Source organism: Urocitellus parryii, chromosome 3, assembly GCF_045843805.1.
Source record: "Urocitellus parryii isolate mUroPar1 chromosome 3, mUroPar1.hap1, whole genome shotgun sequence".
NCBI classification, from domain to species: domain Eukaryota; kingdom Metazoa; phylum Chordata; class Mammalia; order Rodentia; family Sciuridae; genus Urocitellus; species Urocitellus parryii.
This window is the reverse complement of record NC_135533.1, coordinates 48276210-48348298: the sequence shown is the minus strand read 5'-3', so window position 1 is coordinate 48348298 and position 72089 is coordinate 48276210. Positions and strand designations below refer to the sequence as shown.

Sequence of the window (72089 nt, the reverse complement as noted above, 5' to 3'; positions counted from 1 at the left end):
TTGCCCCCACCCTCTTCTATATGTAAAGTAGTACCATACTTGCAAAAATTACACAAAGCCCAAGACGACTTAATGATTCATAGACCTCATAGCATAAAGACTTCTCTAGGAATTTTTTTTAAAAAATGTTAATCTCAATATGTGAGCCATTAAGGAATTGCTCTGGTAGAAATGAAATACTCAGCAAATTCATTCTGCTGTGGAGCCACATCTGACCATGGCTCTGTGTGAGCTTTAGCACACAGTGTGTTCCTGAGAGGCAACCTGCAGGAGGAGGTCTTCAAGGATCATGAATCTATCAGCAGATAGACTGACTTGCGCCTCTATCAGAGACCAGCTCCAACAGGAGGTCTCAGGAGACGAACAGATGGTGAGGAGTCGGCGAAAAAGGGGTGGAGAAACAACACAGACACCAAAGTGAAGGTGTTGATCCCAATCTTTACTTGTGAAGTTGGTCATATATACTTTTCATTTTGGCAGGCTCACAGTACTTTGTGGTTACAAAACAGGAATCATTATTCAAAGAAACAAAATATTACGTAGCTGCAATTAGAATAGAAGAATGTACCTTGGCTTATGCATAAGCAAGCATTTGTACTTTCAGTTGAGTTTTGCTTTGAGCTGTTTCTGCTTAGTTAACTTTTAATAATAGTTACAAATGTTCCAAACTATTGGCCTATACCTTGACTATTCTTTCTTGACTTACTGACTGGAACCGGTGCCATGGTTACGGCAAGTGGTTGACTTGTTATTAATTTTAATCAAACAAGAGTAAGAGCACAAACCATTGTGCACAGGAACAAGAACAAGTTGCCCAGTACTAAGCACTAATCTGTCTTCTTAACATTAATTTTTCTTCTCTAGATTTTAATTTAATTTCTCAAAAACTTTCTTGACAGGAATACAGGGAGTTTTTCATTAGACATTAACAATTCACACTCCACAGCTGAATCATTGCATTTAGAGCAAACAGATCTTCTATTCTTTAGAAGTAGTTGCATTAATTGGGAAAGTCATGTTTTTTCCTTCATACTTACTGGTCATATGAGAAGTCGCAACTATACTTATTAAAGGAATACAAAAACAAACCAGCCCATTCCCAGAAACATGCTGCGCTCCTCCAGAGGATGGACGCCTTGCGCCATCCACCTCAGTAGGGCCTTGTCATTGCCTGAGTCAGGGGAGGGGTGCAGCACGCCTCTGTGTGAATTGCATTAATTTGACTGTCTCTTTGCATCTTTGAGAGGAGTCTACTAAGAAAACACCCTCTTTAAGCTCAAACTTCAAACTGCCTTTCCTCAGCCCAATTCAATTATTTTTCTGACATATAAACTGCAACTTACCTGGAAAGTTTTTAGTCTTTTAAATTGTTTTTGTGGAATAAACGACATTGAAGTAAGGTGTCACTTAAAGCAAATAGCGGCAAAACATATTATCGATATAGAATTCAGATATTTTTACAGTGTTTGGTGGTTGTATAATATAGTATCACCAACCAGGCCATTTGTGCTTCTATTTCACAAGAGGAGGCAGAGCAGCTATCAAAAAATCAAAGAAGCAAAAGTTAGTATTATTTTTCAATATTAAACTCAAGCCAACTTAACTTTGGCTATTGGCATGTTTTTTACATCTATGAGTAATCATTAATAATCATTTTTGTTTTCATTTATTAAAATAATCAATACATTTAGCATATAGCATTCAGGAGAAATGTATGACAAAAAATTATCTGCAACTCAATGTTTTAGGCCATTCTAGAGATGCATTAATATTCATAGTTCTCTCTGCCCCTTTGCACTACTCCATAAATAAGTGCGGACATTTACCCATAGGAATGAGAAGAGCAGACAGTTGTGTTTGTCTCCTCCCCAAGAACAGAGGATGACAGGAGTTCCCTATGATTCTCACCTGAAACAAGAGAAACAGGATCTCATGCTAGAGCAACAGGCAGCCAAGAATCTGCCTAGTTAATGACAGGATGGGAGTGTCCCTGAGACTCACCAATTGGGAGAAGGCACAGAAAAGGAAGGAACTCTGAGAGGATCTGAGAAATCAGCCGTGAAAATATGCAGGAGAATATTATTAGGTTTGGGAACTCTTCTGCTTTGGAATTTTTGAAGAGTTTGGACCAAGTATGAGGCTGGAAAATGGAGACAAGATCTTTAGAAAACCTACTCCTTTGTTTAAAAACAAAAATAGAAATAAAAGCCCCAGAATGGATAGCTAGCAAGATAACTTCAAAGGTTAAGAAGAAACTTCAAAAGGCACATGCTCAATTGTAAATATAATTACAGGGCAGTGATTATCCTGTAGTTGCATCTAATTAGTACTTTAGCTACTTAATAGATGTTTATGGTTGACAAAAAATATATATTCTTGTAATTCAGTAGTGTGTGGCTTGTTTTTTTTGCTTTTAATTCTAAACATGAAATAGCTATAGTTTTAAAAATGTAATCTATATGTAACATTAACCAATGCTCTAAACTATTTTAATCGTGTGTTATCTGATATAATTTTGGATGTTAAAATAAATACAGCAATTCTTTCATTGAATTTCCATTGAGACATTGTTAACTACAAAGCAATTTCTACCAAATCTTTAAAATCTGACAGTCCACATTTGATTATGAAACCATCTAAGTTCTAGTACAGTAAACATTTAATTGTTACATTTAAATATTGCACTAAAACTCTGGGATAAAAAATTATCTTCATTTTCCAAATGAGGAAATAAACATTAGAAAAAATTCAGTAATCTTCCCCCAATTCATAGCTAGAAAACCCAATTCTAGCTACTCCTAGTAACTGAGTCACTGTCATTATTACAGAGATAAAAATATGAGCAAACAGAATATTATCAAGAGAAGAAAGACTGAATATTCTAACTGTCCCATACAATATGTGATAGAAATCTTTCTGCTGCACATTTAACCATTACACTTAGCTATTAGAATCAACATCACTTGAAAAACAAAAAGGAATTAAAGTTCAGTCTAAATATCTTCAAAGGTATACATTAATTAGAACTCAGTACAGAGCACTTTTCTTTAAAACATTTGCCTGTTTTCAATTTAGATAACTACTTTAAAAAGTAACTGCCTCATCTTTTAATTTTTACCCAGCAATTTTTGTTGTTCATTTAGCCCCAAGTGATTAGAAATTTTAGCATAGCAATGATGTTATATTTTATGCTTTGACTTGGTTTGCTCAGTTTTGATCAAGAAAATGAAAGTTCTGGGATCATATTCACTAGCTTTTGACATCATGAGATCTAAAGGTAGCCTGCCAATCACTTTTGGGTTCTTGCTTTTTCTAAATTGAAGCTTATATATGTTCATGTGGTTTTTAGCAATCTTCCTTTTGGAGAAGGTTTCAGAAACGACTTAGTAAATGACAAGGATGTTTTCTCAGATAGTACAGTCATATTGAAATGGTGATCCCCTAAGATTGGAGACCAGTGTTTACCCTCCTTGCCCCCTTTCCTTGAATAGTTTACTGTCACAAGCCATCCATTGGCTGTGTGTGAGCTTTTTTTTTTTTTTTTTTTTAGAAGAGAGAGAGAGAGAGAATTTTTAATATTAATTTTTTAGTTTTCGGCGGACACAACATCTTTGTTGGTATGTGGTGCTGAGGATCGAACCCGGGCTGCACGCATGCCAGGCGAGCGCGCTACCGCTTGAGCCATATCCCCAGCCCCGAGCTATCACTTTTGAGTACATGAGGGAACTGGTCTGGCTCTGGATGCTAATTGGGCTGTGCCATGCAAGTGTGCCTTTCCTCTCATTCTGCCTGTGATCCCACACAGCACCTGAGATGGTGTGATTGCCAAGATGTCAATCAATCTACTAACCACAAGACATCACCAAGCAAGACTCCACCTTTCTAAACCTTGTCCCTTGCCTTATTTGGGTGGAATATTCTATTGAATGTCTTCTCCCCAATAAATACGGGGGTTCTGGATATGCTCTCTCTTTTGCTCTTTCCAGCTCTGTCCAGCACGGAGCTGACCCTTGGGGTCAAAGAGCAGTCCTATCCTTGAAACTCATGACCATGTGTTCCGTGGTTTCTTTGCCATTTTCTTAGTTTGTTGTTGCAGCCAGCAACTTTGAACCCAGCTCATCTCCTCAGCCCCGCCGGCTGGCGGGAGTTTACTCTGGTAGTTACTATTTCAACCATTTAAAGGGTTTTTTCTTTTAGAAGTTAAAATGTTGGGGAAAGAAAAAAACAACAATTAATTTTATGAAGGACAACTTGGAAAAGTAAGCTAATTTAAAATAGGTTGCATAAAACAAAATTATGATTGCTGTTACATTTTTTTTAGTTATGCATGACAGTAGAATATATTTTGGCAAAATATGCCTATATAAAGCATAACGTATTCTATTAGGTTCCCACTCTTGTGGTCATATATAGGAATACAAGGCTAGGAGAGTAACAACCAATTAATTCTGCTGTGTTTCCTATTCCCCACCTGCATCCTTTTCCTTCCTTATCCTGTGTCTGTTTCTATTATTCCTCCCAACCTCCCTTGTTTTTTGTTAGCATCCACAAATCAGAGAGAACATTCAGCCTTTGTTTTTGGGGGGAGTTAGGCTTATTTCATTTAGCATGATTTTCTCCAGTTACATCCATTGATGGGCAAATGCCATAATTTCATTCTTCTTTATGGTTGAATAATATTCTAATTGTGTATATATAGAACATTCTCTTTATCCATTCATTCATTGAAGGACACCTAGGTTGTTTCCATAGCTTGGCTACTGTGAGTTGAGCTGCTATAAACATGGCTGCATCACTCTAGTATGTTTAAGTCTTTTGGGTATAGACTGAGGAATGGGATAATTGGGTCATATGGTAGTTCCATTCCAAATTTTCTAAGGACTCTCCATACTGCTTTCCATAGTAGTTGTACCAATTTACAGTCCCACCAGCAATGTATGAGAATACCTTTCTCCCCATATCCTGGCCAACATTTATTGTTACTTGCATCCTTTATAACTGCCATTCTAACAGGAGTGGATAAAATCTCAGTGTAGTTTTGAATTGCATTTCTCTAATTGCTGGAGATGTTGAATGAACATTTTTTTCAATATATTTTTGAACATTCATATTTCTTTTTCTGTGAAGTATTTGTTAAGTTCCTTTGCACATTTAGTGATTGGGCTGTTTATTTTTTTGGTGTTAAGTTTTTTTGAGTTCTTTGTATATCTTGGAAATTAAAGCCTTATTTGAGGGACGGGTGGCAAAGATTTTCTCCCAATCTATAGGCTCTCTGTTCACATTCTTGATTGTTTCCTTTGCTGTAAAAAAGTTTTTCAGTTTGATACTGTCCCATTAATTGATTCTTGATTTTGCTTCTTATGCTTTAGGTTTCTTGTTGAGGAATTCGGTTCCCAAGCTGACATGCTTGAGAGTTGGGCCTACTTTTTCTTTTAGTAAGTGCAGGGTCTCTGGTCTAATGCCTAGGTCTTTGATCTACTTTGAGTTGAGTTTTGTGCAGGGTAAGATATAGGGGTTCAATTTCATCTTATTACCTATAGATTTCCAGTTTTCCCAGCACCATTTGTTGAAGAGGTTATCTTTTCCCCAATGTATGTTTATGATGCCTTTGTCTAGGCTAAGATAACTGTATTTATGTAGGTGTGTATCTTCTATTCTGTTCCATTCAGGTCTATTTTGGTGCTAATGTCATGCTGTTGTTTTTTGGGAGGTCTGGTATTGTGATGCCTCTTTTACCAATTTTCAAGCTAAGAATTGCTTTAGCTATTCTGGGCCTCTTGTTTTTGCTGTTACATGTTGTTTCACATAATGGTCCAACATTTCTCTGAGGCTCTTTAATTTTCCATCATTCTTTTTTTCTTTGTTATCCTAGTATTGCTTAAACTCTGTTGATTATTAATTATTAAATTTGCTTATATTTCTCCTGCTGTGTTCCCTGTACTATTGAATCTTTCTAATTATTTTTATTTCAGTTATTACATTTTCAACTCTAGAATCTCCATTTATTTCTTTTTAAAGTAATTTCTATGTCTACCAATATTTTCTATTTATTGAGACATAAAGTCACCATACCTTCCTTTACTTCTTTAAGCATGACTTTAGTTCATTGAATATTTGTAATGGCTATTTTGAATTATGACAATTGATCACTTATAGGACCAGATATCACAGAAAGACTTTTTGCTTGTTTGTTCCTTCTTTTTTCCCCCAAGGTACATACAGGTCTTTTTCTATTGCTTTACACATCTCAAAAATTTTTGTTGGGATATTTTAGATAATACATTGTAGCAACTTTGGGTCCTTATCCCATATAACTACCCCAGGGCTTGCTGTTATTTGTTAGTTTACTAGTTTAACAACTGGCTGGATTATTCTAGTAGTGATATTTATCTCTCTAGCAGTGTAAAGTCCCTTATGCTATTCCTTAGAATGGTAGCCTTTTATATGCCTTAGTCACTCTAGTATACCATGGTGCTATCGGGGCTTTCTTTGCTTCTTTCCCTGCTACACCCAGTTGTTTAGCTCTATCAGTAGAGTACTGATTGCTCTATTGTTTTCAACAACAGAGTAATTCCTTGAGGAATATATTTCTCCATAGATTTATGCAAACAAATTCCATCTCCTTTGAAGAAGCAGTTCCTAATGCTAGTGTCTTAATTTTTTTTCCTTAGGCCTTCAAATTCTGTATGTCTCAGATTCTCTCCAGAAAACTTGCCAATTTATAATTAAATCCATATCTCTAATCAATTAATCAACCTTCTCCCAAGTGACTTTCATCATAATCTCTACTGTGTTTAGAGCATCCTTGGGCTTGGACCTCTCCATTCTCCATTACAAATTAAGTCAGTTTCTTTGGGAAAGCATTTGGAGCTGACTTTTCTGTAGCCCACTTTTTGCCTGCAGATCCTCCCTGGGCCTAAACTCTGGAATTTAAGAGGGGAAAATGGTTTCTTATTCCTGAATGACAGACAGCTCCTGCTTTAGGACCTGAGCACTCAGTGGAGATGAGAGTAGCCTCAGCTTTTCAGGGATTATCTCTTTCAGGTCCACCTGATGAGCCAGGGCAAGAGCGATGGGGCCCCAGGAGTTTCACTGGTGCTGCTCCCAAGATTGCATTTTCAAGTCAAGAGTGAGGGCTGGGAAGAAGATGGTATTCCCCATTTATTGAATATTATTGCTTAGAACTTAGCTTCAGCAACAGCTGGGATTAGGATGATAAATACTGGCATTGTGTTCCTCCTAAGAATAAATCCCTCCAAATGCAAGCTGCAAGAAGAGGGGTCCTGTGTTATCCCAATCAGGAATGGAGTTTCTGTCTTACTGAATGACACTTCCTAAGCTCTAACCAACTGTTAGCAGATTTTCTTACTGTGTCTTGGTAGATTTTCTTGAATAAATGGTTCTTCTTGTGCTGTATACTTTTAGTGCCATTACCAGGGAGTTAAAATTTATTTTTTTTCTTTGTAATATTCATGGGAATAGCCTATGGAGCTCCTTACACTGTCATGCCAATATGCATCCAAAGTAAAGGACCATTACTATTGAGAAAGCATTCACAAAACAGGTTACTGAGAACCAGGGACCTAACCTGTAGTAGCTCCTCAAAATCATCTCTTTAACACACAGGTACATGTTGTTAACACTGTAAAAATGTTTAAAAATTCAAAGTGTTCTCAGTGACCTCTATCTTGTTCTAAATGTGTCATTTGCCAATTTTTCTTACTTAATGTAGAGGCAGTAAAATCTTATTTTCACTCAAACATGCAACATTCTTTGAAACTGAAGCCATTATAAAAGATGAATAATCCTTTCGACACCACAAAGAAAACCCCAAAATAAACTAACACTTTGATCTTGAATATGAAAAGCAATAAAGTCAGATCTTTTGGACCACATATTTCAATATTTTTAATAATATATGAGTCTGGTTTTTCTGTTTGTATCAGTGATACATTAATATCTTATTAGATGGGAGTGCAGGTTAGCATATATAAATTTATTTAGGAAAAAAATAGGCCTCTGGTGATGTTATGCCATTAGATAAAGTTTTGTACTTTTTTAAAAAAAACTGACATATCACGAGGACCAGAACTGTCTGTTACAAAAATAGACAAAGTAAATGCGTGATCATGTACCCGACTCAATTATCCAGTTTTTCTAAACTTTAAGCATAATTCAGTAATGAATGTTGGATTTACAAATCATTCTATAAAATACATATTCTGAGTCAGATGAAGTTTTTAATTCATCCAACTGTTTGTTTACATTTTCTTGGACCTCACTGAGCTTTTCAACAATCATTCTTTTGAATTTTGTGGCTAGCATTTCATCTACTTTTATATCTTTGGAAACTGCAGTCACAAAGTTATGAACTGTAGGAGGTCACATATTAAGATTTTTTCATATTTCTTGAGATTCTATATTAAGGTTTATACATTTAATGGGGTGCATATCTCTTATACTTTTATGTGATGGCCTTCTCAGTACGCAGCTTTCTTCTGCTTGGGTATCAATTTGTTGTGTAATGTTGAGTTCATTCCAACTGGACTCCAAAGTACCTCCTTGTAACTTCCCTGGTTGTGATTCATGGTTTGGGGCACAGAGTGCATTGTAACAGAATTGGAGATACCTAATATTTTTGCAAGTCTTGTAAGAGTGGGCACACCCGTACTTCATATAGACGTGACCTAGGCATCCGAGTATGTGGAATGTGCTCTCTGTGGTTACTCCTACTGTAAGTGTGGTAGCCAAGAGGTGGGGCTTTCCCCAGGCACTTAATAGTAGCCCTGATATTTAAAAGTGATTGTCATGCTGGTTGCCTGAGTTGTGTGAAGCTCTTGTCCTTTGGAAACTGAAGATTTAGGTGGTATGTGGGGAGGAGTGGAGCTTGAATTCCAGTTTTCTCTCTGTGACACTCACCTTCATTCTTACCAGCCCTACACAATCTTTTCAAGGATAGCTGTGATCACTGTAGAGGACCCAAGTTGTTCGATCAGCGACCTTTGTGTTATTTACTTTCTGCAGTTACTGTGGGGTATCTGCACAAGAGAAGAACCTCAACCTCCTGCTAGTTGTGCACTCCTAGTAATAGGTTGACATTTGGGAGCTTATGTCTCCACTTTTATTCAAGTAGAAGTGTTCATCAGCATCTGAGAAAGACGGAGGTGTGTCCAGAGCTGGTCTGAATTCCTCTCAGCTGAATTGGGGCTGTAGCTCAGAGACAAAGCATCTTCCCAATGTATCCAAGGCCCTAGGCTCAACTCCAACACTGGGAAAAAGGGAAGGAGAGAAGGAGAGAGGGAGGGAGGAAGAGAAAAGAGGGATGAAAACAGTAAAACTAGAAATAGAAAAAATAAGAGGAAATTTTTGAATTAAAAAAATTAAAAAGCAGAAGGCAGGTAGAATAGATGGAGGGGAAAAAAGAGTCAAATATCCATCCAAGCCAAGAAATATAAGCAGGGGTGGATGATAGCAGGCTATGCCAACCTAATCTTCTCTCCAGATATTCTAAGGTTAAAATCTTCCAGATATGGTAGGGAAGGGAGGCAATAGTCCAGGTGCTGCTTGTTGAAATTCCCTTCAGGTTCTGCCAAATGAGTTGGGAGCGAATGCATATACTGTGTCAGGCATTTCTGACTGATTGAGTTAAGGTAGAAAGGTGGCCATGCCATGTGTATATTCTTTCCAGAGGTTTTTAGTTCTGCAGTTCAGTTTAGTTCATTCACCTTGGGGATAGGGGTGGCAAATGTCAAAGCCCAGCAAGAATTTTCCCTGACCAAATTTGTATAGAATGCAAGCTGCCACATATGTATATTTGTTCTTGAGATTTTTAGTCTGTGTACCTCAGGGCCAGACGCCTTGGAGGGCTAAGGTAGCAAGTGAACCACCAAGTTCTGTGCTAAAAGTGGGGTTGCAGAATCCAAATGATCTCCTATCCTGGATCACAGCACCTTCACCCCTGACCCTACAGCAAACCTAATGAGATAGGTGACACTTTAAGTCATTGAAGTCAGCTTCACTGAACTATTAATTCTACAGTATATTTTCCTCCATTTCCTTCTCTGACACAGCCCATGCTCCCCATAACATGAAACTGTGGATTTGTGTCTGAGACACTCCCCCAAGCCAAACCTGTCTCATGTGGTGGCAGCCTGCCCAGACAATTCAGTGTGGTATCCACAGGAATACTGAACTATTATGCTGGGTTCTTATCTCCCTGTGTAGGGTAGACTCAGAAAATAGGACCCATCTCAAGCTGGCTCTTGGCTTTAACACTCAAAGTTTGCTGAGAGATGCAGTGATTATTTTCTCTAAAGTTAACTTGTGACTTATTCACCTATTACTTATACTTAAAAAGCAGGAGGCAGGTAGAATAGATGGAGGAATGCACCTACAGGGTGCAGTATTCCATAACATACTGTGACTGTCTTTCACTTTTACCCTCTCTGAAGGTGGAATTCTCTTCCCATGCATCATGTAGCAGATACAAAGTTCTAGGGTATTCCACTTGCTTTGTTACTCTGCTGAATCGCTAGATTTCACTGGGTGTTACTTTCTCTGCTGTCAAGTTCTCACCCACACCTCTTCACCTCTAGTTGCTATAACCTTTGTGAAGCCAAGCTCTTTTCCTGGAGTGGTAGCCTAGGCAGGCTGAAGCATGGGCAGTGAGCACAGGCCCCAGCATTGTGGGCTGCTACTACACCAGTGTGGGCCTCAGGCAGAGCAAGCCAGGTCTGAGGGAAGGCAGGGCATGCCAACCTGTCACACCGTGGCATCCTAGCTTGGGCCCAGTGAGAAAGCCTGCTGCACACAGCACCAGAGCCAGAACACTGGAGCACTCATGAGTAGAAGACTTCAACCTCCCACTTCCCAATCAATTGCAAGAAAATGGAAACAGGGCAGACCTGAATGAAGTTCAGACTCCAGCAATTTATACCCAATAACATACTTTTCCAAGCCCTGATTAGCATATATTTAGACCAATAGCATTGACTCAAATGCTATATAAACCCCTAGATTAGCACACTCAGGCAGCAACCCCTATTGGATCCCCTCTTGCCTTAAAAGAGTTCCGTTTCTATTCTTCAGACTTGAATAAATCATACTCCTTTCATCCTTGCTTCCATTGTCCAGTGAATTTCAGTCTTCAGATTCTTGAGACAAGAACCTGGAAAAAGTTGGCAGTGAACTGATGGGGATCTATTGCAACACTGAAGGGCATAGTCCACCATTTAGAGCTGGAACCTGACAGTTGCAACACACTACTCAATGGTAGTGGAGAAGAATCAGGCTTTGCCAACTCTGACCCTCAGAAGTGACTCAGGTGGGCATGTCCTAAAACAGACTTTCTTTGCTGCAGAGGCCTGCAGTTTACAGTCTCCACCTACCAACAGAAGTGAAGAATCTAGTTTCATCTCAAACTCTGTTTTTATTTTCATGTTTCTTGTGTTTCTATGTTGATACATCCATGTATATAGTACAACAGTTACTTTTTCCAGTTTTATGGAGGTTCCCCCCCCCATAGGAAGTGGTTTTCTTCCTGCAAATGAGTGTGAAGGAGTCAGTTGGGTTTCATGTGCTAGTTTTGATTATAGGTAGACTCAGTTTCTTCGGCTGTTATCCTGAAATTCCACTGGGGGCCTAGGTTGCTGGCACCACCCTCTCATGGACTATCAGGCTGAACACAGGTACCTAGTTGCATGATGGGTCAGTCAACTGTGTGGTGGACTCATTGGGGGTTGAGGCCCCTACCTGAAGGCCTTACAAGTTAGATTCACACATACACAAGTATTATGGGTCATCCAACCTTCTCATAGATTCACTGTGGGCTGCTTTCTGGCTGGATATCAGGCCACAGTCAAGTGTGCATGGACATTGATGATTGGCCAGCTGTGTGGTAGACTCTCTGGGGCAACAGAGTCAATACTTGTCTGGCTCTAGGGTCAAGCCCTGGCAAGTGCAGGCAGTTACCTATGTGTCAAATCCCCTCTTTGTGGGTCAAGCTCTTCCGTGGAGCTGTGTAGGTTTTGGAAGCAGGAGACTCAGCTTTTATCTCATGTCTATGTTCTGAGCAGCCAGGGCTATGGTGTTATAGTCACCCATGTGAGTATGGTGAAATGAAGACAGAATAGAGATATGTAGTGACTGCTACCTCCAGGTTGGGACCTACTTTACCAGTGGGTCTGGTTTCAAGATTTTGCTGACCTGAAGCATCTTAGGACAACACAAGTCAATAGGGCAGGGAGCAGGTACAGATAATACCAATTTGAGCTCCTACTCTGTGGTAATGACCTTTAGGCAACTCTTCAAATTTCGTAAGGTTTCTGGGAGATCTATAGGAGTCTCCTGTACAGTCATCTACAGCAGCAGCAGCAGGAACTATTTTATCTTAAAAAGGGTTCTATTTTATGAGACTATATTGCACTTCTTCAGTCATTCTAGTTGGAACTAACAAGTTGGATAACCTAGGAGAAATAGGAAACTTCTCAGACATGCAACCTACCAAGACTGAGTTATGAAAAAAATAGAAAATCCGAAGAGACTAATGCATAAGGACGTTGGATAAATAGTAAAAAGTGCCCCATCAAAGAAATCCTTCAGAACCTAATAGCTATACCGACAACTTCTAGCAAACATTTAATGAATAATTAACATCAATCTTTCCAAAACTCTTCCAAAAAAAAAAATCAAAGAAGGAGGAATACTTCCAAATTCATTCTAGGATGCCAGAATTATCATGACACCCAAACCAGACAAATACTTTATATAAAAAAGAAATTACAGGCCAATATTCTTGATAAACATGTATGCAAAAATTCCTAAGAAAATACTAGCAAACTGAATTCTACAATACATTAAAAATATAATTCATCATAATTAATTGGGATTCACCCTGGGTATGCAAGTATGTTTTAATATGTCCAAGTCCAGTTATGTGATGTTTGATGTAAACACAATAGATTGTCTCATTCAGATACAAAAAAAAAAAGCATTTGACCAAATTCAGCATCCTTTCATGATAAAAATTGTCACCAAATTAGGAATAGTAGAAATGTATGCCACCATAGTATAGGTCATATGATAAGCCCTCAACTAACATTATATTTAATGGGGAAAGTGGAAAGACTTTCCTAAGATCTGGAATAAGACAAGGACTACTGTAATCATTTCTATTCAATAAATATTAGAAGTCTTTGCCAAAGCAATTAGACAAAGAAATAAAAGGCATCCATATAGGAAAATATTAAGTATATTGTTAATATAACCTTATGTATAGAGCACTCTCAAGACTCCATTGAAGAGCTGTAAGAATAAATAAAATATTAAGTATATTGTTAATATAACCTTATGTATAGAGCACTCTCAAGACTCCATTGAAGAGCTGTAAGAATAAATAAATAATGCAAATTTGTAGAATATGAAATTAACATGCAATCAATAGAGTTTCTAAACATTAATAATGAAATAACTGAAAAAGAAATCACATCAACAATCCCATTTATAATAACTACAAAAAATACTTAGGAATAAATATAGCCAAGGAAGTGAAAGAACTGTACATTAAAAAAAATTAAAATTCTGATGAAATAAACTGAGAAAGACACAAATAGGTGGAACGACATTCCACGTTTGTAGGAGAATTAATATTGTTAAATATTCCATACTACCCAAAGTTTTCTACCTATTTAATACAATCTCTATCAAAATTGCAATATTGTCTTTTATAGAAATAGTTAATTCATAGGGGAACACAAAGCATCCCAAACACCCAAGACGATGGTGAGCAAAAGGAACAAAACTGGAGGCATCATACAGATTTCAAAGTATCCTACATGGCTATAGTTATTAAAAAAGCCACTGGCATGAAAAATGAACATATTAACTAATGGATTAATTAGTTTAAAAACAGTCTAGAAATGAGCCCACTCATGTGTGGTCAGTTGAGCTTTGGCAAAAGTGTAAAGAATACACAATGGGAAAAAAATTTTTCAATAAATGGTGTTGGGAAAACAGGATAACCACATACAGAAGAGTGAAATTATACCCTGATCTCATACAATGTACACCATTCAACTCAAAGTGGATTAAAGACTTAAACTTAAGACGTGAAACTGTAAAACTGGTAGGAGAAAAGAGGAAAGCTATACAATATAATTCTGGGCAATGACTGTTTTAATATGACTCCCAAAGCACAGGCAACAAAAAGAAAATAGAAAAATGCTATAAAACCAAATTTAAAAGCTTCTGTGCTACAGAGGAAACAATTAAGACTTTAAAGAGACAAATTGAAGACTGGAAGAAAATATTTACAAGTTACACATTTAAAAAAGGTTAATACCAAAATACATAAGGAAAAATCAAACAGCATGATAGCAAGAAAACAACCCACTAACAAATTTACAGGGAACCTCTATAGACATTTCTATCTATCTTTATTTTTTTCCCCTTTCTTTCTTGGTATGGGGAATTGAACCCAAGGGCACTCACTCTGCCAGTAAGTTACACCCTAAACTCTTTTTTTTTTTTTTTTAATTTCAAGACAGACTCTTGCTAAGTTACCCAGGCTGCCTCAAACTTGTGATTCTACTGCCTCAGACTCCCAAATCCCTGTGATTACAAGTGTGCAACACTGTACCCAGACATATCTGAAAAAAGACAAAAAATTTGCCAACAAATACATAAAAATTGCTCAATGAAGTTAATTCTTAAGAACATTCAAATTAAAACCAAAATGAAATATCACCTCTCACTTATCAGAATGGGTATTATTAAAGACAAAAGACAACAAGTGTTGACAAAGATGTGGAGGAAAAGAAAAGTTTATACACTGTTGGTAAGAGTGTAAGTGAGTACATTCATTATGGAAAACTGTATGGCATGGCGATTCCTTAAAAAAATTCAAAATACAATTACCGTATGATCCATTATTCCCATTTCTGGTTACTTGTCCAAATGATTTGAAATGATTTTGTTGGACAGATGTCTGCACTCTCATGTTCATTGAAGGACTGTAAATAATAATCAGATCATGGAACTAACCTAATGTCCACCAACTGGTAAGTGGATAAAGAAAATGTGATCTATTTACCTAATGGCAAACTATTCAGCCTTAAAAAAGAATAGAATGCTATCATTTGTGATACCATGGGTAGAATCGGAGAACATTATGCCAAGTGAAATAAGCCAGGAATAGAAAGACTAATAACTCATGTTCTCATTTATACTGGGAATCTAAGAAACTCATAGAAGCAGAGAGTAGAGGGGTGGTTACAGAGACCAAAGGGGGTGAGGAATATGGGGAACTGGTGATCAAAGGACATAAAGTCTCATTCAGGAGTAATAAGCTTTTCTTATTCTATTGAACAGCTAATAAATAAAGTGAATAATAGTTTATTTTAAATTTCAAAATCATTGAATGTAAATTTCAAATGATTTCACCACGAAAAGTATGGCTATGTTAATTAGTTTGACTTCATTGTATTTGTAAGTTGTAACATCACTTTGTACACCATAAATATACATAATTATACATTTTCAATTTACACTAATTTTTAAATGTCATAATGAGTCTTTTCCACATTTTGGAATGTTATTATTTCACCCCAATTTTACTAGCTTAAATTCATTTTAGTTAATTTCATTTAGTATTTTTTGCATTTGTACACCACCTGCTTTCTTTGCAGACTTAGATACATTCTGGAAAACACTGGACTAGTAATCAAGAGACCAGAACTAGCATCTTAGTTCCAATAATAACTGTATTTGTAAACTTGAGAAATCCCTTAATCTTTTTGGTTTCATTCTTTTAAAAGAATATTTCTAAGGAAGTTCTTGACTTTAGATTTTTTAGTATTTTGTTTATGCATGATCATTCTTCATAGATGACAAGAGTTAACTCATTGTTAAGAGTAAAATATACCCAAAATGAAATAGAGAAATATACATTGAAATATTTATATATACACTAACATTCAACCAGAACTATTTTGTGAAATTCTGGGCCTAAAGAAAAGTTTCAGAACCATCCTTTTCTTGTTCATATTCTTTTTAGTTGGAAAAAAATTAAAAAACAGAAACAAAAAAGCTTGCGCGCTTGACCTACCACAGTAACTTGATTGAGGGATAAGTTGTCTTATACAACTTAAGAAATCCTTTTTATCTTGGTAAACATACAAAAAATTATTGATACCACCTTTGATTAGAGTTAAAAACTTGAAATCATAGACATATTAACAAGAATGCTAACATTTAAAATTTGAGTATTTCCATAGTCGACTTGTAGTTTTGCAAGACTCTGTGGTGCTTCACAGAATACTATGTGTAGTATTGTACAGAACGAGCACAATATTTAGCATTCAGAAAACACTGGCTCAGGATAACTATGTAGGGTAATATGATGATAACTAGATATTCTCAAAGACCCTTGTGCTACAAAGCTATTAGATTTTAGATAAAACATGCTTTAATGCAATGCTGGTTTTACAGGAAAGATGGGGAAATCTACAATCCTTTGCCCCAGAAGACTGACTCAGACTGAACTAGGAAGTGTGAGTTCAAAAAGCAAAAAAATACTCTTGACAGGATTTTTTGAGGGCACATATTAATATCACTGCTGACTTCAAAAGATAAACCTTAGCCTATCTAGATGCTGTTACAGTGGAACTGAGACCTTTAGCAATCTCTCATCCAATCCTCATAATTCTCACAAACCTTGGGGCTCTCAAAGGAAACCAAAGTGGCTCTCCAAGCAGCATCTATATCTCACAGATGGCACGAATGCAGATGCTCTCTAGAGGACATCAGTAAAAGCACAAGGAAAAAAAAAGCAAAAGGAAAGAAAAAATGCTGAATTAAATTAAAGGATTAGGTAAGTTGAAAGTTGATAATTTAAAACTTTTGTGCTCCAAAGCATATCATAAAGAAAGCAAAAAGAAAGCCCAGAGAATGGGGGAAAAATTTTGCAAATCATATATTTGATAAGGGACTTTTATTTAGAATACATAAATAATGCTTGCAACACAAAAGTTTTAAAAGAAACTTAAAATAAGCAAAGAATATAAATAGACAGGTTTTTTTTTTAAAAAAAAAAAAAAAAGATATACACAAATGGTAAAGAAAACCTCACTGTATTAGTTTTCTAGGGCTACCATAACAAACTATTACATATTAAGTGAATCAAACAACAAAGTTTGTTTCCTCACCATTGTGGGGGCTAGAAGTCCAAGATGATGACAGCATTGGTTTCTCCTGAGTGACTCTGTCCTTATCTTATAGATGCCCATCTTCTCCTTCTATATTCACATGGCCTTCCCACTGAGAATGTCTGTGTCTTAATCTCCACTGCTTATATGGACACTGGTCATATTGAATTAGGGCCAAGTTGATGACATCATTTAACTATAACTACCTTTTTAGAGAACTCATCTCCAGAAACAGCTGCATTTTGAGGTACTGAGGGTTAGGACATAATACATGAATGAAGGTGGGCAATTCTACCCATAACACACTTGAAAAGATGCTCAACATTAATAGTGATTAAGGAAATGCAAATAAAAACCAAATTAAGTGCCATTTCGTACCCACTAGGATATCTATAATGAAATAACTAGTAATATAATAACTGCTGTTGGTGAGAATGAGGAGAAATCCAAACTTTCATACATAGAGGAATGCAATATGGTGAAACTACTCTGAAAAACAGTTAAACATAAAATTATGTATGACCTAGCAATTCTATTTCTAGGTATGTAATATAACACACATTCAGACACAAATATACACACATACACACACACGCACACACGCACACACAAATGCTTGTAGCATTATTAATAAAAGATAAGCCAGGTACATTAGTATATCTGTCTACCTGTAGTCTCAGTTACTACAAAGGCTGAGCCAGAAGAATCATTTGAATCTAGGTGGTTGAGAACAGCCTAAGAAACATACTGAGATCCCATCTCAAAAAGAAAACAAAATCGTGGCCAAAAAATAAAAATAACCCAATAAAAAGAAATTAAGTATAAATATATGGTACAAAAATGAGTGAAATCCGAAGACATTATGCTAAGTGAAAGAAGCAAGTTAAAGAAAGTCACATATTTTCTGACTTTATTTGTATGAAATATCAAGAATAGGCAAATCTGCAGAGACACAGTAGCTTAGTATTTCTATAAAATTTTTGAGGGATATGAGAAAATGCATACTAACCACTAATGGGCCCAAGGGTTTTTAGGGGTTGATGAAAATGCTCTAAAAATGTATTGTTGTAATGGAACTCTAAAAGATGACCTTCCGTAAGAAGGAAAGTGTCAAGTGTAATGGTGCATGCCTGTAATCCCAGCAACCCAGCAGGCTGAAGCTGGGTTTCACAAGTTTCAGGCCAGCCTCAGCAATTTAGCAAGACCCTACTTCAAAATAAAAAATGAAAAGAAATGGAGGTGTAGTTTAGTGGTAAAGGGACTGTGGGTTCAATCCTCAGTAACAAAAACAAAAACAAATAAAAGGGGGGTGGGCTGGGGTTGTGGCTCAGTGGTAAAGTGCTTGCCTAGCATGCATGAGGTACTGGGTTCGATTCTCAGCACCACATACAAATAAATAAAATAAAGGTCCATTAACAACTAAAAATATTTTTTAAAAAAAGGAAAAATAAGCTAGAAAGACATTTTGATATATAAAAGGAAAAAGGTAGAATGAGAAAATAAAAAGCAAAAGATTTATGCTTGTAAATCTAAATAAATTTCATACAATAAAAACAGTCATCATGTTTAATTTGGGAGGCCAAAATATGGAACAGAAATGCAATTTAACTGGAAGGAGTGGAGAAATAATGAAGGTAGGGTGGATAGAGGAGGGAAAAGAGGAAAGAAAGAAAGATTAACATCTTGTTATGATTCTCATGACTCCTGAGGACAATCTAGTCGTTTCTACTGCTACTATTCAAGATATGGACCAGAACTCCAATTACTGCTCTTCCCAGTACTTCTTCTTTTCTTATTATTTATTTTAATGTGCATGTTTTTGTATAAATTCATAATATAGTGAATTAGAGATCTTTATGAATGTAGGTCGTGTCGTAGGCCCAGGAGTGTTGTGTCAACATTGTGACAACTCTCCAAGTGTTTTTTTTTTTTTTTTGCATCATGGATAATAATAATAATAACTGAATCATTATGTTCTGTTTTATCCAACAAACATTTTTAAAACAACTTCTGTGCACCTAATCTGAGCTTGGCCTTGGAGGATAGGAGTGAACAAGACAGTCGCCACCCTTGAGGAAGTTTCAGTGACTGGGATAATACAGATATGAGAACGTGCCCTTTGTGCAGGATACAGTGGTGGCAAAAAAAAAGATAATTTTTTCCTATCTTGTTCCCTTCTTAAGTAGAAAAGGAAGTAAAGATAAATTTCTTAACTGTATAAATGGCAAGAATACACACAAATTAAAATTAGAAAATTTTTGGTTCTTTAGTGGAGGGACCTAGCACCCTGTTGTTCTTAGGTGCAATGTAACAAGTAATACATTAGAAATACAACATTCACTATATACTTTATCCATTTGTCTGTTGATAAATCTTTCTGGCATTTCAACATATTGTCTGTTATAAATAGTGCTTCACTAAACATGGGAGGGCTAGTATCTCTTTAAGATTTTTATTTCAATTGTGTGTGTGTGTGTGTGTGTGTGCGTGTGTGTGTGTGTGTGTGTTGCTACAGACCAAATCCAGGGCCTTGAGCATGCTGAGCAATTGTTGTACTACTGAGCTATGCCCCAGCCCTCTGATTTCGACTATTTTGAATGAATATCCCAAAGTAATACTGCTGGGTAGTAAGATAATCCTTTTTTAATATTTAAGAAACTTCCATGCTGTTTTCTATAGTAGCTACACCATTTCTTATTTCCATCAACAGTGAGTAAGGGTTCCAGTTTCTCTGCATCCTTGCTAATGCTTGTCTTTTGGAAGTAACAATATATTTGAGAGCTTTTCTCAATATATTAGTTTCCATTCTATAGAAAAATGGAACCAATAGGGGACACATTTGTAAGATAGACTGAGATTGACATACTATAATTAAGTGTTCACAATTATTGAGACAGAGAAGCCCTAAGAGCTGCAGGCAACAAGGTAGAGACCCAAGAGAGCTGATGGTAATCATCCCATTCTGCGTCTAAAGGTCTGAGAACCAGGAGATTTATTGATATAGTTCTAGTCTGAGTCCAAATCTGAAGGCAGGAGAAAATCAATGTCCCAGGACAAAGACAGTTGAATTCTCCCTTACTCTGCCCTTTTTTTTATACTCAGGCCTTTAACAGATTGGATGAGGCCTATCCATATTAGGAAGGACATTCAAATGTCAATCCTACCATTCAAATGTCAATCTCATCCAGAAACACCCCTGCAGATGCATCCAGAATAATGTTTAACCAAATTATATGCATCCCGTGACTCAGTCAAGCTGATTCATCAAAGGAATCACGATACTAGGTATTTTAGTGGGGGCAGAAGGCAATAAGTAGTCCCAATGATAACCAAAGAGCTTTTACTTTCCAGTCACAGAGGTCAAACCCCCATTTTAAGTTTGCAGAAAGTGATACTAGAAGAAAATAAATGATGGCACCTGGGCCCTCAGAAGGGAACAGTGTGTCCAGTTCACATACAAAATTTCTATAACTTTTAATTTTTTCAAGTTTTTTTAAAATAATATAATCTTAAATATACCTGATATATTTCAACTCTGTAGATATTTCTTTCTTTCTTTCTTCCCATTTTTGTTGGTGCACTATGATTATACATAATGGTGGGATTCATTGTGACATATTGTTACATACATGTAACATAATTTTATCAATATCATCCCCAGTACCTCTTTTTTTTTTCTCTCTCCTCCTACCTCACCTAGATCCTGTTCCTCTACTCTTCTGGCCTCCCTTCTATTTTTATGAGGTCCCTATTTTTCCTTTTTCCTTTTTAGTCTTCACATGTGAGGGAAAATATACAACCCTTGACCTTCTAAGTCTGGCTCATTTCAATTAACATGGTGCTTCCTCGTCCCATATGTTTTCCTGCAAATCGCATAATTTTGTTCTAATTCAAGAACAAATAAAACTCTGTTGTGTATGCTATGGTTTGGATTTGAGGTAACCATAAAAAAACTCATGTGTGGGAGACAATGCAAGAATGTTCAGAGGCAAAATGATTGGATTAAGAGATGTTATGACATTATCAGTGGATTAATCCACTGATATACATTAACTGGATGGTAACTATAGGGAGGTGAGATGTGGCTTGAGGAGGTAGGTTTATTAGGGATATAACTTTGAGGTTTATATTTTGTCCCTGGTTAGCTGATCTCTCTCTCTCTCTCTCTCTCTCTCTCTCTCTCTCTCTCTCTCTCTCTCTCTCTCTCCCACCCACCTCTGCCTGTCACATCCTGAGCTGCTTTCCTTAGTCATGCCTTTCCACTATGTTGTTCTGCCTCATCTTGGGCCCAGAGCCATTGAGTCAGTGGCCCCATGGTCACTGACCAAACCACTGAAATCATGAACCAAAATAAACTTTTCCTCCTTTAAATTCTTCTTGTTAGGTCTTTTGGTCCAGTGATGCAAAGCTGACTAAAATGATGTCTATGTACCACATTTTCTTTATCTACTCATCTGTTGGTGGACACCTAAACTGGTTCCATAATTTGGCTATCATGAATTGCACTGCCATAAAGAAGAATGTATATACAGCTGTAGTATGCTGACTTTAATTCTTTTGTATAAAGTCTGAGGAGTGGTATAGCTGGGTCATATGGTGATTCCATTCCTAGTCTTTTGAGGAATCACTATACTGATTTTCATAGTGGTTGAACTAATTTGCAATTCCACCAACAATGTATAAGTGTTCCTTTTTCTCCACACCCATGCCAGCATTTATTATTATTTGTGTTATTGATGATTGTCCTCCTAACTGGAGTGAGAATACATCTCAGTCTAGGTTTGATTTTCATTTCCCTGATTGCTAAAGATGTTGGCCATTTGAAATTCTTCCTTCCTTCTCAAATGTCTATTTAGTTCTTTGGTCAATTTACTGATTTGATTTTTTGTTTTTTGGTGTTAAGGGTTTTGTTTTGTTTTGCTTTTAGTTCTTCATATATTCCAGATATTAATCCTCTGTTAGAAGAGTAGCTGGCAAATTTTCTCTCTGTCTGCAGGCTCTCTTCTTGTTATTAATTATGTCCTTTCCTATAAAGAAGGGTTAACATTGATATCATCTAATTTATTAATTATTGGTATTATTTCTTAAGCCATAAGAGTCTTGTTGAGATTTTTGTGTTGGATCTATGTGCCTGCATCTATGTGTTGGAGTGCTATCCCTAGGTAACAATTATAAAGTTTCTGATTTGATTTCTAGGTCTGTGATCTATTTTGACTTGACTTTCATGGGGTAAGAGATAGGGATCTACTTTTATTTTCTACATAAAAATATCCAGTTTTCCCAGCAGCATTTGTTAAGAGGGCTATCTTTTCTTCAACATGTGTTTTTGGTGCCTTTGTCAGGTATCAGAAAACTGTATCTATGTGGGTTTGTCTCTGTGTTTTCTAATCTGGTTCTTTGGTCTGTGTCTATTATGCCAGTGCCATGCAGTTTTTGTTACTAGAGCTCTGTAGCATACATTGAAATGGGTACTCTGATAAACCCAGTATTATTACTTTTTTGTTTATGATTGCTTTGGATATTCTGAGTCTTTTTATTTTTCTGTATGAATTTTAGGACTGTTTTTTCCTAGCTCTATTAAAAAATGCCATTGGTATTTTGGTTGAGATCACCAAAATACCAATAGAGTTTTCACTTTGGATAATATTGTCATTTTAATGATATTAATTCTGACTATTCATGAACATGGATAGTCTTTCCATCTTCTAGGGTCTTTTTTTAATTTCTGTTTTCATTATTCTGTAATTTTTGTTTTAGAGGTCTTTCACTTCTTTTGTTAGATTTATTCCTAGGTTGTTATATTTTTCATTTTTTAAAGGTTATTGTAAACAGAATTGTTCTCCTGATTTCTTTTTTATTAGATTTGTTTTGAGTATAGAAAAGCTATTGATTTTTTTTTTAATGTCGATTTCATTCCCTTACACTTCACTGAATTTGTTATCATCTCTAGAAGTCTTCTGGTGGAGCATTTTGGATCTTCTAAGAATAGGACTATATCGTCCCATTGCAATTATTTCTTTAGGTGTCTTCAAATTTCTTTACCTTTGGCAGTGGGAGACTCTTTAAGTTGATTCCTGAGTACTTTTCATATAATCCTTATGATCACTGGTTGTGATCTTACCTTATATTATAATGATATTTCAATTCATCATATACATTTAAAGTCCTAGGACTGGAACTGGTCATCTTTCTAAGATACCTGCTTTACATTATCAGTAAATTATATTTAGAGTATATCAAATGGATATACATTGCCAGTAGATTGGTTAATTTAAGAATTTTTCTTCCAAAGGAAAAAAAAATCCTGAATACCTGATAATACAGTGTATTTGTGGTTCATATTTCTTTGTAATTTGGTTAAAGGATTGAATGAGTACAAATACATCCTTTACATTTTATGCTGAGATATGATAGAAAGATAACTAGTTTAAGTTTCAAAAGAAAAGATTCAAGAACTGGGTACTCCTGTATGATATTATGTAGGTGATTCCACTCATCTTGAGTCATATGTAATTTTTTATATTTCCAAATAAAGATAATATCACAGCTTTGATGAGGACCAATATTCAAAGCACTTGATAATACCTAACATTTGAAATAGGGTTTTTTATGTGTTGATTTTTATACTGTTTCCTAGTTTATGTCATTAAACATGCATAAAAAGACAAAAGATATCTATCTATATATATATATATATATCTATATATATATATATACATATATATATATATGTATATATATATATATATAGATATATATATATTTTAAAAAAACAAAAGGAGTGGAGAGACTGAGTGAATACCTTGTTGTTTCCATAAAGGGAAGTTAGAATGCTCTTAAGAAGCTAAGGTCATGAAGCAGCCTTAAAGGTGGGTTTCCTATCCAGAAGCAGTGAACCACATTAAATCCACAGAGAACCTACAGCTGAAAGATCCAGAAATGGATTGAACATAACCAGTAGGAGTGGCCTAAATTAAGAAAAATTAAAATGCATTAAATTCATAGTTGAAACCAAACAAATGTTTTGGATTTAATTACATGACAAGGAATACAAAGTTATAATGGAAGGAAAACTTAGCAACTGGGATTCCAGATTGGGCTCTGTACTAGTTGCCTGAGTTTGCCATGTGACTTATTCTCTCCAAGTCTGAACTTTTCACAGGCTTGTTAGACTGATTTTGTAGTTTATGTGCTAGAATAGGAGTAAAACAGTAATGCTTAAGAATGACAATAACTCACTATTGATGTGCAGTACAGGGAATTCTTTTAAAATCATTGTACATTTATAGATTCCACTGATTCAGGTTTCTGCATTGATTGCTCCACTTATCAATGCTTCCTAAACACTGAATATGTGCCAGGCAGCCAAGCAATAGCAAATAGTGTTCTAGCAGTGGACACAATGAAGCTCACTTTCCTAGTTTACATTCTAGTGAGCAAAAACAGAAAATATTTCATAAGTTTGTTTTGTTTTGTCTTGTTTTGCTACCAGAGATTAAACCCAGGGTGCTCAACCACTAGGCCACATTTTTAAATTTTATTTTGAGATAGAGTCTTGCTGAGGTGCTTAGGGCCTCACTAAGATGCTGAGGCTGGCTTTGAACTGGCAATCCTCCTGCCTCTGCCTCCCCAGCCACTGGGATTACAGGCATGCACCACCACGCCAGGCCTAGCAAAAACAGAAAATAAACACATATGTAATATATTCTGTGTCAGATGGCAATAGTGCAATGGACCAAAAAACAAGCAAAGGGAAATTGATGGTGAAGGGAAATACTCCAGTCCTGGTGGCCTCAGTGGTCTTTCTTGAATACACCAGGCCCATACCAAATTTGCACAGGCTGTCTCATCTCCCAGAAACATCCTTCCCCCAAGTATCCTCTGGGCTAACTTTCTCCTTGATGAGGACCAACACGTGGGAATTCCACCCACTGCCACTTTGCTCTCTGCTGTATTTTCTTTCTCATAGATCGCACCCCCTTCTAACATAGGATATAAATCACTTACCTGTGTAATTAATGTCAGTCTGACTCAGCTAGAATGTAAGTTAAAAGCAGGCAAGGACCCTTGTCTGTTTTATCCAAGGATGTATGCCAAAGCCTAGAAAATGGCTATGCTCAATAAATTGATTAGTGAAGAAATTGGTGAATTAATGAATAAGTGATGTAGGAGTGACCTGGAAAGTCTTTTCTCATGAGGTGACTAGTGAAATCTCAAAAAGTTTATCTTCCCATTAGATTCTCTTCAGGAAAGGAAATCCTGAAGACATTGAGGGTGTCTCCCACAAGCACAACACAAATCACAAGTGATTATAAACAGAACACAGAATCAGAAACAGGAAATTGTTCAAGACTCTGTTTTATTCTGAGCTTTTCCATTACTTTGTCAATCAAGAGATCCTTGTGAATCAGCAACATGTACTAACAGCTAAAAGTCCAAGCATGCAAGGGATGTATTATTGCATTCACTCTTCAGAAAAACTTACCAAGGTAGGAATTATATTTCCAAATTTCAGATAAAAAAAATGGGAACATAAATAACTTTCCCGAAATCATATAACCAGATAGGTAGTGAAGCCATGATTCCAATTAGATTCAAAAAGACTCTAAATCCCCTACTCCGAACTCATATATATTGGGAGATGAAAGCATGCCAAGAAAAAGTATTTTAATATTTTCACATACCTTCATTTCAACAGCACTTCTGGGTCCCTTAAATGTCATTTATTAAATCTCTTTTTAATAATGATTTTTGCTTGAAAAAGTTACCAAATGCATTTTTATTCACACAGCTTCGACTTTTGAATCTATAGCATCACCAGTCTAGGCAAGCAAGAATATTTTTCCAAAGTCTTTCACAGTATTCTGACTGTCAGGATCTGTGAGAGAAGGACTCCCATGAGGGAGAGAGGCACCAGATTGAATAGATAACCTTTGCAATGAGCTGAGGGCAACTCCCCTTGCCTCAGTTCCCACCTTCCCAGGAGAATCCATCTCAAGAGTGATTCTGTAACTCCATAAGTCTAGGTGGGAAGCAGAAGCCTAGGGTGGACTGGAGGCTGGAATGGAAATTCTGCATTTGATCTTCTTTGATGGATCAGTTGACTAGGTCATGCCTTGAGGTGGTGACCCCTGAGTTGAATCAGATGATTACTTAGTGATCTATCCTTAAATAAATTGCTAGCTAGAAAAACAGTCTTTGAAATCAATAATTTAATATTTATATGCATGCTTTCATGTACATACATTCATGAAAAGTCTAGAATATATTAGCTTTAATTTAAATACGATTTAAGTATTAAGGAGAGGAGGGCACCGATTTGTACTCTTGGATCTGGTTTCCAACTAAATCAGGCACAAATAAAATAATATGTTTCTATTTTTCTTAAGGGACATACATAATGTCTGCTTAAAATAGCTCTTAAAGGAAATTATGAAAGAAAAAAATTGTCATCGGTTTCATTTCTTCCCTAAGGGTTTACTCTAGAGGCCACACAATTCCCCTTAAGCTCAATTACTTCACAGCTGAATGCTTTGATAACCTGCTAAAAGGAGTAAACATAGTGTTATTAGCCAGCCAGGAAAAGGGGAAACCCCAGAGCAGCCATCAGCCTCCTTCATTTCTCTGCAATCAGCCCCTTGGTATCCCTGATAACAATGACAGGAAAATTTCTCTGCCAGCACTGTCAGGTCCGTATCAGATGCTTTTCCCTTCACAGTAAATTCCCCATCCTCAGAGGCCTCTATGTGGTAACTTGCAGGGTTCAAGTGGAGGTAATCCGGAGCTTTCCATGTCTTCCTTATACACCTCCCGTTACTCCTGCAGAGGTGAAGGCTGCACACTTCGGCCGCTCTGGTCACGTTGACTATGTAGCTCCCTAAATCAGAACTCACAAACTGCTTCACCTTTGTACAGTTGCCCTGGGAATGTAGAAACAAATGGATTTTAGTGTGTCTCCCAGTACTGATAGGATTAGAGCTTCGAGACCCATAAGGCACCTCTGTGGACTTGACCTGGTGGCATGGTTCCAACTGGTGGACTCCTAGGCTCCTGGCCACTGGGGGCTCGGATCAGAAAGGGGATAGGTCTAAGGGACAGAAGATGAAGAATATGCTCTAGTTGAGCAAAGCAACTGAACTTGAAAATGGACCCCAGAGTACAAGGGGATCTTGCCTTCCTCCAATTAACACCCTTTTTCTCTCCTTCTAGCTCCCAAGTTAATGGCTGCCAAAAGAAAAGGAACAAACCCAAATTAGAAATCATACCCAGCTGCTGTCTTCAGGTATGTGGTTCCTTTCTATGTGATTGAGATTCTAAACTCCATCACTAGAGCTCCGCTGAATTATTGTAGAACATTCTGGATTTTCCTGTTAATTAAGCTTTGGCATTGATTGTTCTGGGTTCTATGCTTCTATGCACAACTCAAACACAGGAGTGCCTGTGAGACTGCCTAGGTAATTCGTGTGCCTGTGGTTCCTATTATGTGTTCTAAACAGAGGCCACCTGAGTGGTGCACACAATTTCCTGATGAAGCCCTTCTCAGGAGCCACATGGGGGCTAGAGTGGAAGTATCAAGCCAGAAAAGTCAGGAATTGAGCATTCAGTTTGTATCTAATTCTCATGGAGGGACACAGTTATAAACAGTTTCATCTACCATGTCTCACTAGCAACAAATTTAGCCAGTAAAATTCTAAGAATAATATCAGATCATCATGAAATTGCAAAAAAAAAATCAATTAGTATTATAATTCTAGGCAACATGTATTATTCTATAGAGATATAAACAAACAACATCTGGAAATACAGAAGAGATTGCAATTAATGGGGATTAGGGAAACCTAGAAAGATTTCTTGGAGTAAATAGTATCTCACCTGGGAGAAATTTGAGAAGACATTTATATCTTATTTTAAGTACTATTAATTTTCAGCTGATTTCACTATAGAGAAAAAATAACTTCAATGTGGAGATTTAAAAGTTACCATCTGTTTCAACATCCCAAAATAGGATAGTGTTTCATGTGGCTAAAAGCAAGGCCTCCAGCATCAAACTAACTGCAATTAATGTCAGCCCCACCACTAATTAGTCTAACTAGCTGTTAACTAGTTCAGTTTTCTCTCACCTTCTCATCTATAAAGGAAGATGATATGCAGTGCCTCAGGTGACCAGTAAGTGGGCAAACCCCAAACCAATCAAAACACAAATCCCTTAGTTATACCCTTAGAATATAGCAAATATTCAACAAATGTCAGTGTCATGATTACTATCTTTACAAAAGCTAATAATATTTACTGAGCCCTAATTATGTACCAGATACTAATTTGGACTTTTATTCTAAAACAGGTTTATCCTGGGGATCATAAGAGCTTTGGTCAGAACAAGCTCTATAGGAAAACAGAACAAATTCTTAATATATACCCTCAAGGTACTTACTTACCTCAGATGAGGTTAAATTCATGTCTCCCCAAATCACAATGCCTGCAGCTCCCAAGGCAGCACTTTCTCCTATGGTACTAATTAGATCTTGCTAGATTGAAGAGAGTAGAGTTCATTATTAATTTGAATGTAAAGCAACCCATCAGGGATGAGGATTAGAAGCTGTGATCAATATAACAGAGCTGGGACTGAACCCATAAACTCTGTAGAAAGTATTCTTCACAAATTTGAGTAACACAAATGTGGAATGAACCACATTCAAAATCACTAAAAGGAATAAACATAGTGTTATTAGCTATAATCACACATGCTCAAAATCATACTCTATAATCATATGAAATAGCATATAAACATTTTTTAAAACATTTTTGTAGCAGGATATTATTTTGTGGATATTTAGACTGTAAATAGTCATCAAGAGTTGTTTATTTGAAGTTGATTAGGGACATATACCCACAAACTAGCTATATGTATATGATACAGAGTCCAAAGTTTTCCTTCTTTGAATATAATTCTCTTAGCAAGTTCTGTTCTCCATTTTGCCCCTGTGGAAATTTACCTCCATAGTGACTCAGATGGATTTAAATCTCAATTCTAAAAACAGAGAAAGGAACAGTGTTAAGGATCCTGGATTTTGATTTTGTCCATCCTTTGCATCTGGGCCCTGAAATTATCTATGTTTAATTTCAAAGTATTTGACTTATTGGGCTTGATTTATGACTCATGTAGCAATGGCAGTCACCAGGATTTTTCCAAGTATATTTAAGAGAGATAAAAACAAAATTTTAGCAAGAGAAATGTTGATTTTTGTCATCTTGAAAGATTATTGTTTAAGTGGATCTAGAGTATTTGAGGAGGTGGGATAAAAGAATTGAATATATGTAGTAGTTTTCTTACTTTATTAAATTATAATACATTCTCCTATTCTTTAGAATACCAAACATTGATCTTTTACTCCAAAGATGAATTTCCACTGATTAAATGATAGAAAATGGTCATTTGGTGGAAAACAAAAACAAAACCTTTAAATTTTATTTTGCTTTGACCAGTCTATTATGATACCAATACTTGAGAGATGATTCTCCCTGACATTTCACAGCCTACCCATCAGCAAGGATTTTGAAAACTGTCAGTGATCCGGTGAAGAGGAGCAGAGGGAAGCCAGCCATGCAGCACCCAGACCACAGACTTTGCAGGGCCCGTGTCATCTGCTTGGTTCTAGCAGACACAAGTTAGCAGAACTTCTTACTCTACTCACACAGAAACATCCCTGAGCATGCAGGGTGATAATCACATGGTGTGATCAGAGGGGCAGATGTTTCCACAGCCTTCCTTCACGTAAAAGCACTGTCGTCAAACATTTTGTATTTATAGGTTATTGATCCATATGGAAATGATGGCTGTGTGTGATGACAGCCATGCCATCTGAGTTGATGTTGGTTTCTTCTCAATGTGTCCTTCGGGAGGGTCATTATCAGAAACAGTTTATTGAGACTGATTACAAATAGCAACGTGTTCAAGCACACATTGACCAAGATAAGCAGAAGACAGCAGATATTACTGAGAATTTCTTACCAAATTATTGCACTGTCACTGGCAGAGAGCAGGATGCTAAATAAATCACAGAGCAGCTGTGCTCTGAAGTCAGTAAAGCAAGAGCACTACCCTGCTAGGAAAGTCACAGAAAAAAAAAATGCCTTTGGAGGGACCACCTAAGTGCATGAGCTATACTATGTTGTCACATGAAAGGAGAAGTAAAAGAACAAAACCCAGGTAGTCAAAATGAACCTCCTGGGTCCCAGTGTGGCACAGGGCTGCCTTGCCCCTCCCCTTGATTCTTGGGCTCAAATCAAAGCTTCAGAAATGTAAGGTAGGGACACCCAGAGGACTCCAGAGGGTTTCAGTCTCTGAAGCTTACCAGAATGCATGTAAGTAAGTGCCCACTGTGGGGAGCTGGAGCCTTACTAATGAGTTCCCATTAACAAAGAAACACTAATTAATTTCAGGGATAATCATCTTTAAACCTATAGCCAAAGAAATTCCTGTCACTATTTTTGTAAACTGCACCATCAGTTAATATAAAGGTTGCATTTATTTTTAGGTAGAGCAGGTAAACTTCTGCGGGAAACAAGGTGATACTGTTATTCCCTCAAGCTGTTCCCTCAGATATCCCATGGTTAAGTTTAAGGCTTTGATGCCTGTTAAAAAATGATATGTATTTCTGTAGTGCTTCAATTTTCCATATACTCTTTTGCATTTGATTTCCATTGCACTTATGCTAGGCAAATAGGGTAGGAGATACTGTCCTGTTTTTGACATTAAGACACTGAGGCACTGAGGTTCAGAAAGATGAAGAGATTTGCTACTTACTGGTAAATCCTGTTTCTAACCTTACCTGTATGTGTGTGTGTGAGTGTGTGTGTGTGTGTGTGTGTGTGTGTGTGTGTGTGTGTGTGTGTTCTAAAAAGCCCACATCTATAGGAAAGTCAGAAATGGGAGCACTTAATGGTCATTTGGGGTTTGATACAAATGAATTTCAGATTTTTAAAATTTTGTGGGCAGATTTTTATGGTGGCTAGAGTACAAAGGTGGGTATGCTTATGGTTTAAAATACTTGGAAAATAGCCTGCCTTTCAGAACAGAAGAGAGTGCAGAATGAGATGAGACCCAAACTGCTATTTCTTCTTTCCTGTGAAAGAAAGCAGCAGCATTTCTGAAGTTATTGCTACTAAAGAAAGAAGTTTACCTAAGGCTGGCAGAATGTGCAGAATGTACAAGTAGTCTAAACTATGTTTTTGAAAGGAACACTTTGTACTTTAATGTTTATTGTTTCTTCCAAAAGTAAATTTATTATCACTAAAGAAAGGAACTTGCTGGAACTAAACATTGAAAAGCTTCACAGAAGATTCTATTGAGCTTTCAATGCTAGAGTCAAGATTACTTTCTAAAAATTGAGATAACTTTTTTAAACCTTTCAAACAGGACTAAACTCTTATCATTCTTTTTATTTTTTTTTAATTTTTTTGATACCAGGGATTGAACCCAGGGGTGATTTACAGCTTTACCACTGAGCCACATCCCTAGCCCTTTTTTATATTTTATTTAAAGACAGGGTCTCACTGAGTTGCTTAGGCCCTCAATAAGTTACTGAGGCTGGCTTTGAACTCTCAATCCTCCTGCCTCAGCTTCCTGAGCTTCTGGGTAGCATGAATATTAGTTCACAATGGAAACATTTTCTTTCCTCATTTCATGAGTAGTGCCAGAGGCATAGCATTTTTTTTCATATTTCACACCTATGCACCATTTCTCCTTCTGATGAATATAGTTTACTGATATATACTCCACAGATAACCACAGGTCAGGGTCAAGCCCACACAGGGTGTTTCCTGAGCCTCCTCCTTAGGATGCCTAACACCGAGGAGATGTTTATATTTTAACACAGGCCAGTAAGCTGGAATTTTTAATACTGGAGAAAAAAAGAAGTGCCTCTGGTAAGATATATCAAAACATCACTGCATCACAAATTGGCAGTCCTGAACAAGTCCCAAGTTTTTTCAATGTGGAATGTTTGCACATAATTATTCAAATCCAAAGATAAGAAATTTCACTACTTTTCCTAGATGTTTCTGTTTAAATAACTGGAGTTGTAAGGGGATAGAAAGTCTGGGCAAAAGTCTACCTGTTTTAAACATTACCCCCATGGTATGTATGGGAAACAGAATAAAACTTCTGTTAAGTTTTAACTGAGGTTTCTAAATTCAATATTTAAATCTACTAGTGATTTAAATATTGAATTTAGAAACCCACGCACTCTACCAACTTTCTATTAGTTGTGGTTTTAAAGGCAACAGTAACCCAGATGGCTAAATCTGTAGACTCCCCTACATTTAGCAGATCTGCAATTCCTTCATACCTTTTTAAAATTAAAGAAGCAATTAAATTGTGATAGAAATTCATAACCTGACATTTACTATTAGTCACTTAAAATGTACAGTTTAGAAGCATTAAATACATTGACGTTGTTGTCCCTCCCTTATACCTTTTATTAAAGCTGGTATTATGCCTTTAAAAGAAAATGCTTTTTTCTTCTCTTGATATTTGCAATGATGAGGACAGAAGCAGGAATGTCTTTCATTCCACTTGTACGTGCATGAGCAAACTCCTCCACTTTAAAACACCCTCTCCAATTTTCAGAACTATTCTCCACCAACCATCTCAGTAATTTTTGGAGTACAATCAAAGCCAGCTCTCAGGAAGCATAGCAGCTTCCTGCCATACTAAATACACTAAAAGAATAATAATAGATAAGATCATCAAAATTCAGCTTGCATAAATGAAAAGTCCAAGTGAGTCAATAGACCAGGAAGAATGATGCTCTTACAGCCCATTAGTGAGGTGTTCTCATAATTATTAAAGAAATGTTTCTTTTAAAGATGAGGAGAAAATTCCCTACCTTCGGGCAAGGAATTTCTTACCTTAGAAAGAAAAAACAAAGGTTCATCTCTGTACCCCAGTCTCGTGTAGACAAATACAGGCAGAGCATAATCATGGGATGTCATGGTGGAGACCCTCATGGATTCGTGCACTCGAAATTGTGAGAAGCGCAAAATATTTCCATTGTCTCCAAAGGATTTCCTGACACCAATAGAAGGATATAAAGCAGCACTGCTATTCCAAAGCCAGGAGAGTTCATTGTTCCTCAGGACTTCCTCTTCTGGGCATGACCCGGTGTAGTTTGGGGCATAAACATTATAATTGTGGCAGTCGGGATATAAGTAATAACCCCAAAGGCCCTTGGGTCGACTCTTAATTCCCAATTTGATGGTTTCCTTCATGAAAGCTTTTGCACTCTCTTCAAAGGTCACTTTGGCTAAATATTCAATATCAGTAGCTGATACATTCCCTTGTGTATCAGAAACAAGCTTTCTTGATTTCTGTCTGTAGACATCTTTTGTGTTCCAGTTTCGGTCCCACTGGGGTCGCCAATATTCCCAGTCTATAACAGCAAGTCCACTGAAGTCTTCAGCTGGGATGTAATAATTAATGTCTTGGTCAGCTTTTTCCAGATGCACTTGCAAGCTTATGTTCTGAGGGAGACCCCCGTTAATGGGGACTCCCTGTGATGTATACCATGGATAATATCCCAATCTGTTGACATAAAATATGGTGACATTTTGACCCCTGGCCTTGGCCAGTGGGCTTCCGATCACCTGAAACATTTTCAAATTCAGTCTTAAATTATACTTTATCAAACACTGATCTGTTGGAGCATTCCAAGCAGCTATAAAAGGTTTCCTTTGATAAATTGGGAGTCGGGCAGGTTTTAGAGAAGAGATAGACTTCAGAATAAAAAATATGAGTACCCATGTTGTCAGATGTATTGACTGAACAACACAAAGCCTTAATTGTCCTTCAAATAATAGTTTCATGTTAAGATAAACACTTATGCTATCTTCTGCTTTAATGTACTCCAGAAGGCCTGTGGAGAGATTTAATTTTCTGTAGTGATTATTTTGATAAAAAGACTCAAATAATGAACTCACATTATTATTATATTTTTATATTTTTTAAAGCACACTTTTATTTAAGGCGTTTTATATATTTTATTAATACATTATACATAATGGTGGGATTCTTTGTTACATATTCATACATGTATACAATATAACAAAATAATTTGGCCAATATCATTCCCCAGAATAAAAGTCTTGAAGATAACCATAAATAAATTCAAATATAGAAACTAATATAGTGACCAGGCTTCTGTTCAGCAACAAACAATGCAATTTAACAAACATTCATGAAGCAGCAGACACTGTAGTTTAAAAAAAAAATGGATGAGATGTATCTCTTGCCTTCCAGGAAGTCATGACCCCCAAAAAATGTAAAATAATATTTTACATCATTTTGGAAAGCCCACAGAATCTCAGGCACTGGGCTTAAGTGCTTCACAAATAGTATCTCATTAAGTCTTGTAACAACTATGTAAGGTTTATAATTGCATTTGCATGTTACAAATGAGGAATTGAAGCCTGGGAAGTTGAAAATGCTTGACTAATAATCACATCGCATGAAAGATAAGGCAATGAAAAATTGTAATATTTGAACAAGTAGAACATGTTATTGTTAATTTGTTAGAGCAAGTACTTCACCCTGGGGATAGGGAGCAGATAGGAAGAAAGACAAGAAATGCTCCAGAGACGTTAAACTCAATGTAAATGGACATGAGAGGCAGCACCTTGGATGGTAAGAGAGGGGAAGAAGAGCAACTGTCTTCTCAAGTTTCCTTCTTAGTTATCTGTTTATAAAACAACTACATAAGGATTATTTTTTAAAGAACTCATCAAAGTGTTGAACAACAAAAACTTTGCATTCTTCTACAAAAAAAAAAAAAGGATGAAAATGCATTGTGGTTATGCCTAGCACAGAGATATCAGGGTTGATAGTAGACATGTGTCCTTTGACTAAATGCTAAGGACATGGAGTCTCTTCCTCTGTAGTGAATTCTGCATTGAGCCTGTGTCAGTGGGTGGCAGAGGCCAGATTTCACTAAGTAAGTCAAGATGTCCAAATGTTTTGCTAGCCTTCCTTTCAGCTGAAGGGATGAGGTGGACATCAGCCTGGCCAATTAGATGTATCCTATTCTAGATTTTAGATTGGAATGTTGGGATTCAAAGAGGTGTTGCTGCTAGTGGTGAAAGAAATTCCAGTGTCCAGAATCAGCTAGCCTGGGAGACACTCAGAACCTGATGTACATAGTTACTGTTAAGTGACATCATTGTCCTCACGGGACAGCAATTTACTGTTAAAGCAGCTGGGCTGTTTTGATTGCTTACAACCAGGAACTCTGCTTGAACCCTGGAAGCTTTGGTTTCTGACTGTTTCCTCCAACAAAAGACCTGTGCCTGTGTTGTATGTAATTATCATTTCTAACCACAAGGGGTCAGCAGCCAAACTTCACAGTATTTCTCAGGCCTAGGACACTGATGAGGTGAACCAAAATTGTAACTTATGAAACTATTATAAGACATTTAAGAAGTTATGAGTGAACTGATATATACAAAATACCATTTTTAAGGACTTTAGAAATATAAATTTTTATTCATTGAATAGATGTCTATATTCCTCTATAATGCAAAGATCAATAAGATTACCTAATTTACTAATGTGAAATATACCATTTTGAAGGTCCAAATTATGGTTTGAAGGAAACATGTTTTTTAAAGAGAGAAAGAAGAGAGAGAATTTTTTAATATTTATTTTTTAGCTTTCGGTGGGCACAATATCTTTATTTTATTTTTTATGTGGTGCTGAGGATCGAACCCACCACCCCACACATGCCAGGAGAGCGCGTTCCTGCTTGAGCCACATCCCCAGCCCAGAAGGAAACTTGTTTTTAAAAGAATCTAATTTTATGACTCTAAAAATCACTGTGGCATTCAAAGCTATCTACTCTCTTTGATTTTTTTTTTTTTAATTCTACTTTAGGGCAAAAAAAATGGATCTGCAAATAGGTTCATTAATGAGAGAGGTACTTTTCTTTAAACTTCATATTTGGGTCTCTTTAAGAAGACTATATATGTGTACAACAAATATCTATTCTTCCCAAACTGCTTTTGTTTTTTTTTACTGCCTTCTGCTTTCATAGTTAGCCAAAACAAAGCTTGCCACTGACTCTTTTTTGCCCCTCATCTTTGCCACAGAACATCTATAAACTTTTATTACAAAATTACAAGAGTCTCTTTGTATATCCTGGAATATTCTTCTTCTTCTTAATCCTTTTCAACAGGGGTGCAAATTACAGGAACAATGGCAGGCATAGCTCCTGATAAAATGAATACAGGCAAATTTAAATAAGTAAGCTCTTCTGATTGTGATGTCTCAGATTTCTGGTGCACCCTGTTACCATCCCAACGAAGCATAGCTTGCTGGGACATGGTCCCTCCTATGGGTACCTCCTAGACACTTGCTTCAGCCCCCTGTCTCCACCAGCAGTCAAACTCTCTGCTTCTCTATCCCCCTTCCTTTACCAGGGAACCTCCCCACACCACACCCTTTGCTTCAGAATTCCTCAAGACCCTTCTCCACACCCCACCCATGCCATCACAGTCCAGTTGGTGTAGCATGGTGTAGCCGGCCTCATTGCCCACACTGCCTTTGCTTTCTCACAACCTCCTCAAATCATCCCAGGAAGGTTTGCTCCTTTAAGCAAATCTCTAATTGGTAGAACCGAGCAGGGGCTGGCAAGACACTGAGGTCAGGGATGAGTGGGACGTCTAATCCTCACTTGTCCCCTAAATTTCATCACTCATATTTCTCTTCTTAGGAGGAAGGTTTGTTAGGGAACCTACATGAAGAACCAGTTCCCTTCCTTCCATAGGGAATCTTCGGTGAGGACCCTTTGGAGTCCCCTGGATAAATGATTGCCAGTGAAACCAACCTGGATGAAAGCCACAGGGTGAAGGGAAGGGAAGGAGCTTGCTCCAGACCCTCCCCTGAGAGAAGAGCCAGCCGAGAGGGGGACACATAGCTGTTGGCGCACCATCCTCTGCTTCCCAGCTCAGATCTTGCCCCACTGAGGGGGAAATGGGACATGGGAACAGGAAGATGGGACCTCACCTCATTACTGACACTGAAGGAAAGTGAAGAGGGTGGGCAAGGGGACCCCTGCGGGGAGACAAGCCTTCCATGTCCAAATTTAAGAGTCTGCAAAGAAGCCTTTCTCTCCTACTTATTCCTATTTCTTCTCTCCCCCCTTTCCTACACTTGCTTAGTGGCTCCCTATCAGACATAGACAACCTCACAGAAGACAAACTGAGGCAGATTCATTGTCACACCACAATAAAATAAAGCAACAAAAAAGGCCACCTTTTTAATTCTAAGCCCAGAATGAATGACAAATGAATGACTGCTGTTCTTTACTCAAACATCCAAATGCTTCTGCCTTCTGACAGCATTCTGTTCTCACACCCTCCCTCTTATTACCCAACCAAAACCTAAATCCTACAATAGGTTCTTTCCAACACCCTCTCACTGCAAATCCCAAGGTTCCTAGAGGTACCAGTGCATTCTCCCTTGATGCAACAAGCGATGAGCCCACTCATTTAGTGCAGGAGTACTCCTGCTGCTCTCTGGGGCACTGACACCTGAGTGGAGGCAGAGGCTCTTCCTATTCATTCATACATGAGTTCCGATTTTTTTTTTCCAGTACTGGGGATTAAATTCAGGGCCTTAGACATGCTAAGCAAACAATATATCACCGAGCTAAATCCACGATCTATTTAAAAATTTTTATTTTGAGACAGAGTCTTGCTAAATTGCCAAGGCTGTCCTCGAACTTGCAGTCTTCCTGCCTCAGCCTCCTGCATAGCTGGAATTACAGGCATGTGCTACTGCATCTAGTGAGAAAATTTTTAATGAGCTAAAATGAGCCTGGTTTAGTGGACCGGGCTCACATTCTAAGCACTGGAAATACAATAGTGAACAAAACAGACAAGAGCCTCACAGAGCTTAAATTTTTGTGGGGAAGAGGGATAATAAACAAGATAAATAAATAAAATATACAGTACATGGGATGAGGGAAACAAAGGTTTAAGAGGTGTGAGCCTGGAGGATATCTGAGGAAACATGAGGCCCTGAGGAAGGAACATGCCTATCATGGTTTAGGGAGCTTAAAAGAGATTGGTTACTAAAGGAAGCCAGAGAGGTAAGAAAAAAAAAAAAATCCTGTTGGGACTTGGAGGAACTCTGGCTTTAAGTGAGATGGGAAAATTTTGGAGGACTTTGAAGGAGTGAGATGATCTCTCTTAGGCTTAACTGGATTCCTGGGGTGGCTGTGTTAGGCCAGGCTGAAAGGAAAAGGCACAAGAGAGAGGCCACAGGAAGAGTGTTAAGGAATAGATACCACAGAACAAGAACAAGAACAGCTCAAATGAGTTATTTAGAGCATCTTCCTATGTTTTTAAAAATCACTACACAGAAAAATTATATCATAAATCAGTACATCTCCTGCTAATTTTGTTTCAGTTTTGACCACAACCCTAAAACTCTTTTCATGCACACTGGGTAATGTTTTACATTCTTGAAGCATAGGCATCGATCTTTAAAGCAAAACTCTGGAAAAGCTTTGAAAAGCGCACAGCCCCACATCCCTAATGCCAACATATTATCAGAAAGAATTGATTTTCCAAATTTTCTGTTCCTCCATTTCTTTTTCATGATATTGGGATTCTGTTTTTAAAAACTGTAAGATGTCAAGTTGAAGGCACCTAAATCCATAAGGGTTTAAAGAGGTATACTGAAAGTCATGGTCCCTAAGGAATTCAATAAATGCAATCTTTTATTTCCAACCCTTCCGAGAAAGTACTGACCCAAATGATATTTTATTGTCAATAATACAAAATATGCTCATAAATATTTATCAGAATGGAAGGCAGACCAGAGTCACTGAGGTAAAAGCAGTATCCTCAATACTGCCGAACTAATTGTTAACCTGTTTTCTAATAAAAACTCATTAAAACAACAGCCAAAATAGATATCCATTTTTTTTCCTCTGATGGATTTTCTTTCTCTTTTACAATGTCAGTATTCTACCAGCCGACTCTAAATATTCCAGAAGAAACTAAATATGTCAATGGTAGAGATATCTTAATTAAGTGTTTCCATATTTTTTGCTCTAAAAAACTCAGTACCTATCAGTTTCTGATATAATCTACTTTGTGATGGTATCTCTTGAAGGCCCATAATTCCCATTAGGCACTGAATTTTATTATACCTCTATTTCATGTCATTATCAAAGAATGTGCTTGAGTAACATTTCACAGACCACTAGATTGTTTTTGAGTTCAAAAGCTTTAATTAGAAAGCTGAAGATTCAAATCAACTTAATGTTATTTTAAGGAGCTTAGTTAAAAACAGGTTGACAGAGGGAACATTTTATTCAAAATGTGGTCCTAAGACTATGTGTGCTTTTCCAAGAAAGCTGTTGATCTTGGCTGCAAGAAATTTCAAGTCCTAAAAAAGTAAAAGTCCTAAAAGTAAAAGAAATACTTTTTGACAATGACTAAGTATATAATTTTATACAAAAACAATTATATTCTCTTTCAGATTTTATTTCTTTAAAATGTAAAATCTTCTGGATTTGGCCTTTCGCATTAAATTTAATTTATTAATACAAATGAAATTGAAATATTCATTTTTGTATATTTTTAAAACTTAAGCTTATTTTTAAGAAAACAGGAAAGGAAGCAATTTTGTACAGTTAAAAATAGCATGATACCATAACTTTTATATACACCAGTAATGAATTTTCTGAAAAAAAGAAACACAGGAAAAAATCCTATTCACAATAGCTTAAAAAAAAAAAAAAGAAAAGAAAAGAGGGCTGGGGTTGTAGCTCAGTGGTAGAGTGCTTGCCTCCCATGCATGAGGCCCTGAGTTCAATCCTCAGCACCACATAAAAAATAATAAATAAATAAAAATAAAGATATTGTGTTCATCTACAACTAAAAAAAAAAATTAAAGTGAGTGTTTAAAAAAAAAAGAAAAGAAAAAGCTAGGAATATATCTAACCAACAAGGTGAAAGACCTCTACAATGAAAATTGTGAAACACTTAAGAAAGAAATTGAAGAAGATACTACAAGATAGAGAGAACTCTCATGTTCATGGAAAGGCAGAATTATTATCGTTCAAATTACCGTATTACCAAAAGCAACATACAGACTCAATGTAATCCCCATCAAAATACCAATGACATTTTTCACAGAACTAGAAATAAAAACTCTCTTAAAATTTATACAAAATAATAAAAGATTCATAATACCAAAAGCAATTCTAAGGAAAAAAAAAACCCACAGTGCCAGAGGCACCACAATATCCAATTTCTAACTATATAACAGAAGTATAGAAACAAAAACTGCATGTTGCCAGGCATGGTGTGCACATCTGTAATCCCAGCAGCTCAGGAGGCTGAGGCAGAAGGATTGAGAGTTCAAAGCCAGCCTCAGCAACTTATCAAGGCCCTAAACAACTCATTGAGACCCTATCTCTAAATAAAATACAAAATATGGCTAGAGATGTGGCTCAGTGGTCCAATGCTCCTGAATTCAATCCCCATACCAAACAACAACAACAAAAAAAACCTGCATGGTATTGGTATAAAAACAGGCACATACACCAATACAATAGAAGATACAGAGACAAGTCCACACGTTCACAGCTATCTGATTTTTGACAAAGGTGCCAAAAACACACATGGGAGAATAAACAGCTTTTTAAATAAATGGTGTTGGGAAAACTGGTTATCCATGTGGCGAAAATGAAACTAGATCCCTCTCTCTCAACCTGCACGAAAATCAGCTTAAAATGGATCAAAGACCTAAGTGTTAGACCAGAAACTTGGCAACTGCTAGAAGAAAATGTAGGGTCAACACTCCAGCATACAGGTGCAGACAACAACTTCCCGAATAGGACACCTAAAACTCAGAAAATAACACCAAAGATTAATAATTTGGATGGCATCAACTAAAAAGCTTCTGCACCCCAAAGGAAATGTGAAAAAAAAACCTACAGAATGGAAGAAAATCTTTGCAGCTACTCTTCTGACAGAGAATTAATATCTAGAATATAAAACAAATTCAAAAAACTTACCACCAAAAAAAACCCCCACAAATAATCCAATCAAATAAACTAAACAGACACTTCTCAAGAGAATAAATACAAAATGCCAATAAACATGAAAAAATGTTCAATATCTTTAGCAATTAGGGAAATGCAAATGAAAACTGCATCGAGATTTCATCTATTCAGCTAGAATGGCAACCATCTAGAATATAAGCAATAATAAATGTTGGAAAGAATTTAGACAAAAAGAACATGTTTACACAGTTGGTGGGACTATAAATTCATACAGCCACCATGGAAATTAATATGCAGTTTCCTCAAAAGACTAGGAATGGAACCATCATATGACCCAGTTATTACCACTCCTAGATATTTATCCTAAAGCGTTAAAGTCAGCATATTATAGTGATTCATGCAGACCCATGAATGTAGCAACACAATTCACAATAGCCAAATGATGGAACCAGCCTAGGTGTCCATCAACATCTGAATGGATAAGAAAAATGTGGCATACTTGCACAATGAAGTTTAATTCAGACATAAAGAATAATGAAATTATGTCATTTGCAGGACACTATAAGGAAGTAGGAGCATTATGTTCAGTGAAATAAGCCAAACTCAAGGGTCATATGTTTTCTTTCCTATGTGGAAGCTAGAGAGGAAAAAGGGGGAAGAAAATATGGAGGAGGGTGTTGAGAGCCTGTGGTGGCAGTTGGGCTCTGAGGGAATTCCTGAAGAGCTCTTGTGGTGTGGTGTGTGTTCTAAAAATAAAGTTCGTTTCTGCTTGATAAGTGGCTCGTGAATTGTGCCCAGCCAGACTGCGGCAGGAGGGATCTCATGAAAATAAAAAGGAGACCTGTAGAGTAGAAGAAAGTGGAATGGAAGGGAGTGGAGCGAAAGGAAAGTGGAAATACTGAAAACAATGTTGATCAAATTATGTTGTTATAATCTATGCATGCATGAGTATTTAACAATTAATCCCATTATTATGTATAAGTATAATGCACCAGTAAAAATATGGAAAAAAGATAGCATGATAGTTCTAAAAATTTGTTCAGATAGAAGGACACCACTGGCTTTTAAGGACATCTGTGGTACAGGAAAGTAGCAGTAGTTAGTGGATTTGTGGATATTCACTAGGAATATTTATGATGGGCATGGGAAAATGTGGTACACAACACCATTATATTATTCATTGCAATAGAAAAATATGCTGTAAGCATGGCAAAACTCTGACTTACAAACAAAAGTATTGTTTAAATATGGGAAAATAGCCTTCCCATTTTCTTCTCATTTCTTGGATTGTATAAAACTTTTGTGATTTATTTAAAATAATTTTAAATGTCTTGAGAAGCAATATTAACATCTTTTCAATTTCAGATCATTTTTCTTAGATTTCTTAAAGTACCTCAATTCCATTATATCATCTAATTATATTTTTGATGAAGTTTAACTTCTGACCTCATTCTTTATTTTTCAGTGTGCAGGAAATTATTTTAAAATTTTTATTCTTTTTCACACTTTCCTCTTATAAATCCTGTCTCAACTCTGATTGCAGGTTTTGAATTCTGTCCAACTATGCTGGTGTGTTTACCAAACAAAATGAGAAAAATCTCTGCAGTATACAGAAAGACAGCAGAGAATAGAGATTAAATTTTTTTACTCTGGATCCAGTTGCCACTATTAACACACTAGAAGAAGTTTCATTATCTTATTCATTCAAGTTTTTCTATTGTTTTAATTTACCTTTTCAGCATATCACAATACTGGGTTTTTATACATCTGAACGTATACTGACATCTATTCCCTGCTTATCAAATGAAACCTCAACTTTTAAAAATGATACTTATGAACTGGAACTTAAGTATTAACTTCTAAACTTGTGAATATGGGATGGTCTTTCTACCACTCTTCCCTCTGTGCTCCTGAAACTCTGCAATCTTTGATTGACATTCTCACACAGAATAGATGGCAATCCCCTGAATTAGATTGCTCTAAGGACATTTTACCACCATTCAGTGACCTCTTGTATTTAATTTAGGCCTGAGTCTGCAATGCCCTTTGACATTGTAATTAACATTTCCTTCTTGAAATATCCCTGTCAGCCTTCAGTAAACTTGTCAATAAGCTGCCGAACCCTTTCAAATTCAGCAATCTGAAAAAGATTTCAGCACATTAGAAAAGAGATGATGAAATAATGTATTTTTATTCACTTTTAGGTTAGATCTTGTATGATTACTACACAGATATTTCATCACTCTATCTAAGGCCCTGGGCCTTCACTTCAGGTGTGCCCTCTATATGGAATGTGAAGTTCTTAATGTTGCAATTGAAGGTGCTGGTCAGCCTGGTTATCATCAAGTTTCGGGAATAAGTAGTTTATATTATAATCAAGTGAATTTTGCTTTGTTTCTATAAAAAATAAACTTTGTTGAAATGTCATATATAGTAGTTAACCAAGCATTGATTTGTATGCATTTTTAGAGAAATTGGTCTCCACTTTAGTTGCCCACTCACAGCATTTGAGGTCTGCCCTTAGACATTAGTAAATAGAGTTGAACTTCTGCTTTAGTTATAGCAACATGTACTAACCAAAAATATAAAGCAAAAATACTTTTTTCATAAAAATGATATCTAGTTTTTTAAAAATACTTTTATTTGTCCATGACTGCTAATTGTATGCAGTCTAATTACAAAATCTCTATGAAACACTTGAAAACACTTATAAATAGATTTTAGTTTCTAACTATAATATTGAGAGAGTCTCCTAATACAGTTAAGAAATTCAAAAGGTGTTCAAATCTCAAATTCTGGGTTGGATTACAGATGGAATACGTTTACTCTTTGAGATGGCTAAGCAGTTTCAGCTTAGAATAACAGCCAGTTCATGAACACTCAATAAATCATGTTAAAGAAATACTGCTGGCTAAAGAATGGGATGCGTTTTTGTTATTGTTTTTCAAATATATGTGGTAAGAGGAAACATGGGACTCATTCATTTGGATTTATGATGAACATTAGACCTGTGCTTAGTGCTTAAGTAAGAGGTTTTATTCTCTGAAAAAGACAACTAGAGATGCTTCCTGTAAGAAATTCAGAGCATCTGCAATGCAATTTAATGTAGAAAAATTCAAGGAATGTAGTAAACTAAGGAGACTAAGACTTCAACAGAGTAACTGCAGATGATGATATAAGTATAAATATAACTTTACTGGATATGTTAAAGGATTTCCTAAGAAAATACAGACTCAGTTTATTGTTTAAGAAAATGCTAGGTATTGATTAAAAAAAAAAACGACAGAAAGAATGATCCCTAAATCCCTACACATAATTTTTATAACTTATTTTTTTAAGTTTTCTTAACTTTCTCCATGTCCCAACTTCTTAACTCTTTTCTCATGACTACTTGCCATTAAGAATCTGAGTTGGAGAAACTGTGCCTACTAGAAGAAAAAGTAGGCCCAAATCTCTACCATGTCGGCTTAGGAACCGACTTCCTCAATAAGACTCCTAAAGCTCAAGAAGTAAAATCAAGAGTCAACAAATGGGACAGTATCAACCAAAAAGCTTCTTCACTGCAAAGGAAACAATCAAGAATGTGAACAGAAAGCCTACCGAATGGGAGAAAATCTTTACCACCAGCACCTCAAATAGAGCATTAATGTCCAAGATATACTAAAAAAAAAAAAAAAAAAAAAAAAGCATAGAAAACAAACAACAATAAATAAATAAATAAATAAATAGGACTAAGGACTGAACAGGCACTTCACAGAAAAAGAAATATGAATGGTCCAAAAATATATGAAAAAAATATTCAACATATTTAGCAATTAGAGAAATGCAAATCAAAACTACAGAGATTCCATCTCACCCCAGTCAGAATGGCAATAATCAAAAATACAAGTAAAAAATATGTGAAGGAAAAGGTTAACATACATTGCTGGTGGGACTGCAAATTGGTGCAACCACTATGGAAAACAGTATGGAGATTCCTTAGAAAACTTGGAATGGAACCACCATATGGCCAGTTATCCCACTCCTCAGTTTATACCCAAAGGACTTAAAATTAGCATATTACGGTGACAAAGCCACTTCAATATTTATAGCAGCTCAACTCACAATAGCCAAGCCTTGGAACTGATCTAAGTGCCCTACAACAGTTGACTAGATAAAGGAAATGTGGAATATATACACAATGGAATATTACTCAGCCACAAAGAAAAATGAAATTATGGCATTTGCATGTAAATGGATGGAACTGGAGACTATCATGCTAAGTGAAATAAGCCAGTCCCCAAAACCAAAGGTAAAATGTACTCTCTGAGTTGCAGATGCTAACCCACCACAAGGGAGGGGAAGATTAGAAGTTCATTGAAATAGACAAAGGGGAATAAAGGGAAGGGAAGGGAGATGGAAATAGAAAAGACAGTAGAATGAATCGGAAATATCTTTCCTATCCTTCTATATGAATACACGACCAATGTAACTCCATATAATACACAACCACAGTAATGGGATTCTAACTGGAACAAGTTATACTTATTCAGTGTATGTATTATATGTCAAAATACATTCTACTGCCATGTATATCTAGAAAGAACAAATTTAAAAAATAATATGAGTATATATCAATGAGAAATCCTGCTTTGCTTAATCACCAGTTAAGTATTAGGCTAGGATAACCCAACATACTACAGAAATCTATATTTCTATATTGCCATCCTCCAGCTGAATGCTAATTTACAAGTAAGACTGAAATAAATCATGTGGCTAATATTTTTAGGAGCACCATATTCATCAACAACTTTCTTAGGTAACAATGACTCTAACACCTGTCACATCTAATGGAGGAATTCCAAAGCCTTGAGACAAAGAGATCAACCCAGTGTCACTCTGCTACCTGATTGATATATGTAAGAGAGTTAGTTGCAGGCTACTCAGAAAGAGAAAACCCAGGAGAGTTATAGAAAGGAAGGTTTTATGTAAGGGAGAAATCAAGAATAAAATGATCATAAGGTAATTCGAGTCAGTATAAGCCTATGCAGACACAAAGGTTTTGTCTTAGGAGGTTTCTGCTTTGATTTGTTTTAATGTGAGGTGCCTGGGGAAAGGAAAGTCTGCAGACTAGTTGCTAACGATGTGGGAATGAAGGAGTTAGAAATACCAAGTTTTATTGTTAAACTATCTTGTTCAGTTAATATTTTTTCAAATTGTTATTTTTGATATATGTAGTCATTGAAATAAACAGCTTTTCCGCCATCATTAATTTCTTATTAAGATTTTTCTCTCTCCAGTGGATTAAATGAATTTAAGATTTATCTTTCTCATACTGTTTCAGTATGAGAAAAAAACTGTTCAGTTTTTCTTTTCAGGAAAAACCTATCTATTTATATATATGTATATGTATTTATCCTCCTACCAATTACAAAGTGATTTTTCTTCTGAAAAGTGCATATTGACTATCGTCTCTAAATATTGAGTCACCTTATTAATATTTGGAAAGAAAATTTGAAACATTTTTCTGACCAAAATATATCCATTTTCTAAACCCTTTTAGATATTGCATATTTCCTTAAAACTACAATATTTGTTCTAAATAAGAGTCCTCTTATACTCATGGTGAGTATAAGAATTATGGAATGAATTGTGAAAACTGTACTTCATTAAAAATTGTACAAAAACATACAATCTTTATCAGATAAATGCATTCTAGTCTAATAGAACACAATTGTGTCTGTAATGTTAGCTTAAGGAATTCTTCACAGATAACAGTCATAATAAAAACATTAAAGTGTGGCTGGGTCATAAAGCCCTGTGTCCCTGTGACTTATTTGCAGTTAGTTTATTAACCTGCTTTGCTTAATCACCAGTTAAGTATTAGGCTAGGATAACCCAACATACTACAGAAATCTATATTTCAGGTAGACTGTACATGTAGGAGAGAAAACAAGCCTAAAATAATCATTAAAGTGAAAACATTTATAAATATAAATTTATAATAGATTTTAAAATTAACTAAAATTTAATTTAAACAAATTTGTGTGTGTGTGTGTGTGTGTGTGTGTTTTAGGGTTCTGGGTTCATAAAATCAAACTCTCATTTTGAAAGGTGACACATTTGCATAGTAAATAAAATTAGACTTAAAGAGAAATAGAAATAGCCCAAGAAAATGAATTTTTTTCCAACTGCTTTAGGACAAAATATTTCTAAAACAATCTTTAAAGGTTTTTGAACAGGAAAGAAAAGTATGTTTTTACCTTTGCTTTTGTTTGCTGCTGTTCCTCTAGTCACCTGGGGCACAGCAGAGGTTGAGTGGCAAAGGATGCCTGGCCGGTTCAGAGAAACATGTCATTACGGGGGTGACTCAGTCCTCCAAGTTAAACTGTAGGCCTGCATTAAATCTCTTTATAACTGAAGTCAGACTCTCTTAGAAGTGTCTTGGTATAAGTGACCATTGCTTTCTGAAAATACCCAATTTAAATTCACTGGCATAAGAAGAAAAACTAAACACTGATTGAAACTTTAGTTGAATGATAGGAAAGCAAAGAAAACCATATATTCAAGATTTTCAGATTTAAGAGAAAAAAAAGAGCCAAGTGCTTTATGTATTACAATACGTATTAAGAATAGATCCTAATGTACTAGTCTTAATGGGAACAGAATATTGACTTAGTGGGGCGTTGTCATCCTGAGAAAATATAATATGAATTTACTAGAACTAATGGCTCAAGATGGTGAGCCAACCACATGTGTTTGTTTACTGAGTCGTTTTCAGCACATGTCATTAGACAAAATACAATAAAAAGCTGAAAACAAGAAGGGGGTGAGTGACTCAAACAATAAAACAGATGAAATTGGAAAAGCTAAAAAAATTTTTAAGTTGAGGGGGAAAAAGACCATAATAGAAAATTATTTTAGAGGTATGAGATGTTCCATTAAAAGAGAAATCTTTAGATACCGATAATGAAAGTGGATGGAGAGACAATTTATTGGAGCAATCAATTAAAATATTGTTTCTAATATGGCAGAACAAGTCAGAGCATGCAACTTCCCGGGAGTACACACAATGGCAAGTAGCAAAGACATTTGACCTCAGGATATTTTAAATATCCCTTCCTATACAAAGTTCAGTTTGTATATTGGACCAAATCCAAAAGTAGAGCTAAAATAGATATAGCTGAGTCTCTCTGCTGAGCATATGAGATAAAAGTGAAAAAGGCAGTTCAACTCATAAGGGAATCATACTCCTCTCCCATTATAATTTTCTCTTTGCTTTGATAATTATGGGGGTTCCTAGCAACCTGCCTATTTTCCACTCACATGCCTCAGATGGGATCTTACTCATCAATGTGCCCAAATCCCTTTCTCAGAGGGCATCCTCCATGCCACACAAGAAATCTGATAAGAAACTATTCTCAAACACATGTGGGAAGGGAGAAATCCCCATGGTAGATTTTGTCAGTCTCTCTAGTCTTTCAATAAAATGATGATGAAAGATTTCCAGACATTTAATACTGACCAACAATGTGAAAGAAAATAAATTAACAAAAGAACAGCTATTCCAAAGAAAATGAAACAGGCTAAAATGTATAATAGCAACAATTTTTTTAAAAAAATCTAATTTGTATTTTCAAAGAAATTTAATAAGCTGTTGAATCTACAAGCCAAAACAAGTTTACTGTGAGAAAAGAGTAATTACAGTCGTCTCTGGAAAAAGAGTTTCTTATAATTAATAATGAGTATCAAAATATAGTATTCTAAAAATAAAATTAACAAATTCATAATAAAAAAAACAAAACAGACAAAGGCAGAATAGTTGAGAGGAAAGGAACACAGAGTACTCATGTAGAAGGACCAAGTAATTTCATAAATGAACAGAAAAATTGAAGAAATAAAATCCTCTGAAAAATACTGAAAGAAAATTATCCTCAGATAAGGATGAGAATTTAAATTACAACACCAAAAAGCTTTGTAAAGAATGTCTTCAATATAAAAATCAACATGACACAAATTGTAAAAAGGACCAAAGTGTATGATTATCACATTCTGCTTGTGAGATGAAGATATACATTCCTTTTGATTAAAGCAATGACTCATGTGGACCAATTACATTTTCACAATTGGGAAAACTGGGTATCTGATCAAAAAGTTTTGTGTTTGAACAAAAGGTACTGTGATGTTTTAACAATTAATGAAAAGGTAAAAAACAATGCTGCCCTGGATACAGGCAAATTGTCTTTAGGTAATTCAGGACTGAGACAAGCCCTCTTCAGGTTTCTAACAGATTTTACTTAACATCTTAGAAAAGACGCTTCATTTACTAAACTTATGCAAGTCAAAATAAATCACGACAAAACTGAATGTTTTTCATTATCCTGACCTATTTTTAACTTGAGCAGATTGTTTTATACACAACAAAATTTGAAGAATCCATTATTAAAAATGTGGCAGTTCCTTCCATTTTAGTTTTCTTTTGCTGCCTATTAATCTGAGTAAAATAAAATCTAATAATATTTTCTTAGAAAAAAGTTAAATGATTACATATAGAACTGGGATATTTCCTATTTTCTTTTATGTATTTATTATTTCCCCTTTTCATTCCCTACCTCAAACCTTCTAATACCCTGATAATTGTGGCTGCACTGTAGGATAAAACAATGGACTGATGTGTATTCTACCTTTGATGTATTCACTGATGGTTGGACAGAATTGACTATGTCACATGTTCCATGTGAGTGGAAAATAGTATTTGTTTCATTTTCAAAATAGTGATAATATTTAATAATATTTGCCTTATCCTGCTTCATTGGAATATGTTTACTATCCAAACCCTTATCTAACAGTTGTCGAAGAATTGTAAGTGGAAGGATAGAAAAGCAAATTATTTTTCACTTATAATGGCTTAGTACCAACTTAAATATGTCATGCTTGAGTATAGGAATCTAATTCTTAGAATTGCAGCCTTGTTGCAATAGAATATCAACAAGATATGGGAACTTATCAAATAGTTCCAAATTTGGCTTAGTATATTTCACTGCCTCTTTTAACTTTTACTTCTCCCCACAATGAATGAAAGAATAACTAATGAGTGGACGAACTAATAAAATAGGAATTCAAATGTGATTTGCCTGACAAAATTCTGTATCAGTTTTGCAAGTGTGATATTTGGAAAATGCCAGACAGGAAAATAGCTTTCCTAACCTGAGGAGGGAAATAACATTTGGACTATTATAATCTCTTTGGAGTCTTGGTGAGAAAAAATTATTTAGATAACAATTTGATCAAATCAAGAGACCAGGTAAATTTTTCAAGTGAATTAAATTACCATCCATTGAGAATTGATAAATTGGTAATGAACAATAGACTTTAATAGACCAAGTATCAAACAAAAGAATTTTCCACATCAATTCCATTATATGGGAGTCTGATAGGCCTTATCTTCTGATATTGATGATTGCCTGAGGAATATCTAAGACACTTTAGATAAAGTTAGATCCTATAGCATTCACTCATAGAGTCCCTCACACTTATAATTGGTATCCTGGGGTCACTTCTATTACTTAAGAATTCCTAATTGCTGGAGTGCAAGCAGCTGTTTTCTTTTGATTTGCTGTTCACTATTCTAAGAAAGCGTTCCCCAGATATACTCTTGACCTGCTTCTCCAACCTTCTGAGCATCATCTTAAAGAGTCTTTTTTTGACTACCCTGTATAAATTCCCAGTGCTTTCTCATTTTCCTGATTCCTTTACCTTCCTTTATTTTCTCCACAGCACTTATTACCACCAGGACTATGTGTGTTAGTGTATTCATTGTTTACTTATTATTATTCATTTTCTCACAATAATTTAAGCTCCCCGAAGAACAGGCATAGTCATTTCCTTATCCCTGTCACTATCATGAACCGAGAAAGCATCCAGGAAGTCCTTGCTATATCAATAAATGCAGTCAATGATTCCTTTTTATATTTTTTTTATTTTAAATCCAATAAATATTGTAGAAGAGGTCTGAGATTGAAGAAAGTCAGTCAACATTTTCTACTCTTTACTATTGAAAGAAAAAAGTTTGACATTGAAGTAGGGAGGAAAGAAATTTCATCAGAATCACAGATAAGTTCATGGCAAGAAAAACTGGGAAGTTAAAGTTAGTATCAGGAGTCTTGTTCTTCCAACTCAAGAAATCTGAGGAGGGAAGATGGCAAGACTCTCCACCCCAGCTATAATAGCAATGACACACAAATCTATTCTTCATGTCCATTATTGTCTGCAGTTTGCTCTTTTCAGAAATGACAAATCTGAAGCTCTTTTGTGGAACATATTTCTTTCTGCTGCTTTCAGGCATATGCAGATAAGAGGAGGATTCAGGTGTTTTTCGAACACATCTTCCATGACTGTTGCATAGACTTTGACTGCAGAGCTTGGCTGCAGATGTTACATTAACAGCATAGTGTCCCAGTGGCCCTTGAATAGATTGTTGCACAGATAAGCAGGTCTCCTATAGGAAAAAAATAGAAATCTGCTTAAAGCACTCTCAAAATGTGGTTCTATAATCCAGGTGGAATTAATGCCTGAAGTTTTGCAGTTGGTAAAGTGAAAGAAGAAGAGTATTTTCATTGATTAATCATTTAAGTAAGGATAAGCTTTATATGTTCACAGAAACGATGAGCCACACCTTTGATTGGGAAGAGTCTTGTCCAAACAAGTTTTGTATCATTTCTAGGGGGAGATGAACATGAAGATCATCTGGAGACAATTCACTGAGGTAAACGGAAGATTCGAATGAAGAATCATAAAACAGAATAAAGCTCTTAATGACAGGTAGTTAAACAAGGTAACATTTGGGAAAATAGCAGGTTCTGAAAATCATGTGAGTAATATTATTTGTTCCAAACACAATTGATGTGAGCCAGTCTCATACTTTATTTAGGAAAAAAAATGTTATTTTTAATTAGGACAAGGCTCCCTGTCTGAGCCATCTGAAGAGGTTTCTAAGAATGATGGAATAAAATAAAACAAGAAAACCATTGAACTAAAGAAGGAGGAGGAGGCGAAATAGGGAAAGAGTAAAGAAAGAAGGGGAGGGGAAAGAGAGAAAGGATTTTGGGGAGCTCTAATTAAGAGAGCATAAACCCAAGCAAGTACAATCAAATACAACTTGGGTGTCACCTGGTCTTTCTCAATCCCACACCAGGAAACACCTTGTTCACTTAATTTCCAGAATATTACATTGCCCTGTTTTTCTTAGCCTACCCACTAAAGCTTCTTCTTAGCTTTCTTTAGCAGCTTCTGCTCATCTTTTCTATATTTTGATTGTGAAGTGTCTTAGGCTCAAGTCTTGGACATTTTGTCTTCTATAGCTATACACTTTCTCTGGATAAACTCATCCCAACTCATTGCTTTAAGTATAATTCCCAAACGTATAATCTCCCTGACCTTATCCCTGAACTGATTGCTTACTCACCTAATTATTTTATATCTCTATCTGGATGTCTCACAAGCATTTCAAACTTAATGTATTTCAACCTAATCCACTCACCCACTTTCCACCCTACAACTCTGGCAGCCTTATTTTCTCTGCACGTGCCAACTTCCTCTTTTCAATGCCTCAGGAACAAAACCTTGGAGTCATTCTTAACTGCTTTTCTATTCACATTTCGTCCATCAGCAAATCCTTTTCAGTATACCTTCAAAACATATCCAGAATTCAACTATTGCTACCACCCTGGTTCAGGTCACTACCAAATCTCACCTATTGCAATAGCTTCCTAACTAGTCACTCCCAATCCATTCAAAACACAGTATATATAAGTTAATAATAAATGAGGTAAGCCAAAATTTCCTAGTTTTGCGCAGATTAAAAATGCTCTCCTAAGGAATACCTTGGTCAAAGAAAAAAATTTTAAATATATTTCCAAACAAATTACAAAATAGCAATTAGAACACTATGTCTTAAGATTTACTAATACAGCCACAGCAAATTTCTGCATTATAAGCCTAACCATAAATGTTTTTGCCAACAGGCAATTCAGTCATCAATTTAGAAACAAGGCACTGTGGCACTGCCGTTCACTTAGACCATTCAGCTGTGCAGCCCTGTTAAGTGCTAGCTGATGGAGCACTAAGAGGTGCTCTTCCTACCTATGTTTTCCTCCATGCTTCCTATTACTCCAGTTCTCTACATCCTCAGTCACCTTTCTATTCTTGGAAGCTCCATTGTAGTTGCTACTTGTTTCATCGGATGAGTGGATTTCCTGTCTCCATCTCATTACCAGTAGCTGGTCACCAGTTTCCTAGGACTCAACAAATGGCATTTCACCATTACGTCAAACACTGCTGAACTTCAGGGTATCTGTTCTTAACTTCTAATTTAAATCTTTATCCAAATAAATATGCCTGACTTATTCATTTGTTTCCATTAATTCAACTCTCTTTTATGATTTACAAACTCTCAACAAACTAAGGGGAAAAAAACAATAGAAAACTATAGAAAAAAATGAACTTAACTAACATTATCGTCAACTATGGGAGGTTGGAGACTTTTCTTCTACGATAAGGAAAAGGACAATGATGTTTACTCTGACAATATAGTACTAGAAGTCATAGATAGAATAATTAGGCAAGAAAAATAAAATAAAATGAGTCCAAATTGGAAGAGAATAAGTAAAATTATCCTGTTTGTAGATAATAAGATCCTATATGTATAAAACCCAAAAGACCATACACACACACACACACACACACACACACACATAAATGTAGTGATAGAAATAAACAAAGTCAGTAAAGTTGCAGCACACAAAATCAACATACAAAAATCAGTTCAATTTCTATATACTCATAATGAATCATCTAAAGAGGAAATTGAGAAATCAATCCATTTTAGAGGAAATAGGAATAGGAAAGACAGTAGGATAAATCTAATATAATTTCCTATATACACATATGAAAATACCTAAGTGAATCCCATCATCATGCACACTCATAAGATTGGGATTATAATTAAAATAAGACATATTCCATGCTTGTATAATTTCATCAGAATGGAATCTACTGACATGTATAACTGAGAAGAACCAATTAAAAATGAAATAGCTTCAAAAAGAATAAAATAGGGGGGCTGGCATTGTGGCTCAGTGGTAGCGTGCTCACCTAGCAAGCGTGAGGCCCTGGGTTCAATCCTCAGCACCACATAAAAACAAATAAGGGTATTGTGTCCAACTACAACTAAAAAATAAATATTTAAAAAACTAATAATAAAATAGGAATAAACCAGGGAAGTTAAAGATTTTTACACTGCAAAAACACAATACATTAATTAAAGAAATTAAAGGACACAAAAATAAATAGACATCCCATGTTCATGGATTGGAAGACATAATATCTTTAAAATGCCCATACTACTCAAAGTGATTTACAGATTCAATGCTATTCCCATAAAAATATCAATGGTATTTTTTATAGAATTTAATTTTTTTTCTAAAATCCTTATAGAACCACAGAAGACCCAGAAAAGCCAAAGTGTTCTTCAGAAAGAACAAAGCTGGAAGCCTCACACTTCCAATGCAAAGTATGTTAAAAAGCTACTGTAACTAAAACACTATGATACTGGAATTTTAAAAAGAATATATAGATCAAAGGAACAGAATAGTGTCCAGAAATAAGCCCAAATATACATGGCCAACTGATCTTTGAAAAGGGTGCCAAAAACACACAATAGGGAAAAGACAACCCGGTCAACAAATAGAGTTGGGAAAACTGGTCTAAGTGAAGCTGGACTTCTGCATCACACCATACAAACAAATCAGTTCAAAATGGATTAAAAATTGGACATTTAAAACTCCCAAAAGCAAATATAGGGTAAAAACTCTTTGGTATAGATTTTGGCAATTATTTCTTGGGTAGAACAGCACAAGCACAGGCAACAAAAGCAGCAACGTACAAGTGGGACAACATTGAACTAAAATGCTTCTGCACAGCAAAGGGAGAGCAAAGCACTTAGCAGAATGAAAAGAGCCCATGCAATGATAGAAAATATAAGCCAACTCTTATCTCTGACAAGAGGCTAATTTTTAAAACATGTAAGGAACTCCTACCATGACTCAATAACAAAAGAAAAACAAAAACATACACATATACAAATAACCCAATTTTTAAAAATAGGCAAAGGACTTTAACAAACATTTCCCCAAATAAAAGACATACAAATATCCAAAAGACATAAAAACATGCTTGGCATTGTTAATTATCAGGAAAATGTAAATCAAAATTACAATGAGATAACAGCTCACACCTGTTTGGGTAGCTAAAATTTAGTAATAATAATAATAATAACAACAACAACAACAAAAGTTATTGAGGTTGTAGAGAAATTGGAACACTTTCACCCTGTTGGTATGAATATAAAATGGTATAGGAGCCATGGGAAGAGTTATGGCGTTCCTCAAAAGATTAAAAATAGAACTACCATATGATTCATACATACATACATGCATACATGCATACATTCTTGTGGATATATATCTGCACATACTTATGGGTACAGATCCAAAACACTTGAAGTCATGAATTTGAAGAGATCTACATGACCATATTCACTACAGAACTCATGATGGCCAAGTATGAAAACAATCCAAGTATCTATCAACAGATGAGTGGAGAAAGATACTGTGATACATATGTACAATGGGATGTTATTCACCCTTAAAAAGAAGGAAATCTTGCCAGGCGTGGTGGCACAGGCCTGTAATCCCAGCATGTCAGGAGGACTCTCGAAAGTTCAAAGTTCAAAGCCAGCCTCAGCAATTTAGTGAGGCCCTAAGCAATTTAGTGAGACCCTGTCTCTAAATAAAATATTTAAAAGGCCTGGGGATGTGGCTCAGTGGTTAAATGCCTCTAGGCTCAATCCCTGGTACCAAATAAAATAAGAAGGAACTCTTGCCATTTGTGACAACACAAGAGTGAATCCAGAAAACATTACGCTAACTTAAATAAGGCAATCAGAGGAGGACAAATACTGCATGATTTATACAAGGGTTCTAAAACGTCAAACTTATGGAAGAAGAGAATACAAGAGTAGGGGTCAAGGGTTAGAGGACAGAAAATGGAGAGTTGTTATTTAAAGATTCATTCACCTTAGTTACGAGTGCTGGAGATGTACTGTATGACACAATATCTATAGTTAACAGTATTGTGTTTGAACTTTGCTAAAATTTGTTAAGATAGATCTCATGTTAAGTGTTCTTACTGTGAAATGAGAAAAGAAAATCATCCATAAACCTTTACATAAAAATAGTTTACTTCCCATGCATATTTCTGTCACAGTAATCAGAAAAATAAAGAATAATTTATGGAGCATCCACCTTCAGTGTAGATGAAATAATTATTTTTTAAATATTAGATCATTTTCTTTGTCCTCTGTACAAATATTTTCTTTGTCATAGATCATATATAATGGCATCATACATAATATATAGTGTATTATAATATATAATGCCACTTTGTTTACTAAAATTCCTGCATATTCAGCTTAATTCTAGTTCTATTTTTATATGCAGAAGCTGAGACTCCAAGAGGTTAATTAATGTGCCCCAAATTAGACCTGCAGAATGAAATAATCAGTCTCTCACTTTGGGCAGCCTGATGAGGAGGGTGCTCTTTCTACACCTATGTTAACTATGGTGGTTGGTATAAAGTAGGTGCTCAAACAATGCCAATCCCTATACTCTTTGAACGTCATTTAAGTCGGGTAAGCAGACGGTCAGTCACCAATGGACCTGATGTGAAATATTTTCAAGCCACTCTCTAGAGTGTATTCAAGAGGCTGACAGAAATAATTGCTTACCTTTGAACCAGAATATTCATTTCCTCCCCACAATATTATTCCTGCTGCCCCCAATGCAGCACTTTCACCAATAGTGTGCACTAAGTCCTCCTGGAAAAGAGAAGTATCAGAAGCATTTTCTGCCAAATCACATTTAGTCATTGATAATTTAATAATATAAGACTAAACCCATCAACTGTGGTAAAGAACACATTAATAATGCCATCTCTGTTTCTAAAGCAAAAGACTACGGAAGAACTAGAAAGAAGGATTCTGCCTTGTATTCTTAGTTATTCCACAAATAGTTATGATGTTCCAGGCAACATTCTAGGCAGTAAAGAGATTCCAGTTTCCTTTCTGAGTAAATTCTTTAGAGTGATGTTTGAGACAGACATGTACACAAGTAGTTGCAAATGTAATAAATTAATAGCTATATTAATAGCACCCAGAAAGCATATATAAATGAGAATAAATTCTTGATTCTGCATAGAAGAGTCTGGGAGGGCTTCCTTGAATAGGTGAAATTTCAGGTAGGCCTTTGAGAATGAGAATGAATTCACAAGGCAAAAAAGAGAGAAAGAGTTTTATGCCCAGAAGGAAGACACAGAGGGTCATATGCAAAGAAGAGCATTGTCTACAGAGAGAACTGCCGGGAACTCCTTGTGGTCAACCACAGTTTGGGGGGAGAAGTGAAAGCATATGAATCCTTGTAGATAAGCAGAATCCAAATGCAAATTAGACTTCATGGATTACTGTTATATTCTACTGTTCTGGTTTGTAACATTATTCCCAACAGATTATAGACACTCAATAAATTATTTTAAATGAATAAATATAAACCTACTCTTTTTTTCCCAAAAGGATTTGTAAAAGTGGCATGATTTGAGAAATCTGCCACTTGAGTAATACCTTAGTGAAAACACTTTGGTAAGCCTAATAAGTGTCTTAAAATATTTGGAGTGTCTTTTGAAAGAAAGATTTAATTTATTCTATGCTGTACCAGAAGGTGAAATTAGAACTAGTGATCTGAACTTAGAGGCAAAGTAAATTCAACATACTCAAGAAATTTCTAGGCATTAATATTGTCCCCAAACAGCAGTTCTCCTTCTGATACAGCAACCAACCCACTAAAAAGTGCAAAGACAGAAGCCAGGCCAAAAAAAAAAAAAAAAAAAAGATTCTGTGTGTAAGTAGGAGGTAGATTAGATACAATGCCACCGTGATGCTAGGATTCTTTCTCTCCTAAATTTATTAAATCAACCCTCCATTTGCATAACACTTAGAAATCCTACAATGATAAGACACCTAGTCAATAATATTTCAGTCAATAGTTTAAGTTTGATATTTTTTAGGAAGAATTACTACTGTTTCAAACATAAATGGTCTAAGAAAGTGAGCTGTGTGTTATTTTAAACAATTCTATATAGAGTACTAAAATTATAGAATTGTTGGTTCTCAGGTATGAATGGATATTTAATAGTTTTTGCTATGTAGCCACCTATCTGATGACTGCATCCTTACATTAATGTCCTAAAGTGATGATCCAGTGAACACTTGAACACTTGCAGTGTCCACAAACTCTTTATCTTCCAAACAAGTCCATCCCCTCATCTCTGCATCCTGCTTTGGCTTAAGCCTAAAGACAATATCTATTTGTATAAATCACTTTTAATCGAATGATACTACTAGCTCACATTGTAGACTCTTAAAGAAATAATCAACATGATCCATGCTAATTTTTCAGTTAACCTAATAAATTAAAACAGAAAAATGTAATACAATGAAAAATGTAACTGCTTCAGAATTTACCCAGAGCTCCATTTAGTATGAATCTGACTTGGAGAACTGCTGTGTATGCTCTCATATTAAGAAGCTGATTCTGAAATGTATCCCTGGTTAATATTAATCTGTTACATTATTTAACTTTAAATTTAAAACTGCTCTGCAAGAAACCATTGTGAATCCTAAGCTGATAAGAATCATTATCCAAAATCTCTAAGCACGCTTTTAGTCGCCATCATTCTGTTTCAGTGGGTTGACATTTGAAGAAATACATGCCTCTAATAATAGAACTGCATTCCATTATCAAGGGGGAAAATATCCCACAACGTTTCTTTCTACACTTTAAAACAGTCTACTAAATTTATATTTTTTATGTGGATAAATGTACCTTTTCTTACCTCTGACAGAACTTCAATACTTTTCAAATAAAATGGTCTGGAAAAAATAAAAACTGGCAAAGCATAATCTTGTCTAGCCATTTCAGCAATTCTCATGGCTTCTCTAATTCGATAATGAACAAATTTCAATGCATTTGAACTTGACTTTAGTATTTTATCCAAATATATTGAAGGAAAAAGTGCTGTGCTTTTGTTCCACAGCCAAAGGAGCTGGTCATTGCGGAAAATCTCATCATTTGGGCAATTACCTGTATAGAACTCTGGGTTTATCCTGTAATCATAATTGTAGCAATCTGGATAGAGATAAAAGCCCCATAAATGTTTTGGTCTCATTTCTAAAGCCAATGTGAGAGTGACATTCATAAAACTCCTTCCAGCCTTTTCGAATTCCTGTTGGGCAACTGTTTTCACTTTGGCTTCTGGCCACTTAGGGTGATGCTGTCTCGTGAAGGCTAAGGAGTGCTTTTTATATATTATTCTGCTGCCCCAGTTCCTCTCCCACTGGGGCTTCCAACCTTCCCAGTCAATAATAACAAGTCCTTCCGACTGCCACCAAGAGACAGCTTTGGCAATATCTTCAGCCGTTTTCTTAACGTGTTTAGAAAGGCTCATATTCTGCGGTATTCCTCCATTAAAGGATTTTCCATCTTGGGAGAAAAAAGGATAATATCCCAATTCATTTGGATAGAATATGGCAATTGTTGATCCACTGTGAGTCTCTAAAGGATTTGATATAATGTTAAATGATTGAAGGTTCATATTCACCTTGAAGAAATCCTTACAATAAACTGTCGAAGCTGCCCAGAAAATGTTGAAAGGCTCGTCTTTGATCACGGGAGGCATTGCTGGTTTGAGAGCTGACTGAGTGACTGTGATGAAAAGCAGCAGCACCCTTGAGCGGGTCACCCCCAGGTTACACATGGCTCGTACTTCTCAGCATTACAGCAGTCCCTTAAAAATGAGAAGAAAAAAATTATGTACGATGGAGTCAAATGGTACACAATAAACTGAATATTTTAAAAGATGAGGTTCAGTGATATGTAGGCTGCATTTATACTTTCATCTGAATAAAGGAAGAAAAAGGAAACATTTTTTTTTTCTTGAAATGTGAAGGGGAAAGATCCAGTGAATAAAAACTCTAAAAACCTTCCTACAAACCCTCAACTGAGGAAGTTCTACCTGCTTTTTGTTCTGAATTGATTTTCCTATAACCGAGTATTTAACCCAAACCATTCTGTACTGACAAGACTTTGGCTGAAAAGGAACCAAAAAAGGAAGTTGGATGGTTTGACATAACTTTCTTATTGGAAAAGTGACTCCAGAGACATGCCCAGTTGAAAATTAACAACTATTGCATTTTAGCAGATTTTAAATGAAAGAGAAAGAAATAACAAACTGTTCTAAGCAGTAAGTAAAGAATATCTTTTATGCAATTTGAAATGAACTGGCCTCAAAGGTTTTTTTTAATTGACAGAAAGCAGTTATCCTTAGAACCAGGGTAGGCAAAACAGAAAACAGTGATGCTAGTTATTTGTTGTTGATTATGGATTTTGGTGCCAGCATCTTCTCTGGAACACACAAATAAGTCTAAAAACCTGTCAGTTCTTTAACTTCATTGTTTTTCCATGAAGAAACTGGACTATTTTCAGCAGTTAAATTCCAAATGAAACTTGGCTCGTTAGTCCCCTCTAACAAGTCAGTTGGGACAAAAACTGCCAAAGAACTTTCCCAGAATACAAGGACTATCTCAGAGTTGACACATTCCTGTCAGTAGGATTTCACCTGAAAGGCATATGGTTGAGGTTATGTTTCCCAGTTATTTTATAATGTACTATACAGTTTTTAAATACAGGAACCACAGATTTTTTTTTCTGAAATAATTAAAATCAGCGCCTCTAGCGAAAGAGTCAAATATTACTTCTTGTGTAGTTCCTACTGCCATTATTTAATGTGTTAAGTGTAGGAAAAGACACCAACCAAAATCACAAAACCTAGCACCCCAAGTTTGTAAAGAAATTCAAGGGTTTCTGTGTGTTGACTTTTTATTTTATTTATTTAGTTAGTTACTAGAGATTGAACCCAGAGGATCTTCACTACTAAGCCATATTCCCAGTACTTTTTATTTTTAATTTTGAGACAGGGTCTTTCCAAGTTGCTTAGGGCCTTGCTAAGTTGCTAAGGCTGGCTTTGATCCTCCTGCCTCAGCCTCCCAAGCCACTGGGATTACAGGTATTCGCCACTCTTCCCAGCCATATATTGACTTTTTAAATCAACAAATGTAAATAGTAATTTACTCTTAAATTGGTTGGATTTTATTGAGACAGTGACTTTGTGTGGAATTTGTATGATGGCACCAAATGAATATGTCACTAGAAATGTCTTCAGAGCCTGCATTCTTCTCTAAATATGGGACCTGAATGTGACTCCCTGAAAAAGAAGAGTAAACACTCATCTTTATCTTTGTTATTCAGGGGAATGAATGTAACAGTGCCTACTCTCCATGAATATTATTCATTACTTCCCTTTTGTCATGACTGCACATGTTTGGTATAAATGCCTAATATACTGTGACACGTTGGAAAGAAAGTTTTGTTAAATGTCAGATCACGTTGAACTTTTCATAGACAAGAGCTAAAAGTTTAATGTATGTACTTTAATAAAATCTATTTTTAATTTTCCTTTCTAGATTTTAATCATGTTTTTTTCCTTCTGTTATATTTTTTATTTTTTATTTTTCATATTTGAATATATAAATATACACAATCTATCTTTGTCACTAGTTCATGGAGAACTTATTAAACATTATTTTAGTACTATATTGGTCCCCATTCTGCCTTTTATGACAAACATCTACTACAGTAATAAAATTATGAATTATGAATTTCACGAGTCTTTCAATATAATGAATTCTTTCCATATGATGTTTGATATTTACTGAGATTTTGTTCCTCTTATAGCCATTTTTGCAATTCAAAGTATAAAACTGATCTAAGTAATCCAATTTATAACACATATACATACTCATAACACTTGAATTTACTGATTATTTGATACATTTCAGGCAGTGACTCAGGTAAAAGTATGCCGTGATAAAACCAACATAATTCTACACATTTTAAAACATTATAGATTGTAAAACACAAAATTATAAAACTACTATAAGTTAAAATAGAGAAAAATCTAAATTACCTTTGGCATGGCAATGACTTTTCTGATATAATACCAAAGGGATGATCCATGGAAGAAACAATTGATAAACTGGACTTCATTAAAATTAAAAATGTCTGCTCTTTAAAAATATGAGAAGATAAGCCATAGACTAGGAAAAAAAATTTGCAAAAGGCACCTCCAACAAAGAGTTGTTATCAAAAATATAAAAGGAATTCTTAAAACTCAACAACAAGAAAACAAAGAACAAGATTTTAATGTGCAGAATACTTGAATAGACATCTCACCAGAGAATATACTAATGATACATAAGCATATGAAAAGATGTTCAACATCAGAGGCCATTGGGGAATTGTAGGCTATAAAAAAAAACAACGAAATACCACTATGAACCTATTAGAATGACCAAATTTTAAAACAATTCCAATTCCAAATGCTGACAAAGATATTGAGCAACAGAAAACTAATTCATTGATGATGGGAATACAAAATGGCACAACCAGTTTGTAAGACAGTTTGTCAGTTTCTCATGAAACTAAATATACTCTTACCATAGAATCCACCAATCATAGATCTTAGCATTTCCCCAGTGATTTGGAAACATTATTAGTTTTATTACCTTTTTTTTTTTTTTGATACAGAGTCTTGCTAAATTGCTGAGGCTGGCCTTGAACTGGTTATCCTCCTTCCTCAGCCTCCTAAATTGCCAGGATTAAGGGTGTGCTGCCACTGTGCCACTGTGAACAGCATTACTACTTACATAGAAAACTCATATCTAGTTACACAGAAAATCAAAGTATCAACAAATAATTTGAAATAATAGGCAAGCCAAAATTCTTAGAGATCCTAACACATGGATTTGACTTGGTGAACATTGAGAGTTGATGACACTGTGTTGATGATACTGTGTCTAATGGTAAAGATGAACACAAAACCATTTACCTCTAAGAAATTCAGTCTATTATATGGAGGGAATGTGGGAATGTATATGCACATTGGATACATACACATGCATGAGATAGGAACAGGGAGGCAAGGGATTTGTGTTTAGGATACCTGGAAGAATGGGATGAATGATGATTTTTCTCTTTTCAAAAACTAGTTGGTAAATTATATAATCATTGCATTAAATAGAGAACATAAAAGGACAAAAATCAGGATTAATGATATTCTCATTACTCAAAATATATTTTTATGGGCACCCTTACAGGCACTTCTCTTCCTACAAATCCACATTCTCCTAGGTTATAGCAGCATCTCTACTGGGTTAAAATGTAGTGTCCATCAGTCCAGACACCCAGGCTTTCTATGAGCTCCCAGAAGAGCAGCCCCTTAACATAATCAGAAGTACAGATGCATCTTCTGATCTGCATGGAGCCAGAATGATGAGAGAAAAACTGAATCTTGCCTGTGGATAGGCTTCCAAATTTATAGGACCTGTTACATGAAATTTAGGCTTCTGAGAGTAGTGGAGATAATACAAATGGTATGCCGTACACTCAAATAATAGGTAGGTTGAGTTCCAGTGTCCAAAGATCATAAGGAACAGGTACAGATACAGTGAGAAACTGAGCTTGATCATCTCCTGACCCACCCTGACTACTTCTTTCAAGAGCCTGAATATTCTGGATAAAAGAGAGCCAACAATTCCCCCATGGAACTAAGAAAAATCTCAAGCTTCCCAGCTACCTAGGGAGATAAAAGGGATCAGTATTCAATGGGCTGGAGTAGGTTGGCAGTCACACGGAAAGGGCTGGGACAAAATTGTTTGGCGAACTATGATCATAGAGCATAAAGTAAATCCAGTGGGCATAGGGAGGCAAAGTTGCTAATTAAATGAGAAACTTCTCTCTCCCTTCCTTTAATACTCCTCTAAGTAAATCTTGGCGATGTTCCCAGGGCAAAAATTTAGGTCTGTGAAAACTGGAATTGGTAGTATTGCTACATATGAGAATCATTTATCCTAGATGGTAAGTCAGGAAGTATATGTGCATAACCACACTTGGCATACACTTCTTTGCAAAAACAACAGTGTCACACTATAAAATGCAATTTGCTACTGTGTTTATTCACATCAGGTGGCTGATAGTTTGTGAGAGTAATCAGCTTGGTTAGGCAGGGAAAACAAGCTTCATTTTCTTAGCATAAAAATGTGGTATAGTGGTAGGCAACTACAAGATGCAGTCCAAGGATAAGACAATCATAGAAATAACCTACATGTTCTATGGAGTAAAATCAGTTCCCTAAGATGCTGAATGAGTTCAAATCATGAAGATATCAGATGTAGGTAAGATCTAGACTAGCTTCACCAGAGGTGGTACCTAAGACTTGGTAAATAATCAGAAATCAGAACAGGTTGATGTTTCAAAGGTACTCTAGATGGAGGGCATAACAAGAAGAAAGAGGTAGAAAAAGAGAGACAAAGAGCATGTACAAGTGGTAACAGACATGGATTTCTGAAGTGGATGTATCTTCAACTGGACATGAGGAGTAGGCCTTCAGGAATTTTTCTAAAGCATGGAGTTTTGGGTTGAGGTAATGGTTGGCACAAAGGAAAATACCTGCAGAGAAAAGATGAGACCAGTAGATAGGATTTTGAGTAATTACCTACATTTTGTTGAAGAAGAAGGGAAAATATTCAATGGTACAAAAAAAAAATGAAGAACCATACAGTGAATCTAAAGATAAGGGGCATTTAAGAAAGGTGAGCTGTGGAGATGAGGACCAGGACAGGCAACTTAGCCAAGGTGAGCAGATGTAGAAAGAGGACCTCCAACGTAGCAGTGTTACAACAGGAAAGGGAGTTAGTGTAAGTCCATCCAGGGAAGGCAGCATTCTTCCTCACTCTCAAGAGCAGCTCTGTAGCCTCTCCATCCCTCTCCCTGGAGATCCTTTAGCTAGAGAAAAGGGAGGAATACTTCCAAAGAATGGAGGCCAGAATGGGACAGGCCTCTCAACTTCAGGTGCTCAATTGAATTTACTCCTGAAGGACTAACAGAATAGAGCAACACCAGATTTAGTCATAGTAAATAACCAGGTACCTGGAGCTTAGTGTCTTTCAGTCTGGAAATACCAACAAGGTCAGTTGTAAGGTAACCCCGAATAACGCAGTGATATACAATTGTATATGTTTCATAATCTAAAAGGTATATCTTATTTGAATGGTGCTATATCTTTCAGTTATTTATTAAGCTATCTTATTTTTTCAAGCAATTGAAAATAGATATTTGTTAATATTTGGTTTTGCCTTTAGTGTCTTTTGTTTCTGCCTTATAATGAAAATTTAATAATAGGAAGGTGTTCAAAAATAACATATACTCAAAGCTGTACTCTTTTGTAGGAAAGTCATTAAAAGAATTATTAAAAAAAATATTTCCCAATTTAGGAGCTACAAGTTGGGTTGTATTTTTAAATTTTATATTGATAATAAACATAGGTAAAGAATAAACAAAATAAAGAAGGTGGAACTTGATTTATTTTCTAATAAATGTATTACTAATGCATTCCAAAAGTCATGAGTTCAATTTAAATCTGATTACTTATTAACAAGTAAACAGAAGATTCTCAAGAACAACTAAGGCATTCTTTTATATGTAAAAATGAGAAGAAAGCTCTCTTTTAAAAGGAACATTTTATTCCAAGATTATTACAAGATCCACAGTAGAGGAGAATGTGGTGAGGAAAAAGGATATATTTAAATTTAATGTTCTAAAAGTCCATATGGACATATAAAATTAGAATTCTGAAGTCAACAAAAGCTGTTTTATATACAATATCGGAAACTTTTACAACAAGCATCTGGGGAAGGCTTTCTTTTCAGAAGTATCGAGCATCGCATTGGCTGCTTTGGCAGTGCCAAACTTGGAGATTATGCTCAGTTTCTTCTCTCAGATTCATTGATCAGCAAAGTCACTTCCTCTCCACTGAGAAAGAATCAGAGAAGAGGTAAAAAGCAGATGAAAGTGTTTCTTCCTTTCTATCCTGGAAATTCCTTCCCCTTTAACTATGAGATTAAAAAAAAATGTGTTCTCATCACACCTGTCTATAGAGTGGCCAGAAATTCTGGCTTACCAGGGACAGTTAGAACTAATATCCACTGCTCTACTGAGATATTTTATAGTGCATCTTAAAACCCTCAAATCTGCCCAATTTAGACAATAAATTATATGGGTACCAATTGCTCTACATAGACTCAGGAGAAGTATGATACCAAAAATACAAGTATCTCAATACTTTCTTCTTAGCTTACAAAATGGATAAATGGGATATTGAGGGGGTACAAAGTTTATAAAATCAAACATCAAATAAAAGGGGGACATCAAAAAGATATGATTAAAAGTAGTGACATCATATAGATATGATACATTGATTCATTAACTTCATTTTTCATATATGAGAGTTAATTTAAACCACTTAGAAACAAGAATATGTTTTTATAGTTATAAATTTAATTGTACAATTGTTAATCATCTTCAATAAATCAATGTGTCCCTTTTCATTTCCTCTCTTCATGAGAGCAAAAGCTTCAGATAACCTTTGATTCAAGCTAATCAGTACACTGAAATATTTAATCTCTTTTTGAGAGAATGGTAAATTACATGGATACCAAATAGAACAAAATTCCTTTTTGAGATTAATCATTCCTATTTCCAAATAATAATAATTCCTAATTCTACCCTGACTCACAAAATTTTCCACTTAAATTAAAAATAATAATAATAGGTTTTACATTTTTAGTATATTTAGTAAGATTTCTTTAGGTGCTTCAGCAAGGAAACCAGAAATGAATGAGAAATAATATGAGAAATGCCTAAATTAATCATATTCCCATCAGTCAATGAGGGACAAGGAAATGGGTGTGATTAAAGGAAGATTCATGAAATCTACTCTCTAGGAATTTATAACCTATTGGATGAAACAGACATAAAGGATGATATTGCACAAAACATTTTATCTCAAAATAACATTGAGATTTCAAATGGATCTGATGCCAGGAGGGATTGTTAAACATGCAGAGAAAGGGAGTGATTATATTCTAATTAAATCATAGCATATGATGTACTTATTTGATTTTTCAAGTACCAAAAGAAAGGCAACATCTATTTTTATTTTATAATGAATTTGTGTACCAAAAAAAAAATGTATTCAGAAAAAAAAAAAGCTATCTTGGTATTGAAGTTAAAGATAGACCCACATTAAAATGCTAGACATTCCTTTGGTAGAAAATTTATCTGGTAAAAAGAACAAAAATAATAACAACAACAAAAAAAAATGTGGAGTCAAAATGGTTAAATGAAAAACTCTTAACAAAAACGTTAGCAAAAAGATTTTTGGTTGCCCTTCAAATTGTTATATTTTTAAAATTTCTATTAAAAAGGAGACTAAAATAGAGAATTGGAAAATGTTGACTAAATGGGATCTATGAAAATAATATTTTTCTATATTGCTTTTTAACAAGAAAACTAAAAGCAAATTAAATGAAGAAATAATAGTGTCTTTGTGTAAAGCAATGAGGAAAAGAAAGAGAGGAAACTATATTGAATGGGAATCAGTCAGAGGGAAATGGCATTACTTTAATACTAACAGACTCTGTATTACTCTACTGATATATTTAGGGTTAACACTGAGGTGTGGAGTCCTTCCCCTGAGTTTTTGTATAACCTTTTACAGTTCTCCCTGTTTATGTTTCCAGCTCCCTTTAGTCTAGTTTCTAGTACTGTGTCTTCTTGAAAACTTAAGCCAGAAAATGAGACTTCTCTGCTCAAAGCTCATATATGGCTTCCGATTTCTCTCAAGGTCTCACATAATGGGACATGGTTACCTTCCTGACTTCCTTCCTATTTCTCCTCCCTGAATCACCCGCCAGTTGTATTATTGCCCTTAATGTTCCTACAAATGACTAAGCATGTGCTGCCCTCAGAGCCTTTGCTCCAGCTCAGAGATTGTCAAAGGTGGCCCAGGACTCTTTAGAAGATCTATAAGGTTTTAAAACCAACTCTGGGTTCTTTAACAAATTTTAAGATTGTAAAAGTTTCCAGAGACCAAAACATTGAGAATCACTGCTCTAGCAAGTCCACTTCAGCTCAGAGGGCTCTCCCCTCAAGTGTCTGCTGGACTATTTTTACACTTTCTTCAAGATTGACATCCTTGTGAACCCATAGTAAATTGGAAATATCCCAATTTGAAAATGCACTGACTATATTTCCATAGATCTAACTTATCGCACATCATAGATTAGCAACCCAAAGCACTTACAGAGTGTCAGTTGCTAACTCTTGTGATTGTGTGGCTGACCAGGCACAAAGGCTAGCTGCCCCCGCCCAATATGACAAGAGAGACTCATATGGCCTACAGCTAGCCTGGGGAAAGCCCAAAATTCAAAATTCTAAGTATGGCTTCTACTGAGTGCATGTCACTATTGCTCCATCATAATAAAATTGAAAAATCTGCGTCTCTGTTTCCTGGTTGTCACGTCCTGTGCTGCTTTCCTCCAGCACGCCTTTCTGCCATGATGTTCTGCCTCACATTGGGTCCAGAACTATGGAATTTGGCCAACCATTGACTGAATGTCTGAAACCCTTTCACTTGACAACCAGGAAAGAAAGATGAGCCTGCTCTGCTAGAGGTATACTCGAAAACAGGTTGGACTTCTCTGATCCAACATGAAACTGGACTGAGACTTTTTTACTTATGGGAGCAAGTTCATGGACAATGACCAGCAAGCAGATATCTGGGTATGTCATAGTCATGGAAAAAACAAGTCTTAACCAAGATCAGAATCACTTCTTCATCCCTTTTGACAAAAGATCAGGAAGAAAGAAATGACAATGGGATGAGTTATTTGTTCTTCAGTTCCTGGGCCACAGAAATGAAGGAATCCAGACATTGGAATTGATACCAGCAACTCTTGAGAAATGACTCTCTCTCTCAAGGCCACAAATGAATTATGACTACTGATAAGGCACAGCTGTAGTGTAGCCTTCGTATTCCCTCTTTCAAACCACACTGTTCCCACAGGCAGGCAGAATCACTGCCTCAAAAGTCTGTTGTCCACTGTGTATTTTCATCTGCTATCAAAGAAGTAACACCACTTTCTCCTTTTTCTCAAAAAGAAAAGAAAAAGGAAGGAAGGAAGGAAGGAAGGAAGGAAGGAAGGAAGGAAGGAAGGAAGGAAGGAAGGAAGGAAGGAAGGAAGGAATCTGAAAGTCAAAGCATTATATGTCAAGGACTCCTTGTATTGAACTCTCCATTGGAGGTCTTCTTCCAATCCCAGATTTTGATTCTCCCTTACCCTGCTCTACTTTTTCTCTTTTCCATGACATTTATTATCTCCCAAAACACTGTATAATTGTATTTATGATATGAAATGAAAGTTTAGGGGTAAATTTTCTGTTTTCCTCACTGATATATCCCAAGCACACAGAAGAGTGTCTAATACACAGCAAATTGTGAGACAAATGGATGTGGAAGAGTTGATTAAAAAAAAGAGTTGATAAAAATTTCCAAGACATGTTGAAGCAATGACTTTATAAAATGAAACAAATAATACATACATTCAGCACTATTTAATAAATAATTGGGGAAAATTCTTAAGTGTTTATATACGTATTAGTATACATATGTGTATTAGTATACATATTTATATTTATATGTCAATATGTATATATAATGGTAAAAAAGCAACATGATGATAACTTTATCTGAAGAAAGACACTTTGGAAGGCTTTGTACCAGCAAACATAGATTCCAGCTTGAAAGAAACATACACCAATTTCATCAGAATATGTTAGCTAGAACTTACCCATATGGCCCCACATAATGAAAAAAAGATATAATCCAAAACATAATCTTATCTTATCTGAAGGCAGAAATCTAGAAAAACTTGATTAATATGCTGCAGTTGTGTTTCAAATTTAGTAAAACAATATTTGACAAAGTTTTATAAATTCCTTGTGCCAATTGGTTCAGAAACATAATGATTATAAAAAGTAAATTAATGCTAATCTCATTATGAATAATAAGTAGTTTATTCTTGACTTATATAGAAAAATGGTTAAGATACGTCTCATTCATCACAATGAACCTTATTAATGGTTCAGACTTGACAACTTTCATTCTGTCCTTACCTCTTCCCTTCCTTTCTTCTGTTTTGTTTTTTCTCTTTCTCTTTTCTTTCAGCAAATATTTATTGACCTTTTCTATGTAACTGTAAAGATTTTAGGTAGTGGGAATACAAGAGTGAATAGACAAGATTCCTGCTCCCAGGGAGCTTACAGTCCACCAGGGAAACCTTATAAACAACAGGTAACATTTTTTTAAAAAAATCAAAAGTCGTAGATTGTGATTAATGTTATCATGGAGGTAAGCATATGATAAAGAATAAGGAAAATAGTCAGGAAAGCCTTTCTGATGTCTGAGTTGATCTCTGAAGGCTGTAAAGGAGCCGAGATCTGGAGAAAGAGAATTCCAGACACACAGAACACATGCAAAAGTCTTGGCATAACTGAGAAATATGAAGAGGGCCTGTTGCTTGCAGCTGTCGGGAGAGGAAGAAAGTGGTGGGAGATGGAGTTAGACAATCAGAGATCAAACCACACAGGGCGTGGTTCAGGAAAGTAATGGATTTAGGTTTTTAAGAACAATAGAAAGTCATCAAAAGCATTTTAAGCAGGAGATTGAAAAGATTTATTTTATGTTTTTAAAAGACCACATTAGCCTCTTGGTGAAAAAATAGAATGCCCAGGAGACAGGATGCTAAATGCAGAAATGCAATTGGTTTTTTATTAAGTTTAAATAATGGAGAGGCAGAGAACAGAACACTCAACATGTATTTGCTAAGAGATATAACAGATTTCCTGCTGGATTCAATATAGAGATGAATGAAAAGACTTAAATGCTGAGTAAAATAGCAAAATGGTGAGGCCATTTTTTTTAAAATGTAAGAAACAGTGAAGAAATAAATACGAAGTGTGAGTAATCAAGAATTCTTTACTGAACATACTGAATTTGATGATTCCTAAATATTCCAAAGGAAATGTCAGGTATTTTGCAAGTTTTAAGTTAACATGAACATTTATTAAGAACTTATGTGAAAGTCATTTATGAAACATCTGTGTTCTTTTGTATGTGTAGCAAGGCCATAAGTTTAACTCATACTAGAATGCATAAAATATAATTTATTTATGTTGTTTCTATCTACTTCGTCCTTCAATTTAAATCCTCCATATCTGAGTAGGGAAAAAGTTAACTAAATGTTGAAATATGTTTAAATTTAATCCATCCTAACTTTGGAAAAATGTTCTTTTTTTCTGAAATAAAAATTCTCACTCTCAAAGAAGAATGGTCTCCTCCGTTCTTCTACCTCTTCTTCCCAAGGATGTGTCCAATGTGGGGCAAGCGGGCAGAGCTAATAAATCTCCTGGCAACAGGAAAAAGTAAGTGGTCTTGAGTATCATGTCCTCGGCCTCAGGTTTTAATGCAATGTCCTTTATCCACCTGGATGCTGTTCCTTACCCTGGTGATATTTAAGACTGAAGTTTGAGTCTGGTATGACTGTAATTTTGTTTTTCTGACCTCAGTGATAACCTGGTGTTCTGCACTACCTTCTACAGTCCAGCTAACTGCCCTGAATCTATTTGTGCCTCCAATGTAAGGTGAGTCTCTTCTA

The 72089-nt window shown here is 35.7% G+C and overlaps 2 protein-coding genes and 1 non-coding gene across 3 annotated transcripts; 1 reads left to right on the top strand and 2 right to left on the bottom strand.

Annotated features, from left to right (window-relative positions):
- Positions 1–26719: 26719 nt before the first annotated feature.
- LOC113182726 (hyaluronidase-4) lies at positions 26720–34064 on the bottom strand. Its single transcript, XM_026388742.2, has 3 exons — positions 33111–34064; positions 28637–28726; positions 26720–27121 (listed from the first exon to the last, which is right to left on the bottom strand). Exons 1-3 carry the CDS (start codon positions 34062–34064, stop codon positions 26720–26722), a joined length of 1446 nt encoding a protein of 481 aa, XP_026244527.2.
- Positions 34065–40019: 5955 nt separating this feature from the next.
- On the top strand, positions 40020–40092 carry Trnag-ccc (transfer RNA glycine (anticodon CCC)). The gene has a single exon. It is a non-coding gene; the product is annotated as a tRNA-Gly (tRNA).
- An 11200-nt stretch (positions 40093–51292) lies between these two features.
- Positions 51293–60175, bottom strand: LOC113182702 (hyaluronidase-1-like). The gene is given in 4 exon segments (XM_026388700.2): positions 51293–51349; positions 51351–51749; positions 57096–57185; positions 59255–60175. Coding segments are annotated over 4 exon segments (1467 nt in total).
- Between the last annotated feature and the right edge of the window lie 11914 nt (positions 60176–72089).

Coding starts and splice junctions, on each gene's coding strand:
- LOC113182726 (XM_026388742.2), bottom strand. CDS start 34,064: ATGAAACTATTATTTGAAGGACAATTAAGGCTTTGTGTTGTTCAGTCA. Junction 28,727..33,110: donor CTTTGTTTTTTCTTTCTAAG/GTAAGAAATTCC, acceptor TCTTCAATCTAG/CAAGATCTAATTAGTACCAT. Junction 27,122..28,636: donor TGAATTTAACCTCATCTGAG/GTAAGTAAGTAC, acceptor CTACATTCCCAG/GGCAACTGTACAAAGGTGAA.